Here is a 65,248-nt window from a genome sequence, read left to right as displayed (position 1 = left end):
TCACTATGTTGTCCAGGCTGACCTCAAACCTGGGCTCGAGCAATCCCCTTGCCTTGGCCTCCAGAGTAGCTAGGACTACAAGTGCGCACCACTGCACCTGCCTTCAAAATTACTTTTAAAATTAAAATGTAATTGCATTGTATTTAGGTAGTGTCTCATATTTGGAACTCAAAATCAGTACCAAATAACTAATTATCATGATACATAATCAAATCAATAAGTATTTATTGAGTATACACTATAAACAGATAAATTAAGACACATATAACCTTAAAGGATTTAAGAGCACATTGGGGAGATAAGCCATAAACACAGAGATATTGGAATAAAATGCTTAAGTTACTATTCAAACAACAGCAAAACCTTCACCTAAGACAAAGTTTTGCTGCTAATAAATTGTACAGAAAATAATCACTGATGAAATTCAGAATAAGAATAAATTATTTGGGCTAGACTTTACCTTGAAGTTGAAAACTGATCTGGATTTTGAAAAATGGGACGGCAGAGAGACATAGGGAAGGCATCTTAAAATGTTGATGTATTTGACCAAAGGCTTAAGGGTTGGAAAACACCAGGCATATTTTGGGAACAAACTGTTTTGGGGAGACTCACCTAGAAAGCTAGGTTGCGGCTAAATCTTGGCTGGCCAACAATCCAGAAAGAATACATTATAGGATTGTTGTAGGCATTGAATGAATTAATACTATAAAGTGCTCCAAACAGAATCTAGCTCTAGGGTTGAATAAATATGAGTTGTTTTTATAGAATACAGGTTAATTGGCTTAGACAATCCTGAGGGCAAAGCCAAGCTCTGCCACCAAGTAATCTTGAACACATTACTCAACTTACCTTAATTGCTCTATCTGTAAAATGGGATGAGTCCACTCCCTAGTTCATAGGTGTATTAGTATCTATTACACATAGTTGTAATAGATAGATATCTATTGCTATATATCAAATTATCCAAAATGCCAAAATTTACAATCTATTCTTGAAAGTAGTCATCTCACATATTAGTAATGAGGTTTTTGGAAGCAAGTAATAGAAAATCAATAAAAATTGGTTTAACAGAAAGGAGACTGATTTACTTACACAACTGGAAGACAAATGGTAAAATGCAGTTGAGTATTAATACAGTATTGCCAACTTCACTTTTTTACAAATCTACTTCTGTGAGGTATACTTTTCATTCAATAAATGCACCCACTCTAAAGGTTAAAAAACAGTGTCATCCCAACACTTCTGATGTATTCTATTCATCACATACAAGTCAGTGAGTCAAAACCACACTCAAGGGGATGGAATTATACAAGGGCATAAATACCAGGAAAGTGGGATTACTGGGAGGCATCTCACAGTTGGCCTACTACAACAGGGTTGTTGTATTGGATAAATGAGATTATCCCCATAGATAACTATAGGTGGTTATCCATGCATATAGTAAGTATTCTATAAATTTTAGCCTTTTATTAAATCATTTGTATGTTATTCCATAAACGCTAAAATGCTTGTGAGAATTTTAGAGCTAGAGAGGGTTTTAAATTGTGGCTTCGGGAAGATTAATCTTATATGAAGAACAGAATAGATTATAATGGGAGAACTTGGAGGCAGAGACACCCGGCATAAGGCCATCAGTCTTTGAATAAAAGTCTTAGCAGATATATACAAGGCATAGGAAAGGCAGTATTGCATAGTAGGTAACAGCATGGATTCTAGAGTCAGACCATTTGGCTTCAAACCCTAGTTCTGTCTTTGCTAAATTCCTTCATCTCTAAAACGAGGAGAGTTGTAGCACTTATCTCGAAGTGTTGTCATGGCAATTAAATAATACACTGTTGGAAGGAGTGAACCCTTATACCAGTGCCTGGCACATAGTAACTCTCAATCAAGCTAGGTACTATTCATAGACAGGAAATAATACAGCAATGTTTCCGAGGAAGAATATTTTAGATACAGAATGAAATATTTGTTGACTAAAGTGTCAACAAATTTATCAATTTAAAAATGGTTATGTCTAGTGAGATATTTGGGTGAAAAAGAAGGAGGAATCAAGGACGGCTTTAACATGGTGCCACCGACAAATAAAATTGTTATAACAGAATAGAGCAGAAGGTGCAAATATAGGGAGGAAGATGAAATGTTTAGCTTTAGACATGTTGAGATAAGTTGACTTAGCCTTGTGCTCCCAAAGCATGCTAAGCTCCTTCTTACAAAGTCCTGAATTGACTGCCTCACTTGCTAGGTGCAAAGCTCTGTGAGAGGAGGGACCATGTCTCCTTTGTTTCTAGCTGTAAATATTCCCATAGACACACAAACAGCATAGCTCCTGGCCCATAGTAGATGCTCAATTAATATTTGTTGAAGGAATGAATAAATGAATGAGGGGGAAAAGGGTTTTCTTAAGAGTAGAAAGTCTAAGAGTTCATAAGAAAATATTTGGCTAGCCTTTTATTTTGCATTTTGACAATAGTTTCTCAGTTTCTATATGTCTATTACTTTTCAATTAGTAAATACATAAAGTTGGAGTAGATTTGGGGATTTTTCCCAGTCATCTTAGGACATGAAGAAAAGAACCAAAAATTGACCAAAATTCTAATCCGCTCTTTATTGGCATGGAAGGAGTCTAGATGCTGGGGGTCAGGAATGCACAGTTGCGTTTTACTAGGGAAATACTAGAGTCACAGCACTGAGATATATCTTACTGTTATCTAGCTTCAAGCTAGATGTCATCCTAGCTTCAAGCACAAAAATATCTAAAGCAGTCAATACAAAACCTTGCTTCTGAGGAAGAGAAACTTTATAATACAAAGAAGGTCAGCAAAGATAACCCTCTTGTTACAATTTTGCATCTCACAAAGTTGGGAGAGACCCTCAAAAATCAACAGCTATTCATTTATTCATCAAATAGTTGGAATTCTGGGTACTTTTTTCCCATGGATATGAAAGTTGGGTGCCTTCTTTTAATAGTTGAGAACTTGGGCTGGGTGTGGTGGTTCACGCCTGTAATCCTAGCACTTTGGGAGGCCGAGATGGGCGGATCATGAGGCCAGGAGATCGAGACCATCTTGGCTAACACGGTGAAACCCTGTCTCTACTAAAAATACAAAAAATTAGCTGGGCATGGTGGTGGGCACCTGTAGTCCCAGCTACTCAGGAGGCTGAGGCAAGAGAATGGCGTGAACCCGGGAGGCGGAGGTTGCAGTGAGCCAAGATCGTGCCACTGCACTCCAGCCTGGGCAACAAAGCAAGACTCCCTCTCAAAAAAAAAAAAAAAAAAAAAAGTTGAGAACTTCAGTTGTGAAGCAAGATGTCTGCATTTAAAGAAACCTCTATGTTCTTTCCCTCTTTAAGCATTCATAAGCTATTTTAATAGTATTTTCAGTACAATTCTTGCTAAAGTTAGTCTGAATCAGTGTCTCTTGCCTCTACTTCAGTATCCTTAATGATTCTTCACTGGAGTTCTGCTCAGTGGAAAGCCCTGTGAGCACTCTAGGTCTAACAAATTGAATTTCCCTCAAAATATTTCCTTAAGAAACATTACTCTTCTCTAGCTACCTGGAAGTCACTACTACTTCCACTGAACTCACTCTGAGAATGAGCTACAACTCTTCACTGGAAATGATCAATAAGCAGCTAAAAGTGTGGTGGCCTGGCACTAAAGCTAGTGTTGATTAGGCTGTCTCATTCACCAAATCCAGTTGTTAAGAGATTCCTGTTCAGAAACCTTTTTAATTTTCAGGTCAATGTAAATCAGCTCAACCTACATCCCTTCCTAAGAAGTGGACATCATCTAAAAAATGTTCCTTTCGCAGCAACACATCCATCTTAACTAGTGTTTTACTCTCTAGGCTCTCCTCTGCCAATGCAGGACCTCTGCTTCCTGCAAAGTCTCCCACATTTATTTCTGGGAGACACAACGGAGTCTTCTCAGAAAGCTCATGATTAGGTCCTGTTAGCACCGCATCGATACTGTTTCTGCTTTTATTCACTGCCACAGTGGCCCTCAGGCAGTGCCACATCAATTATGCAAAATCACTGGTGCCTACAAGGCACTTCCAATCACTTCTCACTAGGTACACTGAGGTGCAGAGCCACATGGTGACCTGTGGCCATGTTCTTCTCAGCGTTGACCAACCTCTCTACTCTTACCAAAGAAGCAGATATATGTCCAAATGGCAGGAGAGGAAACAGAGCTGACGGACAGCCTCTAGGCAGTCCTCAAATTCTTCCTTCCCTTAGATGAGTTCTCTCCCAGACATCTCCTCAGCCCTTCATGCAAATGCTCTCCTGGCAGCTGCCTCACCTGGCTTCCAGACAGGCTCAGACCCAAAACACAGCGGGCATTATTTTGTCTAAAGAGAAAGAGAGTATTCCAATTTTTCATCACAATCAACGGGAGGATAAATAGAATTTCAATCCAACCACTTCTCTAGCCACAAAGAAAAATTTGATACCCACACTTTAAAATTTTCAACCCCATATGCCAGTATAAAAATGTCAGCTTTTGTCAATGTACAAAGAAAAAACAAAATGACCGAGTGAAAAGAAAGGCTCATAAGAAAAGAATTAAATCGAGGCAGCCAACTGGGTATGTTTAACAGATGGAAACCAGTTTTAAGAAACTCTCTTGAATATATAATTGAATTTAATGTTGAGTGATAAGAAATATGATAACTACTTGTATCTGAAAAATGTAAGTAAATGTCAAATGATATTAATTAAATGAAAGAAAAAATGGCATTAAAAGAAAGAAAGAATATATTATTTGTTCAATGTGCCATACATAGAGAGCAATGAGTATCTGGGATAAGAAGGTATTTCAGAGCACTTGATAAATTGTAAATGCCATTCAAACAAATGGTATTATTATGCAAATGTAAATTTATGCTACAACGCTTTGAAAATTAATAATTTCTTTCTACAGTCAGATTTAATAAAGTAAAAAGGATGTTCCTAAAAGATAGGGATACTTAAGAATAACATATAAATAATACAGGGCTTGTGTTCTATTATTTATGTCTAATTTCTCCTTCTTTTAGCCCTTACATTACAAAAAGAAGGAAGCTCAGGTTTACTTTTCCATCCTGCTTAACCCTAGCATACCCTCACCCAGTATCACTTCTTTCTTTTGTTTTCTAAGCCCTTTCCCTCCAAACATGATTTAAAGAAAAATAAAAAGGTAAAACAGGCTCTAATCCTATTTTTAAAAAAACCTGCCAAAGTCAGTTATGATATTCATTCTCCCTGCTTTTACAAATTTGTTTCCTTTTCTTTTTGCCATTTTTTAATGTTACTCTAACTTTTAAACTAATACAACAATAGACTTCGAAGCTCCAGTCAGCTGAGGCTCTGAGAACATCCTCAGAGTCCTCTCAAGTTACCCACAATTCTCTCTGAGACACCCTAGATTCTTCTGACAGTCACAAATCCCAATAATCATTATAATCTTCCAAAAATACGACACTCTTGATAGAAATCATGTTAAAGGGCAGGAGCAGAATAGTTTTAAAAGTAATTGGTTTTCCTATTAAAACCATGAGTCTATGCTAAAAAGTCACAATGTTGAAAATGATATTGACAAAACAGAGCTGGGCTCTAGATAAAATTCATATTTTTAGCTCTGACAAATGTTAATTGAAATCAGCATTAGAAACACCTGTGAATCCATGCGCTGGGAGTTTGAAAGCCATCTCCTTACAACAGGAATATAAATGTACAGCCCTCTGAAATGTTGCAACAATTTTGGAAGTCATTTTCTTACTAGATAATATAAACTGTAATAGAATCATACCATTGAAAAAAAGGTTAGTGATTTAAAAATTAATCCCTAATTTTCTCTTATACTTGTATTTATGCAAAATAATATTAACTTTTATTTCATTTAATTTTTAATAGATAATGTATTCACATGATTCAGCAGTATAAAAATTTTCAGTGAAGAAAAATAAAAAGGTAAGACAAACTGTCTTTTCTCCACTCTCCCACCACCATCTGTCCAGTTTCCTTACACAATATACCCACCTCAAACAAGTACCTACTTTAAATTATATCAAAAGCTATTTCCCCAAATATCACCAACAAAATCTGTTGAAAAGATGAAGCTAAGTTAATTGCTTACTGCAGCAGGAGAGAACACATTGCAAAGCTTTGTAGTGTCTCAGAGGGCATAAGGTGAAGTAAAAACTTATTCAGTATTGGAAGTGTGGTTTAAGGTAAGTCTTTCAATGTAGAGACTTGACTAGACCAAGTAAGAATCACAATACAACAGCCCAGGATGGGTGGAATCACCAAAGTGAGGATTTTGAGACCAAGGATTCAATAATCTTAGGGGAAAAACATGAGTAGGTTAGTCTTTTGGAAGTACCTATAATGAATAATTTGGGAAGGAAATTCCCATCAGGGTAACAAAATGGTAATGGAGATAGTGGAAAAGCAAAGTTATTTTAGTTTAAACCGTAATGTGTGGTTTCTGTTCTTAGTGTCTTGGCTGAGAATAGAGGTGGATGGTTTGGGTTCTCAATTAGCTTTTCTCCTTCCAAAGGTTTTCTGTGCATTAATAAGAACAAATACAAATATATAAGTATATAATTGTTCTTCTTTGATTCCTTCGTATCCTTCTTTTAAACAAGACTGCACATTATACAAACTCTTATAAACCTTGCTTTTCTCATTTAACAGTATATCCTGGACATCTTTTCATATCAGTATTGAAGAGCTCCCTCTTCCTTTCATACAGCCATATAATATTCAATAGTATACATATACCAAAATCTATTTAACCAATGTTCTATTGGGCTGCTCCCAATCTTTTAGTAATACAAGGTAATAAGGCATATTCTTTTCTGTGGAGGGATACCTTGTATTATTGTGCGTCACTTTATTGCGCTTTGCAGATATTGATTTTTTGCAAATTGAAGATTGGTGGCAACCCTGAGTCAAGCCAGTCTATTGGCACCAATTTTCCAACAGCATGTGCTCACTTCATGTCTCTGTGTCACATTTTGGTAATTCTCACAATATTTCAAACTTTCTCATTATCAATATATTTGTTATGGTGATCTGTGATAAGTGATCTTTGATGTTACTCTTGTAATAATATTTACCTGAGACTTTCCAAATATGACTTGGATAGTGCTGACCTCCAAGAATCCAGCTGGAAGATCCCTGAAACTTCTTTATAAATAATTAGCTTAGGAAAACCAAGTACATTTCCTAATGTGTGCTTCCTAGCCCAATTACAGTATCTGAGTAGAGCCTACCAGAAGAAAAAAAGATATGAAATGTGTACATGGAAGAAAGTAATAAAAATGAAAAAATAAAGAAGAGAAGGAGCAATAGCAAAGAAGTCACCTTGTGCTATGAAGAATATTGGATGTATTACTGTGTGTCTTTAAAAATAGCAACCTCATTAACAAATACAGTAGTAATTTGCATTTTGAGACATTTCCAAACCTACTTGGTTTAAACAGTCTTCATTTTTTGCCATCCAAGTTGGTTTTGCCATTATCCTTTAGACTATGGCTCACAAAAATGAAAACCGTTAGGTACATTTTGGAAGCTATAAAACTCCATATGTACAGATCATTAACAGGTTTACTTGTTTTCCTTCATCTGCCTTTCAGTCCACCCTCCTAAACCTTGGCTTTAAATCAGCTCATCAGGAATCAGCTCCCTTGATGACAGATAGTTTGGCTAAAGGACAAAAAAAAAAAGCCATAAAACACCCAGTCTCCTGCTATATTCAAACCTCTTTTCTTATCTTGTTCTGCTCAAGTTCAAAACTAAGGGTATAAGGCATACATTTCTCCCCAGTCAAAAATAATTTCAGAAGTAAATGCTGAATTGTTTATATGAAATAGGCATTTAATAAATATCGGTTGATACGGTCTATCTTGAAAGCTATGAAAAATAATCATTCTTCTTATTAGCAACTGACACATTTGTTTAGAAAAAATGGGGCACTGTAAGTTAGCAACCACCTATATTAGAATCATAGGAAGTAGGAAAAAGGAAGCCAAGAGAATTGACATTCATGGACTGTTGACGTTTATACTTTGCCAGATGAAAAAGATTCTTTAACCAAAAATTCAGCTGACATGGTACCCGTAGGAGTCAAGGCCCCAAATCCATTTGAGCCCCCTTTTCATCCCCACTTCAGGCCTTTTGAACTCTGGGAAAGATTGAGATCCAGGGAGGCGTGGAAATTGGAGAGTCTCTATGGCTTGAGGTGGGTGAGCTATCCCACTGCATAGGGTGGCATAGTGGCAGCAGCCTGGATGTCTATAGATCAAAGAGAGAGACTGCCTAGTGCAAACAAAACAGTAAGCCACAACCTGAAGCACCTGATTTTTGCAAGTGAAACACAAATACCTATAAAATTAACAAAATATTTTTTAATCTGTAACAGAGTGATTAGAAAATAATTGAAATGGAAATGCCCCATCTCTTTCTTACTCACTGTACCATGCATAAAGCCAAGCACTAATTTGGGGGCTATGACTTAAATGAGAATGCTCTAGCTAATTTAATTTTTTGCAGTTTTAGATTCCCGAAATACCTGGCTTTAATATTATGCATGTTCTAGTTTGGATAATTAATTCAGCTAGCTGTGATTCCTCACTTCAATAAACAGAGGATGAAGAAAAATGCAAAATTTTACACTTATACAAAAGGTGTTTATTTCTCAAGGTGTCAGCCAGACAAAGAACAACAAGTAAGTTACCTGCGCTTTTTGCATGTAAGCATAAAGACAGGAGTTTGAAGTGGTGAGACTTTTTTATGTGCAGTGTTTAGAATTTTTTCTATTAATTTATGGTCACATAAACTTCCACACCTTTCACAACAAGAATGTGAAAATCACCTTGTACAGTATGGTTTCTTTAAATATCCAAGTAATGCGGGCAACTCCTCATGACACAAACACTGGTTTTTAGGTGTGTAGATTCCTACGGCCACTGTTCTTACTCTTCACTTTCCTTTCAGTCACTTCACTGCTTTGAAAAACTTCAACAAAAAGTGGATTTCAGAAAAAATGGTTTGATTCAATTCATACCAAAAAGTTAATGAAAAATAAAAGCTATTTCTATATTCACACCTATGTATACAAATATAAGAGAATCATCTATGAGAATATACTTCAAACCTTACCAGGAGACCCCTCTATTAAAAGAATAATAGGAAGAGGGGGATGCTTTTCAGCCAATTGTTTGAATTTTTAAGGGTGAGAATGTTTATGTAGCACTTGTAAGAAATTATCTAAAATAAAACTTATTTGATTAAATTCCAATTACAAAATAATGTTTCAATCTACACTACAAAATCCAGATGCCACATTGCACACCCCTAAGGCTGTAATCTCCCAGAAAAAAAAAAAATGTTTTAATTTTCTTTTTGTATGCAGAGATATCATTTGTGTCAAAGGGAAGACTCCAAAAAAAGAGTCTTTTTAAATAAATTTTTGGAAAAGTTCAGCTGCTATAAACACTGGCTGTTTTTGTCACTTGTATATTCCTGCGGCGAAAGTGGAATACTATCCTTCTTAAGTGCTTTCTATTTGTCTCCTCTTTTTACACAATAGAGATTCTCTGTACAATCAATTCCAATCAAGTTTGTTCCCGTGCCCTTTTGGATTCTTTCAAAGAATGTTCTTTTTCAAAGCCAATAGCTTTGTGCTATTAACCTTTGAGCATCCCTTTGCCAGAGCCGCACATCAGATTGAATTCTGATTACTCAGCCCTCAACCTCCAGTTCTCTCTTATTGCTCTGCCTGGCTTTTTCCCAAGCTTTTCAAGGAGCCAGTCTGCAGTCAAACATTGGCAAGCTTACACAAACTGTTCCCCAAAAAACAAGGCTTTAAAAGCACTCCCCTGAATTTGATCAGAAAATCCACTTCTTTCCCTCCTCCGAGAATGAATTAAATTGAAAAATTCTGCAGGTCATCATCTAATTCTATTGAGCTAGGAATCATTGAGTCTAACCATGTTCAAGACACTATTATAGGTAGTGTGACATTCACAATGACAAAGTTCCTGTCCTCAAGCAGTTTACAATCTAGCAAAACCAAATAAGCCTCCTCTAATCTCCTGGTTTAGTCTCTACCGGAGTGTACTTACTCTAGTATCTTCGGAGTTTTTCATCATTTCTTTATTGTGATAAAACATACATAACATAAAATTTAATTCATGACATTTGTGACATTCAGAACATTCATTAAGTACAATCATTACCACTATCCATTTCTAGAACTTTTATGTCATCCCAAACAGAAATTAGGTACCCCTAAATAATAACTTCTCATTCTCCCCTCCCTTCAGTTCTTGTTAAATTCTATTCTACTTTCTGTCTCTATGAATTTGCCTATGTTAGCTGCCTCATCTAAGTGGAATCATATACAATGTTTGTCCTTTTGTGTCTGGCTTTTTTCATTTAGTATGGTGTTTTCAAGCTTTCTCCATGTTGTAGCATTATCAGAATTTCATTCCTTCTTAAGGTCAAATAATATTCCATTGTGTGCTTATAGTACATTTTGTTCATCCATTTATTTGTTCATGGACACCGGTTATTTCCACCTTTTGACAGGAGATTTTTTTTTTTTTTTGAGACAGAGTCTCGCTTTGTCGTCCAGGCTGGAGTGCAGTGGTGCGATCTCGGCTCACTGCAAGCTCCGCCTCCCAGGTTCAAGCCATTCTCCTACCTCAGCCTCGTGAGTAGCTGGGACTACAGGCGCCCGCCACCACGCCCGGCAATTTTTTGTATTTTTAGTAGAGACAGGGTTTCATCGTGTTAGCCAGGATGGTCTTGATCTCCTGACCTCGTGATCCGCCCGCCTCGGCCTCCCAAAGATAGGAGATTTTTTTTTTTTTAGTTAAGTAACTTTGTTTCTTTTTCAGATTTCTACAAATTCTGTATTTGGTTTGGCTTGAAAGACCCAGATCAGTCTTTTTCAATTGTCGTCAGAGATATATCAGTCTCTCCAATGTAATTACAATGCTCTATACCGTGAAAAGCAAGTCATAGAGGAGTAAAGCATGTGCAGGGTAGGCTTCCATTTTAAAAGGCAGGACTTCTACTGGTGCTCACACTTCCACCTTCCAAGCACACACAAGCACAGGCACCCATCTCATGCTGATGTCCAGTGAAAGGCATGTCGGGCGTTGTTTCATAATTGAAGAAGAAAAGCTTTTCCACAGAGATATTACACCAGATGAAGCCGCAGAGGAGGATGAAAAGGCTGGTATGCTGTCTATTTCTCTGAGCATCCTGGGCTGGACCCTCTATTAGTAGGAGACTGAAGATTATAGCATAGAATATTGTTTAGATTATAGCATAGAATATTGTTTAGAGATTTTCAGGACAAGGGAGTTGTTTCAAGGCTCAAATCACGCAGTGTGCTTCTCAGGGCTGGGAAGGCCTCCTTGCCTCTGAAAAATCCACCATTAAGGATTTTGAGACTCTGGAGACAATCACCAAGGAAAGACCAAGCTGTCTTCCAGGTGGGCAATGGCACGGCAGCCTTCTCCTAGCAGCTTTGCAGGCCAGAGGGCTTCAGCAAGAGCAGAAGGGTAGGGCAGATGTGGCATGGTGCCCACCAGTCACATGCCACTGTGGAGACAGAGCAGGAACCCCCACTTAGGGGCTTGCCAGACCCCATTCCACCCACAGGCACAGAAATAAAGGAAAATCTTGAGTTCCTTCAAGAGAAATTCCAGGCACCCAGCTAGTCCTGAGAAGTAAATGAGCAACTTCATAAGGACGAAGGTAACCATAGCTTAATACAATAGACAGGAAAGTTAGAGTCAGGGGATGTTTTGTTTCTTTTTTTTTTTTTTTTTTTTTTTTTTTGAGACAGAGTCTCCTGCTGGAGCTGGAATGCAGTGGCGCAATCTCAGCTCACTGCAACCTCTGCCCCCCAGGTTCAAGCGATTCTTCTGCCTCAGCCTCCTGAGTAGCTAGGACTACAGGCCCGTGCCACCACGCCTGGCTAATTTTTTGTATTTTTAGTAGAGATGGGGTTTCACCATGTTAGCCAGGGTGGTCTCGATCTCCTGACCTCATGATCTGCCTGCCTCAGCCTCCCAAAGTGCTCATAAGCGTGAGCCACCATGCCCGGCCTGATGATAACATCTTAACATATGTCTCTCAGTTTTTCAGAAATGAAATCCCCATCAGTGGATCCACTGTCACGGAGACCTCAAATAAGGAGAAACTGAGGACTGAACTCTGCTGTTCTTTGTTCTAAATTTCTTCCTGAGTGGCTTGGAGAGAAGGTCACGCCCCTGACCCAGACCTAACATTCTTTTCTGCTGATCCCAATTTTTAGACAAAGCTTTGCCTCCTTAACCAATTACAAATCGGAAAATCTTTGAATCCACCTATGAGCTCTGGGCCCCTGCTTGGAGATATGTCACCTTTTTAGGTTAAACCAATGTATAGCCTTCATGTATTGATTTATGACTTGCCTATAATCTCTGCGTCCCCACCTTTAAAACCCTTACCTATAAGCCATTGGGGAGTTCCAGGCTTAAGTGTTACCAGCCCCATTCTCTTTGCTTGGTGCCCTGTAATAAATGCCTCTCTTTCTGTCACTGCAATCCTGATGTCAGTGTCTGGTTTTGCTACACTAGGCACTTAGACTGAAGTTCAGTTTGGTAACAAATAATTGGCACCATAGAAAGGACAAAAGTCCTAAGTGCGCATCTCACCCATGACACATGGGCTCCTGGCTGCAGCCACCCTCTGATCCCATCTAGCAGGTGCCTAAATTATTTCATTAAGGGACAGGTCCGTGAGTCTGGCTGCCAACCAGCCATTGCTGGCCCATAGCACTTTCATTTTTGCAGCATTAGAAACAAGGCACCAGGCTGGAAAAATGTCTTTTGGTAAGTGGAGAGTGCATGGGCAACAGCCTCCACGTACTCTTCCTTCAGACCTGGGGTTCTGCTTTAGTAGGACATCTGGCCTTGCTTCAGCAAAGCAGTAGGAACTGGCCTTGCTTTGGCAAGTCAGAGTGCATTTGGTAGGGGATACCCTGTAAAAAGCTGAAGGGAGCGACCCCTTGAGAAATTGCATTTTGATTTTTATTTGCTTGCTTGAAACTCAGCTTAAAGCCCAGAGGAGGCATTAAGGGTTTGTCACCTAAGGTTTTGTCATCTAAAATGGGAAATATGAGCTCTATTCCTCCTTGTAGCCCATTAAGGGGTATTCTGCAGAATTGAGCCATTTTTATCTTTGAGCCTATGAAAAAGATGATTTTTTATTACTGCACTGCTTGGCTGCAATATTCTTTAGCCTCTGGAAGAAAATGGCCTGAAAAAGGGATCCTTTAAATTGGACTCCTAAATTTAAAAGAAGAATTTTAGAGATCTCTTATTCTAAACAATTCATGGGAATATCAAGTTTTTGAAGATACATAATAGTGTCACGGCTAGCCATAAGAATTCTCTTTACTAAATTAAAGAGCAAAAATCCCACCTAAATAAAGTTAAAATCCTTTGCAAGCTCAAAACTGCCTGCTATAGACCCCCGCACCCCCACCTCTGGGAAGAATAATGGAGACCATCCCATGCTGTAGTTCAGTAGCTAAAGTTCCACCCTTTCACTGAGGCAGCCTGGCCAGGGAACAAGTCCTTTGGGTGTGGTATTTGTGTGATTTTTGCCATTTTTGGTCCTTTTTTCTTGCATGCAGAGCTTTTAATTTTCTGTCCTCGGTCTGTGGGGACATAGGGGACTTTGGTGCCTTTGTGTACAGGCGGTTAGCTAAGAAGCTGAGACCCTAAACAATATGGCTGAATGGAGATGTAAATTGTACTCCACTTGTGGCTAGCAAAACTTTCCTTTCTTTGAGCAGTGTGTGAAGTGATTCTGAATCTTTTGAGAACTGCTTTGCACCTCTTCGGACACCTTGTGCCTCCTTGGTTAAGGCATAACCCTGGTTAAGGCTTACTAGTTTCACTGGAGAAGACAACTTCGGGGGAAAATGTTCAAAAGTCAGGAATATCAGCTGTTTGTCCCAGCTAATATCTGGTAATAAGAGATTTGAAAGGATTTTTTTAAGAGCTCTGTAGTCAAAAATCACTTTAATTAAAACTGACATTTAGGCAATATATGTGTATGGATATTATTTTAAGGCCTCTGTTTTCTCTCTGCAGAAATTTCTCTGTCAACTTGATGTATGTCTTCTTAACGCCCTGCTAGCCATATGCACTCCCTCTGTTTCCCTATTTACTTCTACCCGCCCCTCCTTCCTCTTACCACACTTGATGTCACATCGTGGGAACCAAAAAACATTTTTTTTAACAGCCTGAGATTCCTTAAAGAAAACAGAAAAGGCATCACAGACTCTTCTTTGGGAGAAGAACGTCTGTTTTTCCTCAGAGAATCTCAAGAGTTGTAAATGGACAGCATCCTCTCAGATCTAAATCTCTGTTCTCTTTTGTATTGCATTACCTGATCTCTTTGGCTTTGGGGGGCACTAGAAATTATATTATGAGAAAATTTGTCCTATAAAATCCTGTGGTAATTTCCTGTGATTTTGTGTTGCTTTGGTATCCTTTTATAGATAAAGAGAGACAGGGTCGTGCTCTGTCACCCAGCCTGGAGTGCAGTGGTGCAATCATAGCTCACTGCAGCCCCAAACTCCTGGGCTCAAGTGATCCACCTTCCTCAGCCTCCCAAGTAGCTGAGACTACAGGCGCACACCATTATGCCTGGCTAATGGTTTGATTTGTTTTCAATTTGTTGTAGAGACAGAGTCTTGCTTTGTTGCCCAGACTGGTCTTGAACGCCTGGCCTCAAGCAACCCTCCACTTCCCAAAGTGCTGGGATTACAGGTGTGAGCCACCATGCACCCAGCTTTGGTATCCATTTGCAGTCTTCCTCTAGTGCAGCCCAAACTCCTTCTTAAAGGATAATAGATTCATATTCTCTCTCTCTCTCTCTCTCTCTCCTCTCTCTCTCTCTCTCTCTCTCTCTCTGTCTCTGTCTCTCTCTCTCTCTCTCTTTGCTTTGAGGTATAGATTGTTACCTTGTTTCCACTGGGGCTCAGTGAGGGCTTGAGCCATGTGGGACAAATGGATTTTGACTTGTTCCATTTATTGAGGCATAATTTGAATACAGTCCTATTTGAACGAGTGAGTCTTTCCAGGCTCATGACTAGAGTTTTAGAATCTACACAAAAAAGAATAAAATCATGTCTTTTGCAGCAACATGAACGGAACTGGAGGCCATTTTCCTAAGTGAAATTACTCAGAAAGTAAAAAGCCACATATTCTCATTTATAAGTGGAAGCTAAACAATGAGTACACACAGACATACAGAGTGGTATACAAGATACGGGAGACTCCAAAAGCTGAGAGGGTGGGAGGGCAGTGAGAGAGGAAATACTACATATTGGATACAATGGACACTATTCAGGTGATGGTACACTAAAAGCACAGATTTCACCACTACACAACATATCCACATAACACAGTTCCACTTGTATCCCTAAATCTATAAAAATAAAAATGAAATACATAAACCCTAAAAAATTATTAATAATAAAAATAAAATAAAATCAAGGCTGTAGGTTCTTTGTTTATGTCTGTTTGGATGTTCATGTATGCATGTGTGTATGTCTTTGTATGTTGTCTATGATATCAAATTGGTTTATAAATAAAGGAGTACTCATAAATTAAATAAGTCCAAATATTTTTTTGGTTCATGTGATTTTAATAATCTTTAGTAAATAAAGATATTTTCAAAATTGTTGGTTAAACAAAACCATCTTCAGAATTTAATTTAGACATTTTTGCCTAGATCTATTGGTCAGATACTGCCTTTGCTAGATGTTTTCAGGTCATAAAACTACTGCTTTTGTAGTACTTTGGATACTTGCTTAACTTGTCTACACACTTATGTCTTCAGATTTGAGCCTTAGGTTACAACGCCTAGCTCCAGGCATGGCCCTATGTCCTGGGTTCTATATCTGATACATAATTAAAATTGCTTACCTCCAAGATTTTCCACTAAAAATAAGATTTAGTAAGAGTTAATACTATAATTAGTATATGTAATTAAGACTACTAATATACGAAAAGCAATTCTATATGCAAAGTATATAAAGAAAACAGGATGAGTTTTTAATTTTAAAATGTTATTCAAAAGTTTCAGAATCTTGTTTTGTTAAAGGAAAAGTAAAATGTAAAGAGAGTTCAAGAGAGAGAGTAGGTCGGGCGTGGTGGCTCACGCCTGTAATCCCAGCACTTTGGGAGGCCGAGGCAGGCAGATCATGAGGTCGGGAGATCGACACCATCCGGGCTAACACGGTGAAACCCCGTCTCCACTAAAAAAAATACAAAAAAATTAGCCAGGCGTGGTGGCAGGCGCCTGTAGTCCCAGCTACTCGGGAGGCTGAGGCAGGAGAATGGCGTGAACCCGGGAGACGGAGGTTGCAGTGAGCCGAGATCACGCCACTGCACTCCAGCCTGCGGGACAGAGTGAGACTCTGTCTCAAAAAAAAAAAAAAAAAAAAAGAGAGAGAGAGAGAGAGTAGTTTCTGTGAAAGGAATTCTGTGTATAATCGAGTCAGCTAAAATGAAAAGTTACTTAGTTTTTCTAAAAATTAAACAATATCCAAGACACACTGATGCAGGGCCATAGTCTGGGCCCCGGTGTCAGGATAATAGCGTTTTCTTGAAGCACTGATCTGATTTTTTATTTATTTATTTATTTATTTATTTCAATTTTAGAGACATAGTCTGCTGAAGTGCAGTGGCATGATCACAGCTCACTGCAGCCTCAAACTCCTGCCTCAGCCTCCCAAGTAGCTAGGACTAGCTAGGACTATAGGCCCATGCCACCACACCAGGCTAATTTTCTTATTTCTATTTTTGTAAAGATACAGTCTCACTATGTTGCCCAGGCTGATCTTGAAGTCCTGATCTCAAGTCATGCTCCCACCCTGGCCTCCCAAAATTCTGGGATTACAAGTGTGAGCCATCATGTCCAGCAAAATCTACTCTTTAATAAAAAAATTATGAGAGATTATAAAAGGTTTATGAAAACCTTATCCTGTATAGTCAAAATTGATTGAGATTGAATGAATTTATTGTTTTATTAAAATTAGCTTTAGCATCAATAATACACTAATGCAAAGGTAGAACTTTTTCTTTTTCAAATGAGACTTTCATGTAATATTAATAAGAGATAATAGGCTGGGTATAGAGGCTTATGTCTGTAATCCCAGCACTTTGGGAAGCTGAGGTAGGAGAGCTGCTTGAGCCCAGGAGTTTGAGACCAGCCTGGGCAACATAGTGAGACCCTGTTGATATAAGAAATTTTTTTAAAAAATTAGCCAGGTGTGGTGGCACACACCCATAGTCCCAGCTACTCAAGGGGCTGAGATGGGAAGACCACATAAACCTGGGATATCAAGGCTGCAGTGAGCCATCATTGTGCCACTGCACTCCAGCCTGGGCAACAAAGTGAGACCCTGTCCCAAATAAATACATTTTAAAAAATAAGAGACAATAAAAGATGTCTTAACATTTTGCGTAAACTCCAAAAAATAAAAGACAGGAAAGAAAATGAGATTCAGTTGGCCCCATGCTGTTTTATTAGGTCTTAGTGATTGTTTTGGGAAACTGAGTATCCCCTCTATCAAACAGTAAAGGATTTTGCTTTTCAAAATCTCTGAATAACCACTTTGGCTAAATGAACGACTATTATTTTACAGTGACCTGTGATCTTATTTGGGGTTATCAAGTGATTTAAACCTTTGATATCTGACAAACTTTCCAAAATCAAATTTCAAATTCTAAACTTAGTCTTTCTCACCTCAAAGGAATATTTCGGATATTAGAGCCCCTAGAGGTCCAAGAGAGACATATTAGGCTTATTTGGTATGTTCAAATCACAGAGTAAGCATTGCCAAATATAAAATTGTATTTAACTTTCTTTGAGTTACATTTATATATATGTGTGTTATTAATAGGCATTCCAAAATTGCATGAGATTTCTGTAATTCTCATATCTCAGTATATGTTATCAGTAATACTTATGATTATGTTAAATTATTGTGTGCCACAGAAATAACCACATTTCCTTGTCAATTGGGTTTTTAACATGGCTGTCCTAAGACTTTTGTCATCTATAGACAATTATTGTTTTACTTTGATTCTTCTCGAAAAGCATTTTCTTCTTCAAATAAGTTCATGGAAAGGACTCATGCAAGTGCTCTTGAATACAGATTTCTGATAACTTTGGAGATTGTACCGTTAGACTGGTTAAAAAGCTTCCAGGGCTTTAATTAAAAAGCTGATGCATTCATGAGGCTTGCTAACCCAATATCAAGCAGAACAAGTTAAGTACATGGGACTAAACTAAAAGAGGACTAAAATAATTTTTCGCTTTCTTGTTTGAAATGTTGCTGATTCTTTTGTTTTTCAGAGTCAAGGAAACTTTTTTCTTTTGAGCTATTTATAGCTTTTAACAACTGAGTAAAGTATACTCTTGTGAGCAAAATTTGAAGCATTTTTATTTCTCTAAAATTTGGAAATTGTGTATTTTTTTATTTTATAGCAATATAGTTATTTGCCTAAGTTCAGTAAGAATCTGTTTTATAACAGGACACAATTAGAGACACTGGTTATTTTACCAAGGCTTTGACTGGAATGGCATATTTTCTGATATGACCAGACTGCATTGAGGAATTGAGGTTGAATTTATAGAGTCAATAAATAGCCCCTGGGAAAAACTGGCCTGGTACTTTGTGTACACAGTTTTCTTACAATGTTGCTGAACCTTTGGTAAGTAAGGTCATTTTCTGACAGGCCCAGGAAACTCAAGATATTTTGGAACCTTGAAAAGAGAGGAATCACCCAATTCATACAGGTATCTGCAGACACTGATAAAACTTTGGCTTGGCTCAAGAGGCTTTTAAATGTCTAATCTGAGTTTTTCTATGAAAAACATTCTAGTAAAGCCTATTTTTAAAAGTCTATATGGCCAATAACTGTCTTGCTGCACTTTATGCAAATAATTAGGCCTAATATAATAAAGCTAAAACTTATTTTGCAAATAAATTGGTCCTAGTCTGATTTTTTTAAAGAGAAGGGGGACTGGAAAGAGAAAAATTACATTTCAGAAGAAAATGATAGTATACCTGTTATTAGATTCTAGGATTGTCCATTGTTTGAGTTTTTACTTGAACTGAATCCTGAATTCTTTTCTGAATAAAAGTCTCAAAACTAATGTTTCTTCCCACTTTTCTGACTTGAACTCAATGAAATTGCTACCATCTTTCCTGAAGCCCCTCAAGCTGAAGTTTCTACCTTGGGATACAGGCAAAGAAAACTTGTCGGGTTGCCACTGCCTTCTGCCACTTTAACTAAAGATGCTTTGACTCTAACATCTAGACACCTCAACTTAGTGCTTCCAGATTCTAAAGAGACTGATTTCAGATCAACTTTATTCTTCTTGGATGGGACCATATGAGGTGCTGCTGATGACTCATTCCTCAGTAAAATTAAAGAGTCAAACTGATTCCTGGGTAAAGCTGGTTTCCAAGAGTCATTTGACCCCAACTCTCGAAATGCAACAGAAAATGGGAAGCACATCATAACAACATCACAGTCCTGACCATCCAAGCCTGAGGTGGAGGCCCCCCAAGGCTGACTTCTCTAATTGGACCAGCAAATCCCTGATAGATCCCAAGTTGCCACTCAGAAGACAGACTCCTAAATATAAGTAATAAGAGATACCAAAGTACTTAACAATATTATTTGTCATTGCATTTCTTATTTTTTGCATCTACTACTGTCTAAGCAGATTCTGTGTGCTGCTGTGGGGGTCTTAATTTCTTCAGGTGCTCACATTGAACTATTGACATGATTGCCTTTTTTGTTATGCTTCCTTGTGGACTGTGATCCCCCCAAATCAAAAGGAGAACTCTATGTTTAGGATTTCTCATTCATTGGCAAAGAGAGGTAACCTGTAGATGTCATCTGACTCAGTTAATAGAACAACAGTGCACCAGTTCATTAAACTGTCATATCCTGAATGCCCCCCCAAAAGTAGTATACAAGAGAATTCCATTATTTTAGAAGTCCCCTCTGTTGGATCTCAAGGAAATTTGCTGAAAAATATTGAGGCTCTACCTCATTATAATGCCTTCCTCAATTTTTCCTCTTCAGATAAGCAAGACCCCTACACCCTCAATATGCCTCCTTAGAGGCCTGTTCCCTAAACATGTTAGAAATCACATATCTTAGCTCCCAACAAATTAAGCAATTTATTGAAACTAAACAGTCCACATACTCACTTTGGGGATCCACAAATCTATACTTGCCCAAATACCAAAAAGATGGAGCTGGGTACTTTCTCGGGTGAACTTTGTTACCTTGGTGAGGAATGGCATCCAATGTGTACATGATTAGAAATCTCTCCCCAACTTTATGAATTCTTGTGATGAAGCTGCATTGGCAATAGACACTCAGAAGAGAGGAATTAGTTCATTAGCTCAGATTGTCTTACATAATTGATCTTATATAATAGCCTTAGATTACATTTTAGCTGTTCAGAAAAAAAATGTGTGTGGTTGTAAATATCACATGCTATACTTACATAAATGAATCTGTGGAGGTAAAAAATCATCTAAAAACTCATCTAAAAAGAATTAAAGAACAAGCCATTTGGTTACAGCAGGTCTCCTTGACTGTCCCCAAGAACTGGTTTTCTTCCTCGTTTTCTTAGATTCCTTATGGAATGCAGTCCATGTTTTCTGGATTGCTAATTAGGCATCTTGCTAATTTTACTTATGCTTTATATTATAGCCAAATGTGTATTAAAATGTTATGGTACAGCATTAACTAAAGCAACAATACAATCATAGTTCAGCACCATGGTGCCATGCCTGAGACACATGAATATCTCAAGCTCCATGCTAGAAACTTTCTCTCCTCATATCCTAGTCTCCAATCATTGCCCCAGTTCAGCAGCAAGTAGCCACAGCAGCCTGCATCCCCATACCCATCAGGATTGATGGGTTGACAAGAGACAGGGGGAACTGAGATAGAGTAGAGACCCCTCTTAGAAGCCTACCAGGTACCCCCAGTCTAAGCATGGAAATAAAGGAAAATCTTGAGTTCCTTCAAGAGAAATTCCAGGCACTTAGCTAGCCCTGAAAAGTAAGTAAGCACCCTCATAAGCACGAAGGAAATCGTATCCTAAAACAATAGCCAAAAAGTTAGAGTCAGGGGATGTTTGGTTCCCTAGAGAAACTAAAGATAACATCTCAACATATGTCCCTGAGTTATTTTTCAGAAATCTGGACCCCTATTACATGGTTCTACTTGTGTGTAGTCCTCAGATAAGGAGGAACTGAGCTCTGATTTGCTGTTCTTTGTTCTAAATTTCTTCCTGAGTGACCTGGAGGAGGTCACACCCATGAGCCAGAGCTCACATTCTTTTCTGCTGATCCCAGATGTTTACACAAATTTTTGCCTTCTTAACCAATTGCAAATCAGAAAATCTTTAAATCCACCTATGACCTGTGGGCCCCTGGCTTTTTAGGTCAAACCAATGTATAGCCCCCATGTATTGATTTATGGCTTTGTCTATAACCTCTGCCTCCTCACCTTTAAAACCCTTACCTGTAAGCTGTCAGGGAGTCTGGGTCTTAAGCCTTAGCTGCCCAATTCTTCTTGCTTGGTGCCCTGCAATAAGTGTCTCACTTTCCGTCACTGCGATCCTGATGTCAGTGTCTAGGTTTGCTGCGCTGGGCAGGTAGACTGAAATTCAGTTTGATAACACTGTGGGAACACACCTCAGGCACCCTGTGGGGAGACAAGGCTCTGCTGCTATGTCATGGGGACTATTTTCTGGTACCACAATATCTTTGGTACAAATAGAACTGCCTGTTCGCCTAGTTCAATCATTATTCTGGCATTTAACCATCAAATTCTGGCCTATGTGAATCTGGGAGAATGTTTACAGAGACCTCCTGAGAAAACTGTGGGTCCTAGAGCCAGCAATGTAAAGACCATTATTTTTCAGAGCCTAATACCAATTCTGCTCATAAAAGATATGGAAAAAATCCAAAGGTGTTTTTTCCTACTCTCACTCACACATCACTCAACACTTCTGACACCAAATGTTGGGGGATACTTCCACACATACCAAGTACTTCTCTAGTGGATACCAGCTAGGTGGCCAATAATTCAATTCTGACACTATCTCCCTGGAGATAGTTTCAGATCCCACAGGTTAAAGGCTCAGTCTGATGAGTGCCCCTCACTTCAGATGCCAATCACAAGGCCCAGGTTGTGACCTGTGTTTCTGACTGACCAGCTATAAATTGGGGTTCCCATGAGCCCCTCCTCAAGCTCCATTAATTTGCCAGAGCAGCTCAGAGAACTCAGAAAAACACTTTACTTATGTTTACCCATTCATCATAAAGGATATTACAAAGGATACAGATGAACAGCAACATGGAAAGATACACAGGAAAAGGTATGTGAGCAGGGGCACAGAGCTGCCATTCCCTTTCCAGGCATGCCACCCTCCAGGAACCCTCTGTGTGTTCAGATATCAGTTAGTTGCCTGGACCCTGCCTTTTAGGTTTTCCTGGAGGCTTCCTTATATAAACATGAGTGATTCTATCATTGGCCATTGATGATCAGCTCAACCTTTAACTCTTTGCCCCCTCCACTCCTCAGAGGTTGGCGGTGGGACTGAAAGTCACCAACCCTCTCATCATGCCTTGGTCTTGCAGTGACCAACCTCATCCTGAAGCTATGTAAGAGCTCCCTACCACCAGTTACCTCATTAGCATACAAAAGACACCCTTATCTTTCTGGAGATTCCAAGGGTTTTAGAAGCTATTCATCAAGAAATGGAAGAAGATCAAATATATATTTCACAATATTGCAGCCCCAAATGATGATGCAGTGACCAGCTGTTAATGTTATTTGCCCTCTAAAAATTACTGGACATGCTAGAAATGGTATCAGTATCAATATCATTTTTACAGTGTGACAAATAATAATTTATAAATTTAAAAAATAGTAGTTTGGGGCTCTTTAAAGAAATTTTAGGTGAGGGGGAGAAATGTGTTAACTGGGGGGCTAGATGGTCTAATTTCTAAAGTGGGCAGTGTGTGTGTGTGTGTGTGTGTGTGTGTGTGTGTGTGTGTGTGTGTGAGACTTAAAGTGGCCTTTGGACCGTCTATTAGCTAAAAGAGGAGAAAAGTCATGAGTTTGCCCAAATCTTTATTCAGAGGCCAGAGAAAAAATTTCCCCATTGAATAAATTTTCAAGAAACAGGGAGGGACTAAATAAAATTGTGTGTTGATTACTTCCAAGTGGTGTTTCTTCCAATTACTGGTTATCTCTGGGGAACAGTGATTCTTTCAAGGACAATACTAGAGAGAAGCTCTCCAAAGTCAGAAAAGGAAGCAGGAAAGACATCCATGGCCTTAAAAAGATCAGGGCTTTTGGAGTACTGCTTATGGGGGTTGCGTATTTTCATTATTACCTTCTGCTTCATAACAATGTTTTAAAAGCCAATAAGTGATAAGTGGGCATGATTTCTTTGGTGGCTCACAATGAGTGGCATCATGAGGCTGTCACTTATATATGCCAAGCACTGGCACTGATGGCACACCACAGGACAGCAGAAGGCAGCAGTTCTCAAACTAGTCCCTAAACCAGCAGCCTCAGTAACACCTGGAATGTGTGAAAAATGTGAATTATGGGGCCCTATTCCAGACCAATTGAACCAGAAACTTGTGGGCTGGACCCAGTAATGTGTGTTTTAAGAGACTCTCCTGATGATTCTGAAACATGCTGAAGTTTAAGAACCACTGTCACAGAGTTAAGCTTCCAGGCCTTGGTGTTAAACAGCTCCCTCTTTAATCTTTGCTCTGCCATTATGACTATGTAACTTTGGACAAATTTCTGAATTTTAACCTTTTTTGCTAATCTGGAAAATGAAGATAATAATTTTCCATTCTTCATTGGACTTGTTTCAATAGTAAATGAGATTGAAAATAATTGCAAAGCCTTTTAGTACAGCCTCTAGAAAATTGACTTATCGAGTCCCCACCTAAAGGCTAGAGTGAGGATTATTATTCCTACATAGAGTTGCCAGATACAATGAATAAAAATACAACATGCCCAGTTAAATTTGAATTTCAGAGAAAAAGTTATTATATACTGTTGCATTCTTCCATGGGCTTTTCCAGTAGTGCACGGGACATACTTCATACTGAAAAATTATTCATTGTTTTAGTGAAATTCAAATTTAACTGTATGTCCTATATTTTGTCTGGTGACCCTATTCCTAGGTTTCAGATGAAAAATCCAGCTTAAACAGGTTGAGTAATTGTCCAAAGTCATAGGGTTAGTGACGTAATTGGGATTAGAGCCCTGGTGTGGCCCATTTCAGCAGCAGATTCTTTCTATTTTTGTATGATCCCTCATCCCTGGCACATGGAACCAATGGATTCTCTGGAAGGACTAATTTCCTTTCGTTTTTAAGACTGTTATTGGAGTTGTGAACACGTATGTAGGCAGAAAGGACTGTGTGGTGTTGTATTTCCTATTTCTGAATGCATTTTCTAATATCCAAAATTGTCTCAAAATTATCTTACCTTCATTAAGTAAACATGGGGGAAAATCTATAGATTACTATATAGAGTTTATATCAGCGTTAAGCACCTGTGGTATTTGTTAATTAAACAGTATTCTCTTTTGCTTTTTTTTTTATTTCCTGAGATAGGGTCTCACTCTGTCCCCCAGGCTGGAGTGCAGTGGTGTGATTATACCTCACTATAACCTCGATCTTCCAAGTTCAAGCTATCTTCCCACCACAGGCATGCAGCACCATGTCCAACTAATTTTTTTGATTTTTTAGTAGAGACGAGGTCTCACTATGCTGCCCAGGCCAGTCTCAAACGCCTGCGCTCAAGCAATCCTCCCTCCTTGGCCTCCCAAAGTGCTGGGATTACAGATATGAGCCACTGCACCCAGCCCTCTGTCTCTTTCTTTTGAGGTCATCCTTATGAGGCAGGAGGATAGGATCTAGAGGCAGGGAACCCAAGGCTGTTTCACACTGACTTCCTAGAACTAAATTGAAAGGAAACCCTAACTTTCCACGCCTAAGTAACAAAAGGAACAGAGGTTACTCCCTTTGCAAACTCCTCCCCTTTTCTGCACTGCAGATGGGAAATTGACTGTTGGCAACAAATCAGACTGATTGCAGGTTGAGTATTCGTTTGCAACTTTGTAACTTCACTCCAGCCTCTGAATGGTTGCTGTCCACAACCAATCAGACTGATTGCAGGCTGAGTCTTCATTTGCATAGAAGTATAATGTTGTAACTTCACCCTAGCCTCTGATTGGTTGCTTTTTGCAACCAATCAGATGTTTGCACAAGAGTGTGACATTTGTAACTTCACTTCAGCCTCCAGTTGGCTGCTTTCTGCAAACAATCAGACTGATTGCGGGCTACAACTTCATTTACATGAGGTGAGCATGAAGTGGCCAATGGGAAACTTCTAGGGGGTATTTGGACCCAAGAAGATTCTGTAACTGGACCCTTGAGCCACCTCTCCGGCCAGCTCCCACACTGTGGAGTGTACTTTCGTTTTCAATAAATCCCTGCTTTGGTTCTTTTGTTGCTTCATTCTTTCTTTGCTTTGCTGGGCGTTTTGCCCAGTTCTTTGTTCAAAATGCCAAGAACCTGGACAACTTGCAGTCACAACCCTCTATCAGTGACATACCTTGGCAAGCCAGCCAGGAGGAAAAGTAGGCCCAAAGTTTGGGATTTTTCTCCTTTCCCCTTGTAAATCTTTCTCTCTCTCTCTTCCTTTCCAACTCAGTGCCCTTGGTGGACAGCACCTAAGCATGGAGACTTCATGCAAGTTTCTGCCCAGGGTCACTATCTAGTGAAACTGAAAGGTTTCCACATGGAAGCACCTGACCGCCACCGCCCAGTTCAGGTGAGGGATCTGAGTCCTTTTTCTTATTTTCATTTTTCTGAGTCCTATTTCTTTTTCCCTTTTTCTGAGATTTTTTTTCCTTTTCTCCGTTTTCAGTCTTTCAGCAACAGTTTCCTAGTAGCTCCTGGTAATTGAGGGAAACTGACCAGGACCGCTCTTTGGCATTCTCTGAAGACCAAGAAGCAAACAGGGATAGATGCCCTGCCTGGAAGGGGAAAAGACTCTTTTCTATCCTTTCTGGTTATACTCCCAGAACTCTACGTGTGACACAGTTGGATGTGGCAGCTCATCCAGGGCGAATTCACACACGTTTCAGGTGACTTAAACCCCTTCTTTTCTTATGCTAAATTCTTCCCTTCCCCCACTCTACTAGCTAAGGAAAGAAAACCCACCTCGCTATGCAAAAAGGTTATACAAGTCAGATGGCCTGGGCATGTCGTAGGTGGTCTGTGTGGTGCATGGGGGGTGGGGATTATTATTGCCTAAGTTGAGAGAGTCAAAGAGTTGCTTTAAGTGGGATGGAAAAACCTTAAGAAAAGTTCACAGTAAGTCCTCAGTGGTGGAGAAAACCATTCCAAAGAGGTGCTGGCACCCATCTAAGGTTGGCGACATCCAACAGACTAAGTTGCAGCCCTAAAGGGGGATGCCCCCAGGGACCCTAGTCTGGGCCCAGAATTTTTCCAGGGGAATTCTCTGGGTAAAATTTGGGTCACCTAGTGAGCCCTCCACTGTTCAAAGTCTCTTTACTAGACCACTGTGGGCAATTCTCAATCTATTCCACCTGATTCCACTGTAGACAACCCTTCACCTATTCCACCTGATTCCCTGCTTGGAAATGTCCCAGACCACATTAATAAACAGGTTAACCCGCTGGGCATGGTATACTGGAAAATTGGGGAAGGATAGAACAGCAGTGCCAGTCAAAATACAGCTTAAAAACCCCAGCTATTTTCCCAATAGAAAACAATACCCTATTAGGCAGGAAGCTAGAAAAGGCCTAGCACCCATAGTTGAGGTAATACTTACCCATGGGCTCTTAAAATCCCCTGCAATATCCTCATCTTATCTGTTCTAAATCTGTAATTCTCCCTGCAATATCCCCATCTTATCTGTTCTAAAGCCTTCAGGGGAATACCGGTTAGTTCAGGGCCTCGGAGTAATAAATGAGGCTGTCATCCCTATCCACCTATTAGTGGCAGATCCATATACCCTCCTGGCTCAAGTACCACAGGATGCAAAATGGTTCTCAGTTCAAGGCCTGAAAGATGCTTTTTTCTCCATTTCTCTGGCCCCAGAGTCCCAATACATTTTTGCCTTTGAACAGGAAAATCCTAATACCAGGAAAAAAACAACAATACACTTGGACAGTGCTCCTTCAAGGTTTTCGGGATAGGCCCTATTTCTTTGCCTAGACCTTAGAGAGGGATCTGAGGGACCTGTAAACGGGGAATGGGAGTATACTTCAGTATGTGGATGACCTTCTTGTGTGTAGCCCAACCCAGTATGTTTCTGACCAAAATACTATAAAAACTTTGAATTTTGTGGTAGACAGGGGATACAAAGTGTCCAAAAACAAGGTGCAGATTATCCTCAAATGGGTCCAATATTTAGGGTATGTCTTAACACCCAGAGCCCGGCAAATATCCCCAGAACAAGTACAAGCCATAGTGGTCTGGGGGCACCCCCACACCCAGCAGTAGCTTCCTTCTTTTCTGGGGAATGGCCAGGTTTTCAAGAATATGGGCACCACATTTTGGGATCATAGCAAAGCCCCTGTGTGAAGCAACAAGGGGGCCTGAAAATGACCTAATGGAATGGACCTCAAAAATGAGAGAAGCCTTTGCTAACTTAAAACAGGCTCTTACCCAGCTTCCACTTATGGCATCCCAGACCTAACTAAGCCCTTCTCCTTGTATATAGCAGAGAAAAGGGGCATAGCCGTGGCAGTGTTAGACCAGAAATTAGGTTCAGAACCCAGAACAACTGCCTACTTTTAAATAAGTTGGATAGAGTGGCCTCGGGGTGGCCAAGTTGCCTGTGGGCAATAGCAGCCACTGCTATGTTAATGGAGGAAGCCACTAAAATCACCCTGGGCCAACCACTGGAAGTTCTAATCCCCCATCAGGTAAAGTCAGTCTTAGAGATAAAGGGACCCATCTGGATACTGGGGAAAAGGTTAACCAAATACCAGACCATGCTCCTAGACAATCCAGACGTAACCCTTAAAACCTGTAACACTCTGAATCCAGCTTCATTGCTGCCCACAGCCCCAGTAACTGATCATTCCTGTGAGCAGGTCATTGCACACACATATGTTAGCCAGCCTGATTTAAAAGACCAGCCTCTTCCAGATTCTGAGGATGACTGGTTCACAGATGGAAATAGTTTTGTGTCAAATGGGGAGCATGAAGCTGGACATGCAGTATTAAATCATAACACAATTATCAAAGCCCAGCCACTGCCCCCTGGCACATCAGCACAAAGGCTGAAATTATTGCTCTCGCTTGAGCATTAATGTTGGGACAAAGAAAAAAGCTTAACATCTATACAGATTCTAAATATGCATTCCTTGTGGTTCAGGCTTATGCTACAATCTGGAAATGGAACTACTAACTAGCAAACACTCCCTTATAAAGCATGGGCTTGAAATTCTTCAGCTATTAGAAGCAATACACCTGCCAAAGCCTGTGGCTATAATTCACTGTAGGGGGCATCAAAGCAACTTAACCCCTATAGCACAAGGGAACAGCAAGGCCAACAGAGAAGACAAAGCTGCAGCCTTCAGAGTGCAATCCCAACAGATCCTAGCAGTGCTCCCTTTCTATGGTTCCCCAATAGAACCTGAGTACAGGAAGAACAGCTAATAAAGGAACCAAGGGGATAAAACCAAGGATCCTGGTGGTATATGGAGTCGAAAATACATCTCCCTCAGACAGTCCAGTGGAAAGTTAGAAAAGCCCTGCATGTCTCTTTCCATGTGGGGAGGGATGCAACTCTGGCCATGTAAATAAGCTCCTTACCAGGTCTAACCTAGCTTCAGTGGCTAAGCAGGTCTGCCAAGCCTGCTCACTATGTGCACTTAACCCAGGAAACAAAATACCTCCTCTAATACAACCAGTGCAGAGGAGAGGAACTTATCTAGGGGAAGACTGGCAATTAGACTTTACACATATGCCAGCTTACAGAGGACATAAGTTTTTGTTAGTGCTAATAGATACCTTTACTGGTTGGGTCAAAGCTTATCCTCCCAGAATGGAGAAGTCTAATGAGGTTATAAAGTTTCTCTTAAAATAAATAATCCCTTGTTCTCACTCATAGGTGGGAATTGAACAATGATAACACATGGACACAGGAAGGGGAACATCACACACCAGGGACTGTGGTGGGGTGGGGGGAGGGGGGTGGGATAGCTTTAGGAGATATACCTAATGCTAAATGACAAGTTAATGGGTGCAGCACACCAACATGGCACATGTATACATATGTAACAAACCTGCACGTAGTGCACATGCATCCTAAAACTTAAAGTATAATAATAATTAAAAAAAAAAAAAAGAAACAATCCCCCGGTTTGGGTTACCTCAGAGTCTCCAAAGTGATAATGGCCCATCCTTTATCTCCCAGATAACTCAACAGGTTGCTAAGGCTCTTGGAATAAAATACTATTTGAATTCAGCATGGAGGCCTCAATCCTCCGAGATAGTAGAAACGGCTAACAAGCTCTAAAATTAGCATTAGCTAAACTATGTCAGGAAACATCAGAAACTTGGGTCAGCTTACTGCCCATAGCCCTCTTAAGGATCCGTAATACCCCTAGAGCAAAAATTAATATAAGCACTTTCAAAATGTTATATGGAAGGCCATTCTTAACTACTGATTTAATTACTGACCCAGGAACAGCAGGTTTAGTAAAATACCTAGTCAACCTAGGACAATTTCAACAGGCTTTACAAAAGTTTGGAATTCAAAGGATCCCCACACTGGGAACTAACCAGCAACCCAAAATCAGGCCAGGAGATAAGTTACTTGTTAAAAGGTGGAAGGAGGGATCACCTGCTCAACAATTACAACCCAAATGGAAGGGACCATTTTCAGTAACACTGGCCATATCTTCCATGGTCAAAGTAGTAGGATTAGATAGTTGGATACATCTGTCAAGGATCAAGCCAGGGATACCAGAAGCCCCAGATCAGGAACCTGAAGTTCCCATCAGCCACTACACCTGTGAACCTGTGGAAGACCTGAAGTACCTGTTTAGAAGACAGCCAAAAGATAAGTAAATGCCTACCAACTTTCTTTGGTGTCTTTGTTGCATAGTTACTGTAGGCTGGATAATAGTAGCCATTTTTTATTTTTGCAGTTTAATTGCCTTCTTCCAAATGGATGGAATCATTTCCTTTATAGTAATTAAGCAGAATTTTTTATTTCTATAACAAACATTCCTGACAGCATAGGCATCCACTCCCAAAATTCCCATTAAATCTTTTAACCGAATTCATTTCCTTTTGCCTAGAGACCATCAAGCTTCAGATAATCAAGCAACAAGGTTTCCAGCCAGCTCCAGGTGAAGGCACCACCCCACCGCCATCAAGAAGCACCCTGTCTCCACTAGACAGAGTGGGCTGAGAGTTCCGGGATCTCCAACAGGTAGGGACTATGCCCCAAGTCAGCATGAAGCAGTTAAAGAAGAAAGACCTTCAGTCCCTCTGTATCCCATAAAGATTTATGGGGATCATGTCTCTCAAGGGAATGATGAGGCAGGATAATATGGTCTGGAGGCAGGGAACCTAAGGTATTTCACGCTGACTTCCTAGAACTGAACTGAAAGGAAAATACTAACTTTCCAGGCTTAAGTAACAAAAGGACCAGAGGCTACTCCCTTTGACCTTTTCTGCACTGCAGATGGGAAACTGGCTGTCTGCAACCAATCAGACTGATTGTGGGCCGAGTCTTCATTTGCATAGAAGTATAACCCTGTAACTTCACCCTAGCCTCTGCTTGGTTGGTTTTTGCAACCAATCAGATGTTTGCACAAGAGTGTGACCTTTGTAACTTCACTTCAGCCTCTGGTTGTCTGCTTTCTGCAACCAATCAGACTGATTGCAGGCTACCACTTCATTTACATGAGGTGAGCATGAAGTGGTCAATGGGAAACTTTTGGGGGTTTCCAAAAGGCCCTTGAGCCACTGCTTGGGCCTGCTCCCACACTGTGGAGTGTACTTTTGTTTTCAATAAATCCCTGCTTTAGTTCTTTCGTTGCTTCATTCTTTCTTTGCTTTGCTGAGCGTTTTGTCCAATTCTTTGTTCAAAATGCCAAGAACCTGGACAACTTGCAGTCCTGACCCTCTACCAGTGACACTTACATGCTTCTAAATAAGCTTTTTACAAATTATTCAAATGAAACAAGCATAGATTTGTTGGTAAATTTTAAAAATTGATAAATAAAAAGGGGCTTTTTGTTCACATGAACAGGATGATTTGCATGAAATGTGATTTATCTTGCTTAGTCAGAGAAATCACATAGTTTTATTTTTATTTTAAAACATACTTGGATCTTTTTCTGTACCTCACAATTTAAAAACAAAACTTGCTAAGTCATCATTGAAAATATTCCCTTCTTTCTGACTTTTAAGAAAAGTTACTCAGGAGGACAAATATTTAAAAATATTTAAAATGCATGATATATGTGAAGATAAATGTGAGAGGAGACGGGAGAAGAGAAGGATAATAAAAATATGTGCCACTTTGGCATTTTTAAATTAATGGGCAATCAATTTGACTACCTATTTAGGAATTTATTCATTATCCAAAATGGCTGAGGCTGCCCAGGCTTTTGTCAAATTGTCAGTAGCAACCACTGCAAATACCTCAGAATTGTTAATAGAATAGGGCTTGCTCGACACTCAGGACAGTGCTAGGGCTAGGGCTCCTGGGGGTTAAAAGACAATTGAACTAGATGAAGCCTGACTCCTGCCTATGTGTTTATGATCATTTTATGGGGGCAGGACTTGGCAATCTAAAGAGCAGCAGGAGCAAAAACTCAAGACAGTGTACAGCCAATACGGGATTGTGTGGTTCAGAATATAAGCTCATCTCATAACCTTACTTTTTTCAGGTGAACTTAAGCAGATTCTAGAATGCTTAAATACGTTTTGCTGTTACCTGAAATCAATTTGTTCCAAGTCTCTTTTATAGTCTCTTTCATTCATTTTATAAACCATGCAAGCACAAATTCAAGACAATATTTACCTTTTATCTTATGAGAAGAGTTTAACAAGTTTCTTAAGGATAACTTCCATTTATGAACTTTAGAATTATTGGTAAAGTAGTCAACTATGTACTTATAATTACAACTATGTACTTATAATTAGTTTGCTTTATAAACTTAAAAATATATAGAATGAAGTTAATTTAGAAGTGCTGCTTTTTTTCTAGGCTCATATTTTCTAGAGTACAACACTTTCACTTCTGCATTAGTTGTTGGAAGAGAGATATCTTTCTGAATCTATCTATGTATGATGCTGACAATGGATACTTTATCTCAGGTCTTATGTACCTGTATAATATTAAGAAAGTGATTTTAAAATTTATCCTCAGTGTATGGTTGAAAATAAATGTAACCACTCATTATATCGCTTTTTAAGTGATCTTTAAAACTTTTGTTTACAAAAATCTCTCACTAAATTGTGTAAAATATATTATTTCCCCTTTTTAAAAACAATTCTGCCCACTGATCAGTATTACATGTTACAAATTAACATTAACTAAGGTGATATTGGGATAATGTGTTGTGGCAGAGAGTATAATGCTCAACAAATACATTTCTTTTCCTACACTTCCCAGCCCCCTTGCATTTTTTTTTACTTCGAGACAAGGTCTCACTCTGTTGCCCAGGCTGGAGTGCAGTGGCATGATCACAGCTCACTGTGACCTCGACCTCCCTGGGCTCAGGTGATCCTCCTGCCTCAACCTCCCAAGTAGTTGGGACTATAGGCACGCACCACCATGCCTGGCTAATTTGTGTCTTTTTGTAGAGACAGGGTTTCACCATGTTGCCAAGGCTGGTCTCAAACTCCTGGGCTCAAGCCATCTGCTCATCTTGGCCTCCCAAACTGTAGGGATTACAGGTGTGAGCCACCATGCCCAGTCCCCTTGCAATTAGATGAGGTTCAGTGAGGAGTTCAAATCAATAAAACTTGGGAGTCAATGATTGTGTCTCTTCCTAGCTAAGGTAGGGAAAAGTCCACATGCAAGTTTCTAGTATCATTGGCACATATTCCACTTGCTGCAACTACAAGATGGTGGAGCCTCTATTGTCTTGAATTCCTGTATGGAACTGCAGTCTGCCAACCCATGAGGGACACGTAATATGAGTAAGAAAAAGTTATATTAAGGCACAGCAACTTTGAGATTAATTTGTTATCACAGCATAAACTTACCTACCCTCACAAATTGTCTTTTCTAAACCAATAAAACAATAAAGAGAATGCCCTATAATAAAAACTGTTGTCTAGGCTTGACTATAAAGTCATTTTCCTTTTAGTAAGAAGTAGTTTGAGAATATACCTCACCTTATATTTGATGAACATACCCTGCCTTATTTCTTGATGAAGCAGATTGACTGTTTCTTTAAGGTCATGATGGGTTTCAGGACACACAAGCACAAAATATGGCACTTTGGCATTTGAAAAAATAGCAAAACCCAGGAAAGTCACTCTATGACCTTTCCCTTCCCTCTTCCCCTAAAGCAGGTCATAAAACAGTTTTCTGACCTTCCTCTCAAGTAGGCCATAAAAACCTCATGTGAGATGTGCCTACCTATATTAGTTCATTTTCACACTGCTAATAAAGGCATACCCAAGACTGGCCAATTTATGAAAGAAAGAGATTTAATTGGACTTAAAGTTCCATGTGGCTGAGGAAGCCTCACAATCATGGCAGAAGGCAGAGGAGCAAGTCACGTCTTACATGGATGGCAGCAGGCAAAGAGAGAATGAGGAAGACACAAAAGTGGAAACCCCTGATAAAATCATCAGATCTCGAGACTTATTCACTACCAGGAAAACAGTACAGAAGAAACTGCCCCCATGATTCAATTATCTCCCACTGGGTCCTTCTCACAACACGTGGAAATTATGGGAGTACAATTCAAGATGAGATTTTGGTGAGGACACAGGGCCAAACCATATCATTCCACCCCTAGCCCCTGCCAAATCTTATGTCCTCATAGTTCAAAACCAATCGTGCCTTCCCAACAGTCCCCCAAAGTCTTAACTCATTTTAGCATTAACTCAAATGTCCACAGTCCAAAGTCTCATCTGAGACAAGTCAAGTCCCTTCTGCCTATGACCCTGTAAAATCAAAAGCAAGATAGTTTATTCCTAGATACAATGGGGGTACAGGCATTAGCTAAATACCATTCCACGTGGGAGAAATTGACCAAAACAAAGGGGCTACAGGGCCCAGGCAAGTCCAAAATCCAGCATGGCAGTCAAATCTTAAAGCTCCAAAATGATCTCCTTTGACTCCATGTCTCACATCCAGGTCACGCTGATTGAAGAGGTGGGTTCCCATGGCCTTAGGCAGCTCCGCCCCTGTGGCTTTACAGGGTACAGCCTCCTTCCCAGCTGCTTTAATGGGCTGGTGTTTAGTGTCTGTGGCTTTTCCAGGTGCACAGTGCAAGCTGTTGGTGGATCTACCATTACCATTCTGGGGTCTGGAGGATGGTGTCCCTCTTCTCACAGCTCCACTAGGCGGTGCCCCAGCAGGGACTCCATTTGGGGGCTCTGGCCCCACATTTCCCTTCTGCACTGCCCTAGCTGAGGTTCTCCATGAGAGCCCCACCCCTGGAGCAAACTTACGCCTGGGCATCCAGGCATTTCCATACATCTGAAATCTAGGCAGAGGTTCCCAAACCTCAATTCTTGACTTCTGTTCACTGGCAGGCTGAACACCACCTGGAAGCTGCCAAGGTTTGGGGCTTGCACCATCTGAAGCCACAGCCTGAGCTCTACATTGGCCCCTTTCAGCCACAGCTGGAGTGGCTCAGATGCAGGGCACCAAGCCCCTAGGCTGCACACATCTCAGGGATCCTGGGCCTGGCCCACAAAACCACGGTCAGGCCTGTGATGAGAGGGGCTGCCATGAAGACCTCTGACATGCCCTAGAGACATTTTCCCCATTTCCTTGGTGATTAACATTTGGTTCCTCATTACCTATGCAAATTTCTGCAGCTGGCTTAAATTTCTCCTCAGAAAATGGGATTTTCTTTTCCATCATGTTATCAGGCTTCAACTTTTTTAAACCTTTATGCTCTGTTTCCCTTTTAAAACCGAATGCTGTTAACAGCACCCAAGTCACCTCTTGAATGTTTTGCTCCTTAGAAATTTCTTTTGCCAGATACCCTAAATCATCTCTCTCAAGTACAAAGTTCCACAAATCTCTATGGCAGGGGCAAAAATGCTGCCAGTCTCTTTGCTAAAACATAACAAGAGTCTCCTTTGCTCCCAATAAGGTCCTCATTTCCATTTGAGACCACCTCATCCTGGACCTTATTGTTCATATTACTATGAGCATTTCTGTCAAAGGCATTCAACAAGCCTCTAGGAAGTTCAAAACTTTCCCACATTTTCCTATCTTTTTCTGAGCCCTCCAAACTGTTCCAATCTCTGCCTGTTACCCAGTTCTAAAGTCACTTCCACCTTTTCGGGTATCTTTTCAGCAACAGCACCCCACTTCTGGTACTAATTTACTGTATTAGTCCATTTTCACGCTGCTGATAAAAACATACCCAAAACTGGGCAATTTATGAAAGAAAGAGATTTAATTGGACTTACAGTTCCATGTGGCTGGGGAAGCCTCACAATCATGGCAGAAGGCAAGCAGGAGCAAGTCCTGTCTTACATGGATGGCAGCAGGCAAAGAGAATGAGGAAGATGCAAAAGCGGAAACCCCTGGTAAAACCATCAGATCTCATGAGACTTATTATCTACCATGAGAACAGTATGGGGGAACCACCCCCATGATTCAATTATCTCCTACTGGGTCCCTCTCACAATACATGGGAATTATGGGAGTACAATTCAAGATAAGACTTGGGTGGGGACACAGAGCTGAATCATATCACTACCCTATACCTGAAGGAAACTAACATGCTTACCCTCAAAGACACAGAGATGCCAAGAGGAATCTGGGCAGACAGGATTTGCTAAGATCCCCCAAGTTGTCACCATTAGGTCTTATCCTCTTTGTCCAATCATACTTCCCCACAACCTTTTTATCAAACCTAGCATAAAAATATACAAGTTTACCTGTTTTTTTTCAATTTTCATTGCTAAAGGCTCCGATGTCACGTTAAACCTGTACTAAATTTGTATGCTTTTCTCTTGTTAATCTGTCTTTTGTTATGGGGCCTCAGCCATGAATCTAGTGAAGGGTGGAGAAAACACATCTCCCTCACCATGAGGAAGCTATGGAAGACAGAGCAGTGAAACAGGACAGCCCTCTGGGGTTCCCAACAACCCTGGCAGAAGGTTGTGGGGAAGGTCTCACTTGAACTGGTTCTGACTAAGTGAGCCTTGTGCTCTCTGGACTTGGTGAATATTTAAACCACATCTTTCTCACATTCATGGAATATGTTTCAGGGGAGAAAACATAATTTCCTTTTTGGGTTCTTAGTTGAGACACTTTCCTGAAAACAAGTCATATTAACAAAAGAAAAACAGAAGTTTATTAACATGTGCTGTACCCATGATGTGGGACCGGTGTCAGTCCAAAAGTATTTCTCTCTCAAGGCAGCAGCTTAGGGGCCTTGTTTAAATAATATTTTAACAAAGATCCATAAATCCTATAGAGACAAGGACAAAGAAGGAGGTATCTTTAGGCTTCTAAAAAGCAGGAAAATGTAGGAGGATAAATTTATGGAAAGAGTAAAGTCTGCTTCTAGATGCTATGGTGCCACTGTCTCTGAGCTCTGTGCCTGAGCTGATAAAGGCAGACAGGAGGGGCAGAGTGTGCCATTCTACTTTATCCTTTTAGCTTTAACTAAAATCCCCAGGATTTTAGAGAATGCTTTTTTCCTTCACTCAACTTCAATAGACTATGAAAATTCCATCTTGAGAACTCACATCACAAGCACCTCACTCCTTCTGGTCACACCATTCTAACCTTTCCATGCCCTGTGACTTCTTTGTTAGCCTCCAATAATCAGATGTCTCCTCCCTGGGTTTGCTGCTTTGGTCCCTCTGCCCTTCTGGGCAGGCCTATAGAACATGCCAAGCCAGTTCCCTCTCCTACATGGCTCACATCTCATCCACAGTACACACTCAGACATCATTTGCCCTGACAACTCTTGAGAGCAGACTGATCCCCAGGCTGCACTGATCTGGCCCTTATTTCCACATCAGAATTTCTCAGACTGGCATCCTACTGTTGCCAAACTGAACTTGGGTCAGCCTGCTTGGCAAGGCAAAGCCAAACACTGACATTGGGACTGCAGTGAAAGAAGTGAGGCATTTATTGCAGTGTGCCAAGCAAGGAGAATCAGGCACCTAATGCCTAAGACCTGAACTTCCTGATGCCTTACAGGTCAGAGTTGTTTTTTATTTTTAAGACAGAGTCTTGCTCTGTCACCCAGGCTGGAGTGCAGTGGTGCGATCACTGCCGCAACCTCCAGGGCTCAGGTGATCCTCCAATTTCAACCTCACAAGTAGCTGGGACCACATGTGTGTGCCACCACACCTGGCTAATTTTTTTATTATTTGTATAGACAGGGACTCCCTATGTTGCCTAGGCTGATCTCTAACTCCTGGGCTCAAGTGATCCTCCCACCTTAGCCTCCCAAAGTGCTAGGATTACAGGCGTGAGCCACCCTACCTCACCAGGTAAGAGTTTTTAAAGGCAGGGAGGCAGAGGTTATAGGCAAAGTCATTAATCAATACATGGAAGTTATACATTGGATTGACCTAAATAGGCAAGAAATCTCTAAGCAGGGGCCCACAGGTCATAGGTGGATTCAAAGATTTTCTGATTTGCTATTGGTTAAGGAGGCAAAGCTTTGTCTAAAAATTTAGGATCACCAGAAGACTGTGAGCTCTGGCTCATGGGTGGAAACTTCAGGCACCTCAGGAAGAAATTTAGAACAAAGAACAGTGGCCAGAGCCCAGTTCTCAGTTCCTCATCTGAGGTCTATGCACTGGCAGATCCATATGGTGGGGGTCTGGATTTCTGAAAAGTAACTCAGAGACTTATGTTAAGCCATTATTTTTAGTTTCTATAGGGAGCCAAATATATGCTAACTCTAACTTATTTGGCTATTGTTTTAAGGTACTATTACCTTCTTGCTTATGAAGTTGGTCATTTACTTCTCAGAACTAGGTAGGTGCCCAGAATTCCCTGGAAGAAATTCAAGATTTTTATTCATTTTCATGCTTGGAGTTCCCACAAGCCCCTAAGAAGGGCCCCTGCTCCATCTCTACCCCAGTGTACAGTGGTTCTTAAATACAGTGGCCTGCACGTTACCTTTCTCTGAGTGCACCTGTGGGTACCACTCTCACAGGGCTTAATGTGAAAAAAAAAAAAAAGGCATTCACAGCAACAGGTCTCTCCAAAGAAACCTCCATGCAAACCCTCCCTCTTCTATTATCTCAACTTTGAAGTGGGTAAGGAAGTCAAGGGTCATGGAGCCATTTCTTTACATTTCCCTTGAAGAATCACTCTAAGGTAATTGGGCACCACACTAAAATTTCATGTTTATCCTACCTTGGCGTTTAGTGGGATCTTCAGTTTTCACATTGTTACATAAAAGACAGGGCAAGGCCAGCTGGGTCAGCCAGGGCTTGGTGCCTGAGGGTGAGCGATCCTACACAAATAATGCTGAAGCAGAATAAGACAAAGATGCACAACCTTTGAAAGCATCCAAGCCAAAAAGTCAGAAAACACACACACTACAGCAGGCCCTAGGGCAGGAAAGGCATCATAACCGTGGGACAGAATAAAACATCAGAATCTGAGCCAAAATTAAATTGGAATAAGAAAAAGTCAGCAATGAATGAGATTTGGGACAATTTCAGCCCACATTATTGGGGATTCCAGTGCTTAATAAGATGAAAAACAGATACAAGAATATTTTTATTTAATTAATTTCCTACAGCAAGTTGGTTCTCTGGTTAAGGAAGATACAACCAAATTCCCTGGAAATTGCAAAGAGTCCCTAGAGATTTCTGTAAGACAGACAAGATATAGATTCCCAACACTGCCCATTCCCCCAAAACAGGAAAGCAGCATTCCCAAACCCAGAAGCTGTTGGCCTTATAAGCTCAAGTTTCATGATAGTCGACCTACTTGGAAACAGTAAGTTTTCATCCTCATAACCACTCCTCTCCCATTGCCATGGCAATATTGGCTGTCTCTGCTCATCAGCCATACCAAAGTACAGCACTTGAATGCTCATTCTCAGCAATAACTGCACTAATGAGAGCTTAGTCCACGGTGTTTTATTAACAATTTTCTAACAGTGTTTGGGAAATAGAAATTGTCTGCTGCTCCCACACCCAGCCTGCAACTGCATGTCCAGTGGGCCTGACTGAACTCTGTACCACTAGACAGATGTTAGCAAGGAAAATAAGGTTGTATAAAATATCTTTTGGTACCAATGGCCACTATGGTTTTACTGTATTTAATGCAAGTCAAAGCTGGTGACTTCTACCTACCTATCCACCTATCTTCCTATCTACCTTTCTTCCTATTTACCTACCTACCTATATTAGTTTGCTAAGCTGCCATTACAAATCACAAACTGGGTGGCTTAGAACAACAGAAATTTGTTTTCTCACAATTCTGGAGACTAGAAGCCTGAAACCCAGTGTTAGCAGCGTTGGTTCCCTCTAAGGGGCATGTTATAATTTGAATATGTCAGGTGTTGAAACTTAATGGCCAATATAATAGCAGTAAGAAGTGCAGCCTTTAAGAGGTGATTAGGTTATGAGGGCTCCTCCCTCATGAATGGGATTAAGACACTTAGAAAAGAGGTGTCAAGTGGTGTTCTGCCCTTTGGACCTACCTTCCTCTATTTGAGGACACAGTGTTCCTCCTCTCAGGAGGATACAGCAAGATGGCACCACCTTGCAAACAGAGACCATGCACCTCACCAGACAGTTTGCTGGCACCTGGATCTTGGGCTTCCCAGCCTCCAGAACTATGAGAAATAAATTTCTGTTCATTATAAATTACCCAGTCTACAGCATTTTGTTATAGCTGTACAGATGAGCTAAGATAGGCTATGAAAGAGAATTTGTTCCTTACCTCTCTCCAGGCTTCTGGTGCTTTGCTGGCAATATTTGTTGTTCTTTGGTTTGTGGATGCATCAGCTCAATCACTGACTTCACCTTCATATAGCATTCTTGCTGTGAGTGAAATGGTAAATGGCAGCTGAAACTTCAGTGAGACGAGGAAATGGAGGATGAGAGGGCAATGACAGAGACTTTCATTCTAACAGCTATGAAGAGATCAGAGATGAGCCTGGGTCCTGAGCCAGGCAAGGGAGGGGAACAGACTCTACACATAGTTGGGATTCCCCAAAGGAACCCACTCTTGGGAAAAGAGTGGATTAGGAAAAACACTCTCCCACCATCTAAACAACAGGACAAACATATTTGTTGAAGTAACAGATAGAACTTTGGGAACTGAATACCACAATGCGTGGGTAAAGCAGCAGATTAGAAATCTGAAGAGAAAATGAGACAAGCAGAAGATAGATTTGAGAAAAATGATCAAGGATGAAGCGGGAACAGACAGAGAGATGCAAGCCATGAAAGTGACATTAAGCAGAATAGAGGACAAAATGAGGTGCTCCAATGCATGCCTGATAAGAGAAGGGGAAGGAGAGAATGGAGGAAATGAAAGAGGCAATACTGAAAGAGATCATAGCTGTGACATTTTCACAATTGGTGAAAGACAAAACCTTGGTTTTAGAAATTGCAATGGGTTTCAAGCAGAATTGACACAGCCAAAACTGAACCCTCAGGGTGAAACTGCAAAGAAACCAAAGACAAAAAGTGAAAAGGCTAGAATAAAGCTATCAATTAGTTATGAAGTGACACTAATCAGACTGATAGCAGACAATACTAACAGCAGAAGAAAATAACTCAATAACATCTTTGAAGTGCTAAGGGAAAAGAACTGCCATTAGAAAATTTTAAATGTGGCCAAACTATCATTAAAGAATAGGGTAATATAAAGACATTTTCAGACAAAACTGAAGGAGAAAATTTCTCAATGTTCTTTCTTACTGACAATATATAGAACTATATTGCAGCTTAGTGAAATCAATACAATTTTATGCTCTAAACCTGTAGCTTAAAAAAAAAAACAAAAAAAGTTTCTATAATTCTCTCCATTTATGCACAGCATCACTATTTATTAGAAGCCAATAAGGTACCACCGAATACTTTTTGACGATAGAGATGATGATTCCTACACGGAACAGCGTCTCTGGTGGAAATCATCTCTGTGCTACATTGTGTGGAACAGACAGGACCCTAAGTGCAGAATCAGGAAACCTGAATTCAAGCTCTAACTCTACCACTAATTACCTCTGCAACTTTGAATGATTTATTCTGGTTCCTTGTATATTAAAATAGGTGGGTGATTGGTTGATTTTTACAACTCCAATCTCCATCACTCTTCAACTCACCCTGTACCCTCCTGACAATGGTGAATTGGGATCCACCCAGGGTCCACACACAAAATTATTTCACAGAATTCAGTCCAGAGAGCTTGAATAGTCTCACCTTTCAAGGCGAAAATCTCAAACCTAAAATCTATGCTCAAGAAATGTAGATTGGTAGGCCAAAAACGGTTTAGATCAACTTTTCATTAAAAAAAAAAATCTTAAAAGTTCAATACTCCAATTCAATTCTCTCCCACCCTCTATTCCACACGCACCAAAGAGTCACAGTTTTTTGGGTTTTGCCATGTATTTCAGCCTATGGGACTAACCAAGACTCTTATCAGTCTGGAATTTCTATCATTCTAACACCACCCCCACAGCTTTAGCTCCTCCTCCTAAATACCTTAGCACTTTCTTTGTGGTTTAAGTTACTGCTCTCCTACTTCCAACAGAGGGTGAAAAAATGATTGCTCATCTTGCTTTCAATGACCACAAGAAATATTAAATTCTTCTGGCCCAAAAGAACATTTCCCACAAGCATCATTTTAAATCTTAATTACAGGTTTATGTATTATTCAGGCAATGTTAGAAACTCAGCTTTGGAATAGCATTATACCATTAGTCTTCATTTGCTCTCTTTGGTCTTTCCCCCAACTTCCAAATAATGGCCATTCTAATTCTCTTGCTTCTTTAATTATATTTTAGTTAGAATCATCTTTTTCTTAGAGCACGAGACTTTCTCTTGCAAAATGCCTATGACTTCAAAAAAGGATTTGATTCTCCTCTGGTCCCCTTGCTGACAAGGTTTAGGGATGCAAGCAGGCTATTATCTATCACCAAAAAATCCAGCAGAAGGGATAGAAAAGGATCACTAGGTTAATATAAAGATAATTCTCTTCTTCTTGTAATGTATACACACACAGGTGCACACACACAGGAATGCACTTGTCCAAAGATTAAAATAAAGCCAGATAATTCTTCACCAGTTGTTCAGTGATGCTATTGGCATTATCAAAAACCTAAGATCTGAATTAGAGTAGCTAATACTTTTCAAGTGCTCTCTGTGTACAGGTTACCTGACTGCATACCCATATCCTCTAGTTCTTCTCTATGTACTGCTTCACTGATTCCCTGCTATGTTTCTAAAGTGCTCTGGGACCTCCATCCTCCACGTGCTATCAGATCTTTGTAGATAAGGTCCTTTTCATCTTTCTATATATGGAAAAGTGTAATGAATAAATTTCCCATCCCCTGCCCCCTCTTAGAAAGAGCCATAAAATTAAAAGAAATCAATTTGAAATTGATACTACTCCTCACAGGACACAAAAAGGTCAACCTAATACCATGATTTCTGTTTTGTTTTGCTTTCTTTAGTTTAGTTTTGTTTTCAGTGATGCTCAGTCTTCAGCAAAACAGAAAAGAGTCAGATACTCCTTCACACAATTATGATTATCTATTGTTCCTAAGGGCTAGGCCAGGAACATGATAACAAAAGAAATACTTTTTTCTTTTGTAGGTTTTGTTTGTTTGTTTTTGTTTTTTTGAGATGGAGTCTCACCCTGTCGCCCAGGCTGGAGTGCAGTGGCGAGATCTTGGCTCACTGCAACCTCTGCCTCCCGGATTCAAGCGATTCCCCTGCCTCAGCCTCCTGAGTAGCTGGGACTACAGGCATGTACCACCACGCGCAGCTAATTTTTGTATTTTTAGCAGAGATGGGGTTTCACCATGTTGGCCAGGATGATCTCGATCTCTTGACGTCCTGAACCGCCCGCCTTGGCCTCCCAAAGTGCTGGGATTACAAGCGTGAGCCACCATGCCTGGCCTGTAGTTTGTTTTTAAAGATAAAACTTGTTTGCTATAAACTATATATTCTTAACTGCACAGCTAAATTTTTACTTCTGTATGTAACCTATGTAACTACCACACAGACCAAGATACAGAACATTTTCATCACTCCAGAAAGTTCCCTCATGCCTCCTCACTCACTCACCTCAATGATAATCACTACTCTGACTTTTATCATCTTTGACGATATTTGCCTGTCTTTCACTTTATGTATGTGGAATCACATAGTATATACACTTTTGTGTCTGGTTTCTCTTTTCCAACAGAATGCTTTTGAGATTTATCCATACTATTGTAAATATCAGTTCTTTCTTTTTTTATTGCTGAGTAGTGTTCCATTTTATGAATACACTACAATTTGCTTTTGTAGTCCTCTGTTGTTGGATATTTGTAGCATTTCTAGTTTTTGGCTATTATGACTAAAGCTGCAAAGAACGGTCTTTCATGTGCCTTTTGGTTGATATATGAACTCATTTCTCTTGGATATACACCTAAAAGTAGAACTGAGAACTGCTGGGTCATAAGATAGAAGAAGACAGAAGTTCATTTAGATTTAATAAATACCAGTAAACAGTTTTTCTAAGTGGCTGAACCACTTTGTCTGGAAAGTGTTTATACTTCTATCTGCAATGTATGTGAGCTCCAGCTGCTCTACAATCTCACCTACACTTCATGTTGAATCTTTTCATTTTAGCCAATCTACTCTGTTTATACTTTTCCCTCATTGTGGGTTTAATTTGGGTTATATGATTTATAGGTGTTTAATTTTTACGTAACTATATATACTGGATATGACTCCTTTGTCAAGTATATGTATTACAAATATGTTCCCCCAATCTGTGGCTTGCTCACTGAACTCGCTTCCTTAACTATGTCTTTTGATGAACAGAAGTTCTTAATTTTAAGAAAGCCCAATTTATCTTTTTCCTTTTTCTTTTATGGCTTAATGTTTTTTGTGTCTTGTTTAAGAAATCTTGCCTACTCCATGATCATTTTCCTTTGTTACATTCTAGAAGCTTTATTGTTCTGCCTTTCACATTCAGGTCTATGATCCACTTTGAATTAATTTTTATGTGTGGTATAAGGTCAAGTTCAAGATTCATTTCTTTTTTCCCTGAATAGATACCAATTTCTCCAGCACCATTTATTTAATAATGATCTTTTTCCACTGAATGACAATGGCACCTTTATTGCAAATCAAGAAACCATATATGTGCACATCTATTTGTGGACTTTATCTGCTCCATTGGTTTATTTGTCCATCCTTACACCAAAATAGTATTTCCATGAGGTGGGATTAGCTTGTGTGTCTCTGATGAGTACAAATATTCATCTTTGCACAAATGCCCACTTCCCTTCTGAACCTCACTGACTTTCACTGTGCAGAATATTCACTGTTATCTCTTACCTCCAAACGCTCTCTTCCTTACTCAGCTTGGTGATACAGAGGTTTAGACTCTGCAAACATTTCTCCTTTGCCAGTGGTTCCCTGTTAGGTTCTGCCAATAGGGTTCACTAGAGGGAGACTGTGACGCTGGAGCAGGGACAAAGGACTTTCTTCTTCCTGTGTGTTCATTGCTCCTATCAGCATGGCCCCAGCAATGGTTTTGTGAAACAACAGTGGCAGCTGGGTTTAGCTGTAGCACCACTATAGCTTCAGCTTTGTTTCCACACTCCCAGAGATGCACTTCCTCAGAGACATGACCACCAACCAGGCAGCAGTTCTGCAGGGCCCCAAACACCAACCTTAAGGGTTCTATTAACCCCACCCTCTCTTCCTTTTCATCCCTGGCCCTGGCGTGGCAGCTGTTCATAGCACTTCCTATCACTGTGCTAGCTCAGTTATCCCTGGTTGCTTTTCAATCCTCCAATACCAATTCCCCATATTTCTTTTTTTCTGTTAGGCTATTTGGTGTCATGCTGTTTTTCTAAGTGGACTCTGACTCATTCACTCACTAACAGAAGAGATGACATAGAATTGTGTACAATTGGAGAGCATGATCACTCTCCCTCCTGGAACAAGAGCCTATAACCCTCTGGATTCTGCACAACTCTTCAGAGATGAACAATCATGCTCATCCTATGTTCCTTCTTTTAAACACAATGCCAGAAAACATCAAGGCATTGTCAACAAAGAGTCAAACTCTGTAAAATATTTGAAGAGATTTATTCTAAGCCAAATATGAGTGACCGTGACCTGAGGCACAGTCTCAAGAGGTCCAAAGAATATGTGCCCAAAGTGGTCAGCCTGGTTTTATATGTTTTAGGAAGACATAAGACATCAATCAATAGATGTAAGGCATACATTGGTTTGGTCTGGAAAGGCAGGACAACTTGAGAAGCAGGAGCTTCCTGGTCATAGGTGAATTCAAAGATTTTCTGATTAGCAATTGGCTGAAGAGTTAAGCTAATATCTAAAGACCTAGAATCAAGAGAAGGCAGTGTGGGTTAAGATAAGAGGTTCTAGAGACCAAGGTTCTTATCATGCAGATGAAGCCTCCAGGTAGCAGGCTTCAGAGAGAATAGATTGTAAATGTTCCTTATCAGACTTAAAAAGGTGCCAAGCTCTTAGTCAGTTCTCTCCTGGATCAGGGAAAAGACCTAGAAAGGGAAAGGGATTCTCTACACAATGTAGATTTTTCCCCACAAGAGACAGCTTTGCAGGACCATTTCAAAATATGTCAAAGAAATGTATTTTGGGGTAAAATACTTTTATTTCTTTCAGGGCCTGCTATATGTCATGCTGGTATCTTATTGCTACAAATAGTCTGTTTTGTCAGTCTTAAGGTCTCTGTTTTAATGCTAATGCTGGTCAGCGGTGCCTGAATTCCAAAGTGAGGAAGGTATAATAAGACATATCCAACCATGCATTCCCATAATGGCCTGACCTAGTTTTTTTCAGGTTAACTTTGGAATGCCCTTGGCTGAGAGAAGGGGTCCATTCAGTTTATCAGGGGGCTTAGAATGTGATTTTTGTTTTACAACATAAAAGCTTCTTTGGAAAAGGATAGAGTTTCCTGAGGGATAGAGAAGTTGCTAAGCTGAGAAATAAGTGTGTTTCAGGGAGGTGGGGACACTTGCAAGAGAAGCTAGTCATCATGAAGGAAACATGCAAGGGAACACGAAGCATATGAAAGCCCAATGCCTGAAAACATTCTCCCTTGTGCAATAAAAGGAACATCTAAACTCATTAACTTTCAACCATTGTCCCTCCTACCATGCAATACCCTTTTGGGAATCTCTAACCTTTCAGAAAAGTACTTCATAAATATAGACTTTGCTCTGTGTATAATGGTAGAACTGGGGGAGAGATGGGTCTACTCTGCCCCATTTTCCTTCCTTTGAAAAACCTTATGAGCAACCACTTAATAGTAAATATTCTCTTGTCATGGTAGTACATCCTTTGCCAGAAAAGTTGGCTACAGCACTTGCCCTCAGCCTGAACTCTGAAAACTCTATCCTCAATCTAAACAAAGGGAAAGATATGCCTGATTGGGTGTTTTTTATAAGCATGACAGCCTGACCCCACTCTTCCCAGGAGTGAAACACACTCAAGTACACATCTGTCCGACGCCCTGCCTGTAAAGTCATCCTCACTTAGCAATCATAGGGAACTTTCCACACACACCAAAGGGAGGTCTACCTATGAAACGGGACCTACCCACTACCCTAAATCCACTACCACAGAGTCCATACAAAGGATAGGTATTTGGGGTGAACATACCCGCATTGGTTCCCTATTGTAATCAGCAAATCTTTCCTTCACAAAAATAAATGTAAAACTAAGAATAAACAGTCATTTGAAGAATTTTAACCTGGGAAAGATACAACCAACTGAACAAAACTACTGAAGAGGCCAGACACAGTGTGGCTCATGCCTGTAATCCCAACACTTTGGGAGGCTGAGGCGGGAGGATCACTTGATGTCAGGAGTTCAAGACCAGCCTGGCCAACATGGTGAAACTTCACCTCTACTGAAAATACAAAAATTAGCCAGGCATGGTGGCACATGCTTGTAATCCCGTCTACTCAGGAGGCTGAGGCAGAAGAATTGCTAGAACTCAGGAGGCAGAGGCTGCAGTGAGCCGAGATCATGCCACTGCCCTCCAGCCTGGGGACAGAGACTCCATCTCAAAAAAAAAAAAAAAAAACCACAAACAAACAAAAAAAACTACCAAAGAAGAATTTTACAAGAGGGCTTAAAAGAGGAACTAAATAAACAGAGATAAATTATGTTAACAAAAGGAAGATTTAATATTGCAACCTTTTAATTTTCTCTTCAGTAATATAATAAGACCAGTAAAATCAGAAAAAAACCCAAAATTTTTCATGGAACACAAAAAATGGATACTAAAATTCTTAGAAGAGTAATGTGCAAGCATACCCTTATCAATTTTGGAAAAGACCAAACGATAACTTTCCTGCCAAATATAAAAATGTAACATAAAGATTTTATAATTAAAACAGTATGGTATTTGTCAGAAATGGGTGAATAAACAAATGGAAAAGAGAGCGTATGTGGGAATTTAGTACACGATAAGGTAACATTTTGAATGGAAAGGACAAACTTACATAAAACTATGGGACCATGGGATAACCACTTGAGAAAAAGCTAAGCTGATTTTACATAGCCATTTGTAGCATAAATTCCGTAGGGATTAGAGATTTAAATGTAAAGAATAAAAACATAAAAGTCTAGGATAAAATGACCAAATATTTTAATCCTCTCAGGTTATGAGTGTGGCAGAGAAATAATTAAGCAATGACGTGAATTTGACCACATAAAAATTAAAATTATGTAAAAACAAATTCTATAAATAAAAATAATAGACAAAAAACCTGAAGATTCATCAGTAGGTGATTCATTCATTCAATAACTATAGTATATTTATAAAGTTCTGTGCAGCTGTTTTTAAAAGAATGATGTAGTTCTACATCAGTGGTTTTCAACTGGGGGCAATTTTGCCCCTCCTTCCTGGAGCCATAGAGCAATAACTGGAGATGCTTTGGGGTGTCACAACTGAGGAGAGAATGTGCTACTGGCATCTAGTGAGTAGAGGCAAGGAATGCTGATAAACACCCTACAATACAGGACAGCCCCCACAACAAAGATTGTTGGGTCCAATGTCAATAGCTCCAAGTTTAAAAAAACTTGCTCTCCATAAGCTAACAAAGAAAGATGTCCCTGACATACAAAGTAGTGGGAAAAACACAAATTGCAGGTCGGGCACAGTGGCTCATGCCTGTAATCCCAGCACTTTGGGAGGCCGAGGTGGGCGGATCACGAGGTCAGGAGATCGAGACCATCCTGGCTAACATGGTGAAACCCCATCTCTAATAAAAATACAAAAAATTAGCCGGGTGTGGTGGCAGGCGCCTGTAGTCCCAGCTACTCGGGAGGCTGAGGCAGGAGAATGGCGTGAACCTGGGAGGCGGAGCTTGCAGTGAGCCGAGATCACGCCACTGCACTCCAGCCTGGGCAACAAAGTGAGGAAAAAAAAAAAAAAAAAAAAAAAAAGGACCAAATTGCAGAACAATATGTATATTATTGAGAGGTGACAGCATGCTGGCAGCCCTCAGAGCCCTCGCTTGCTCTCGGCACCTCCCCTGCCTGGGCTCCCACTTTGGTGGTATTTGAAGAGCCCTTCAGCCCCCCACTGCACTGTGGGAGCCCCTTTCTGGGCTGGCCAAGGCTGGAGCCCACTCCCTCAGCTTGCAGGGAGGTGTAGAGGGAGAGGCACCAGCGGGAACGGGGGCCGCGCACGGCACTTGCGGGCCAGCTGGAGTTCCGGGTGGGCGTGGGCTTGGTGGGCCCGCACTTGGAGCAGCCAGCCAGCGCTGCTGGCCCCGGGCAATGAGGGACTTAGCACCCTGGCCAGTGGCTGCGGAGGGTGTACTGAGTCCCCCAGCAGTGCTGGCACAGCGGTGCTGTGCTCGATTTCTCGCTGGGCCTTAGCTGCCTTCCTGCGGGGCAGGGCGGGGGACCTGCAGCCCGCCATGCCTGAGCCTCCCACCCACTCCATGGGCTCCTGTGCGGCCCGAGCCTCCCCGACGAGCACCACCCCCTGCTCCAAGGCGCCCAGTCCTATCGACCACCCAAGGGCTGAGGAATGTGAGCGCACGGCACAGGACTGGCAGGCAGCTCCACCTGCAGCCCCGGTGCAGGATCCACTAGGTGAAGGCAGCTGGGCTCCTGAGTCTGGTGGGGACGTGGAGAGTCTTTATATCTAGCTCAGAGATTGTAAATACACCAATCAGCACCCTGTGTTTAGCTCAAGGTTTGTGAGTGCACCAATCGACACTCTGTATCTAGCTGCTCTGGTGGGGCCTTGGAGAACCTGTGTGTGGAAACGCTGTATCTAACTAATCTGATGGGAAGGTGGAGAACCTTTGTATCTAGCTCAGGGATTGTAAACACACCAATCAGCGCCCTGACAAAACAGGCCACTGGGCTCTACCAATCAGCAGGATGCGGGTGGGGCCAGATAAGAGAATAAAAGCAGGCTGCCCCAGCCAGCATTGGCAACCCGCTCAGGTCCCCTTCCACACTGTGGAAGGTTTGTTCTTTCACTCTTTGCAATAAATCTTGCTACTGCTCACTCTTTGGGTCCACGCTGCTTTTATGAGCTGTAACACTCACAGCGAAGATCTGCAGCTTCACTCCTGAGCCCAGCGAGACCACGAGCCCACCAGGAGGAAAGAACAACTCCAGACGCGCTGCCTTAAGAGCTGTAACACTCACCGCGAAGGTCTGCAGCTTCACTCCTGAGCCAGCGAGACCACGAACCCACCAGAAGGAAGAAACTCCGAACACATCCGAACATCAGAAGGGACAGACTCCAGACGCACCAACTTAAGAGCTGTAACACTCACCGCGAGGGTCCACGGCTTCATTCTTGAAGTCAGTGAGACCAAGAACCCACCAATTCCGGACACATTATGATCTTAATATAAGTAAATATTCCATAATATCAGCAGTAACGATGATTGATGCATTGAGTATTAAACTCAAAAGAAAATCTAATAGAATATTTAAAACAACTGGTAAAAGAAATACACTCCATGTCTAGGCCTGACCTACTCTATGACTCTAACGTTGTTCTCTCTTGCCTGTCTCTCAGTCAGATGCGGAGGGTAAATTTGAAAATTTTCCCTGAATTGAAGAATTTTCTAGGAAAACAGAAGTTATCAAAATTGCCTCAAGAAGATATATCAATAACAATACAGAAAAGTTAAAAAGATGTCCTAAAATTATCTCCACAAATAACATCAATTGAGTCCATTTTATAGAATAAGCTCTCTACTCTTTCAGAGTAGTTAATGCTCTTGCCATCTAAGTTATTCCAGATCATGCAAAAAGTGAAAAACTCCTCAATGAATCACACAAAAGTAGTGAATTCCTGATACAAAATCTGACAAAATAGTATGAAAAAAGTATGCTTATGTCAGTCTCTCCTATAAATATGTATTCAATAATTTTAAAAAAAGTTAGCATAATTATGAGTTAATAATTCAAAATATTTATGAAGTCCAAATAAAAATATACCAAGTCAAATCCAGGACAATGCTTTTTAAAAATGGCCAAATCAGTTTTATTTCAAGAATGTAAGAGTGATTTAATATGAGAAGATATATTAACATAATTCAGTACATACTGGAACTTTAAAAAGAAAATCTTTAAGTGCTTCTAAATAGGTACACAAAAAGCACTTGATAAATCTTAGCATTCAGTCTTCATTTTTTTAAATTTAAAACCTCTTAGTAAACTAGACCAGGAAGGATATTTCAAGCACCTAGAAGAATGCTATAAGGTTGGAAAGATTCAAGAAATAGTTATCAAATGACTGCATAAACAGTAATTCTTTCATTTGATAAGGAGTATTTACCTTAAACCAAAAGCAGTATTTTTTCACTTAATAGTTTAACTTCAAAAGCATTTTCTTATCAGAGATTAGAAAAAATTGCTCACTCTACAGTTACTTACCTCTGAAATAAGATAACAACAAAAAACGGAAGGCACAAATACCTATTTAAAAAGAGAGGACAAATGATTATTATTGAGTGGTCTGGTGGTCTCCCTGGAGATTCCTTATCCTTTGATCATCTCCTCTATCTTCCTTGTCTCAGTGCCTGTTCCCCCACCCCACCACAACCACCAAATACCCACACAAAGATAAGCCATCACAGGACAGAAAGAAAATCATTCAAGCCCATCAATATGTAAAAGCCAAATCTTTAACATCATTTCCATGTGTTGTCTCTTATCCTTGGCTTTCTATCAGTGTCCCCAAAGTGGCCGCGGTTCCTCTGGGATGGCAGACTGTCTTCCTATCTCACTTCAGTCACTTCTCTTTGGTATTAAACAATCTGACACTCGGATTATTTCTGCTGTTTTAAATTAAAGATTCAAAAAGCGTGGTATTCAGTCAGCCCATAGTAGGTGAGGGTCTTCCTTACAGACTGCAAACTGATTGAAAAATGCAAGTTCTTTATCTTTAAAGAAGATTCATCTACAATTCCAGATACTTTCAGTTTTATACCACAAACTCTAACAAAGAACAAACACTTTTAAAAATCCATGGTCCATGACTTTTTATGCCACTTTCATTATTTTGTTCTTTGCCAGTTTTCTATTATTGATGCGTCCATTTTCCACTGGAAGGTTGTAACAGTGGTGTACAGTTTTAAAAAAGTTTGAAAACTGATACTTTAAGCAATGTATGTCTTTCATATCCCATAATAACCAAGGATATAACCTGAAGCACTAGGCAATTGAGGTGAACATTTTAAAAAACAGGATAGTATTGAATATATTAAAAAGGTTTAAGGGTTGATAATAGAGCAAGTGAATTCAGACTATACTAATCTATTCTTTTCAAGATTTTAATGTATTTTGTTATTAGTCTCTTTAATAATATTTTATTAGCTTTCTAAACATTTCAAATACACTGTACAAAAAAGCAAAAATATTTGGAAGCCTAATAACCGTTTTGAAGCACGAATCTATCTTAAATGTGGCTTTCTTTTGAAAAACAATAAAGCTGACCAATGCCATCAGGAATTCAATTAGATTATTTCACAGGTAATGGTTTCTTATTTTAGTGGTGCAATCATCCTTAAAATGGAGTCCTCTCGGAGTTTACTGAGCCATTTTTAATTGTTTTCTCTTAAAGTCAAACTGAAGGCTGTTACAAGAAGGACTGATATATCTCTCTAGACATGTTTAAGTGGTTTAGACCAATACGTCACACCTGCAGCTAAAAGACTTTTTTCAGTCTGAAATCACCTTTGCAAAAATTGTGGCAGGGAGAGAAATACAACATAAAAAATTATGATGGTGAAAGAAATCTGCCCTAACTGAATCCATCTTACTTCTAACCTCCAAGCTATCCCTGTTCATTTCTGTGCATAGGCCAAGTTAACTATGAAAGGAGTTTAGTTTAACTTTAAAACAAAGATGATAACAGCCACTTCCTGAAACTATCTCCTTGCTTAGGGACAAAAACTGCCTTTGGAAAACTAACAGATGAGCCACAGTGTAGAATTATGGCTCAGGAGTCATGCAGCCAAAGGCTACAAGATTCCTAACCTCCCCAGTAGGTCCTATAGATAACATCCCTATGGTAAAACCTAAGGTTGGTGATTGAGGTATTTTTCAGCCCCTGAATTCTGATAGACCAGCTAAACTCACCTAACTGGTTTTGTGATCCTACTCAGGAAATGAAGACAACAAAAAGACAGTTACAACCCCCTATGATTTCATCCCTGACCCAACCAATCAGTATTCCCCATTCCCTAGCCACACCCGTCCACCAAATTATCCTTAAAAAGCTCTAGTCTCTGAATATTCAGGAAGCTGATTTGAGTAATAATAAACTCCTGTCTTCACACTTGGCCAGTCCTGTGATTATTAAACTCTTTCTCTATTGCAAAAACCTGCTGTTCCCAGTGCCTTGGTTTTTCTGGGCAGTAGGCAAGATGAACCCATTGAGTGATGACAAGTCTTACTCATTTAAAATCAGGACTTGACAGCTCTGAAGGTTCTGCAATTAAATATATCAATACATACCTACAAATACATAGGTACACACATTATACAAATATGAATATTCTAGAATATACTCTGGCATATAATGATAATAACATTTCATATTATTATGCGCAATTTCTTTGGCAAAGCTAAAAATGTATCTTTCTTGTAATGGCAGTATACATTATAATACCTTAATGTGATTAATTGAATTTAGTCATTGGGAAGCTCAACTCAGATTATTTCTGTTGTTTTAAACTAGACTCCTTCAATGCTTGGAAATATATACATATGCAATACATACATACATAACAGTACTGTCAAAAAAAAGCAAAATTACAACAATACATAACAGTACTGTCAAAAAAAAACAAAATGACAACAAATTTAGTTAAAGATCTAATTGGTGCTTTTTTACAACTCATGAACCAGAGCAGCCTCCATTCTACACAACAGAATGAGAGCTATCTGTGAGCAAAAGCAGAGCGTAGGTTTTATAAAGTAGGAACAAGGAAACAGAACAATAGTCTGACTGGTTAACATCAGGTTAAAACAGGTTACTTTTTTGTGAGAGTTAAAGCAGAAAAGACTTCCTTATTGTGTTGACTCAGGTAGAATGGAATCTCCTGTTATGAAGGAAAAAAAATGAGTCTGTTTGGGGATCTATTTCCTTCCTTAAAGTTTCAGTTTGACTATGTGGCATTTAGCATGAATGACTCCACTTTGATTTGTCCGGTCTGTTGGGGCCTTAGTGCAGGAGCTCATTCCAAAACAATGGCCTCCCATAATTATATTTAACAGTACAAACATACTTAACAAAACTCAACTATGCAAAGTTGAAATGGGAGGATTCAGCTGGGATGCAGTGGTGGGATGGACACTAGCCTGGAAGCCTAGAAACCAAGGTCTGAATTCCAACCTGTCAAGCTATGGGTAAGATGCTTAATCCCTGTAAGCCTTTTTGGCAGAGTTGGTTTCCCCAGCCACATTGTCCTCCAGGTCCCAGCTTCTCCAGGTCCCAGGTAGCTGAACCACAGGGTGACAGGTCTGCCATAGACCCACTCACCAAAGCACTGCACAAGGGCCTCACTCTTGGTCTGCTTCAACACCAAAGAACTATGAACTGTTGCCACTGTCTTCCTGTCTCTTCTGGTACCCACATACAGGCTGCATCCTTATCCCTGAAGGCCTTCAAAGTACACAAAAATATAACATTTTGCCACTCAAATCCCCTGTCAAACATCCCACATTCTGCCTTCTTCAGGATAAATACTCTGAATTCCTTCAAACATTTCTCATATTTAGGGTGACTATACAGCCTTGTTGTCCTGGAATAGTCCTGGTTATCCTTGTTTTCCCAGTATAATAATTAGTAGCACCTTGTCACAGTGAAAAGTTCAAAAAGTTAAAATATGACATTCGTACACATGTAGACTGAATGCATGCCAAATATTTTATTCAACTTAATCTAATGGAGGAACAAATAAGAAAATAGAACTGGATTTTTATAGGTATTTTGAGAGAAAAGAATGCTAGACTAAGTTTGCTAGTTTAGATATAAACTGATTAATCCTCTAAGGGGAATGAACAATAATCTTTGGTGTTATCTTTTCTGCTAGATGGAAATCTATAAAATAGATTTCACAGTGTCTGAGTTCTAAACAAATAGTGAAGAGCAAAGTCAAACAAAGGCACATCCTTCTAGGAAATCAAATAATCTTTAGGCAGTCCTGATAAATAATGCCGCAATAGGATGAAAGACATATGACCATTCTCTTATTTTCAAGTTTTAGATAATTTTTCTAACAGTCCCCTTTTACTCTCAAATGTATCCTAGTTTGGACCACAAATTATATGGCCAGCAACCTTGTAGCATATAATTTACACATTCTTCACCTCTCTGGCCATAATGCTCTTCACATAATATGTTTATCCATGTTTATCTCTTAGGATGTGGCATCCAGAATTTTTAAAAGAATTCTCCATATGTGCCTGGAGCAGTGCAGGCTACAGGAGAGTTATGACCTCCTATAATTTTGACAATATGCTTGGGGTAGACAGAGGTCATATGACCCATAAAACCTACAATATCTCCTATCTAATGCTTTATAGAAACAGTTTGCTGACCCATGATTTAGGCCCCGGTTTCCATTCCTTCAAAGCCCGTATTGAAAGTCATCTCCTGGTACAATCTTCAAAATACCATTCCCTTGCTAAGCAGAGTTAATGGCTTTGTCCCCAGTACATCCACAGCTCTGTGAAATACATACAGACCCTCTACGAAAACACTTTGTATCATAGTTATTGATAGGAATCTCTCTCTCTTCCTAATGGAGACTACTTATCTCCAGGTGTAGGGCCATGTCACCTCTTAAATGCCCAAGACCTAGGTTACCTAGTACAGTGTCTGGATCTAGAACCAGTTAATATCATTTGGAACTTTGTTCCCTTCAAATCTCCTGTTGAAATATGATTCCCAAAGTTGTAGGTAGGGCGTGGTAGGAGGTAACCGGGTCATGGGGGTGGGTCCCTCATGAACAGTTTAGCACCATCCCCTTGGTGATAAGTGAGTTCTCGGTTAGTGAGTTCACGTGAGATCTTGTTGCTTAAAAAAGTTTAGGACCTCCCCTTCTCCCTCTCTTGCTCCTTATCTCACCATGTGACATGCCTGCTCCCCCTTCACCTTCCACCACAGTAAAAACTCCCTGAGGCCTCCCCAGAAGCCACTGTGCTTCCTGTACAGCCTGCAGGACCATAAGCCAATTAAACTTCTTTTCTTTATAAACAGCCTTACGTATTTGTTATAAAGATGCAAGAATATTCTAATACATCAATAGTCACAATTTCTTATTTATTTTTTATTACTGAACAACTGTTGTCCAGTGAGCATAGTTATAGTGAGCACTTATATTTGTTCTTTGATATAACTTTCACAGTAGCCCACATTAAAAGACTGAAGCCCAGCCAGGCGTGGTGGCTCACGTCTGTAATCCCAACACTTTGGGAGGCCAAGGCAGGCGGATCACCTGAGGTCAGGAGTTTGAGACCAGCCTGGTCAACATGGCGAAATCCCGTCTCTACTAAAAATAAAATATTAGCAGGGCGTGGTGGTGTGCACCAGTAATCCCAGCTACTTGGGAGGCTGAGGCAGGATAATCATTTGAACCTGGGAAGTGGAGGTTGCAGTGAGCCAAGATGGCACCACTGCACTCCAGCCTGGGCGACAAGAGTGAAACTCAATCTCAAAAAAAAAAAAAAAAAAAAGACTGAAGCCCTCAGAGGCTAAGAAGCTGGCCAGAATGACACAGTGAATAAGTGGTATACCAATGGTGGAACTCTGATTTCTTTGAATCCAGCTCCTGGGCTCCTGACTCCTAAGCTATAAAACAGTTCATTTAATAACCCTTCTGGTGAAGAACTCATTGGCACCTCTAAAATTTTGGAAGCTCACTCGAAAAGAAGATGTAGACTCTATGCCTATGTCATTCATCTGTTATTAAAATGAGAACCTAAAATTCCTTAGGACACTGCAATGTTTTGAAGGTGTTTTGCCAATGTAGGTGTTCACCATCAACTTTGCCCTGTTCAATAGCCAAGGAAGCATCCTTGCCCCCCACATATATGTAGCCACTAACCCCCACTGGGAGGGCAGGAACATGTAAGGAAAGCATGCCTAAGTGGGTCATTTCCACCAGTCTCAGAAAGGATCTGGAGTCACAGAAATAAGCTGAGTCAATACTCCTTTGGAAACAATATGTCAGACAATTTATCTGAAAGTTGGAAATAAGGCCAAAAAAAAAATGGTGCATGGCACATACTTTCAGAATCTTATGGAGCCAATCAGCACCCAAGAATTGTCTAGGGGAATGCACTGTTTACTGCTGATTAAAGGTCCTAGACTAGTCTAGGACCCTTTCCCTACCTTGTAGATTTCTGTTCAATGGAACAGATAACCCCAAAGATTTACAGCCTGCTGTACGTTAAACAGTTTTACAGCTAACTCAGCAATCTTATCATAATATGTTTTTATTAAATTGTTCATAAATGCCCGAGCTCCTTAAATGTTCTTTGAACCAATATTAACATCTAACTGGCTCCTTCATTAATTAATGAGTTAAATCAGTGATACATGTTCATTATATTTTTGCTTGGGAATCATGATTTTACCTCTTTGAAAATTATACTTCAAAAATATGTTAAAGACTTTACACTCACATTAAGAGATTCACGTGATATAACACAAGGCCTCAGGCCATCTTTTAAAAATCCATCTGTTATTGAAATTTCCCTTGTGAAAAAAAAAACTGTCTTTTTTTTAATGTGCTAAACTAAAGGATGCTTGACTGGCCTTAGACATGTTCTAAAAGGTACAGTTATGATTGATCTAAGATAATTCAACACTAGGAAATTACATTGGGAACATTTCTCAGGCTGATGGAAACTACATGTGGGCTGGATACAGCTAAATAAAAATAAGACTTCACAGTTGTTTATATCACACTCTGTTGTATTAAAGGTAAACTCACAGGCTGTATTTTCTCACTTTATTCCTTACTGACATGAAATATTTTGAACTAAATTTAGCAACAACGGCCTTTGAAAAAATAGTGTTACCTTCAGTAGTAACTGGAGAGTCTAGACATATAACTGCTACCAAAATTCTTATCCTCTAAAGAATGTTTTCCCAGGATGATTTCACAAGGTCTCCTCTGATTATATAAGATTATTCAGTAATTGACAGCTAGCCATCTTTTCCATCAAACCTGAGACTCATCTGGGCTAACCTGAAAGATGAGGAAAAGCCAAGGTCTACTGAAACAAGGGTATTTGGATTCAGGGCACTCAAGATGCAAATAATGTCACATTTCTCCATAGTAAATGTGCACATACAACTAAATAATTGAGTGTGTGTGTGTGTGTGTGTGTGTGTGTATCAGCTTTCAGTTTAACACATTAAAAAATAATTTTTTTCACAAGGGAAATTTAAATAACAGATGGATTTTTTAAAAGATTACCTGAGGTATTGTGTTTTATCCGTTGAATCTCTTAATGTGAATATAAAGTGTTTAACATATTTTTACAGTATAATTTTCAAAGTGGTAAAATCATGATTTCCAGGCAAATATAACAGCCAATTTTCAGCTCTTCCTCCATACACCTTATACCATGCAAAAACCCAGAGTTTTTATGGGCCCTGGGTCACAAGGAAGGGCCTGTTCCTCAGCTGTGTGCTCAGCATTGACCTGCTTCTGGCCCAAACCAAGTCCATTTAGGTAAAGGTAGTTCTTCCGACAATTCTGCTGCCCCCAGGCCAAGTTTGACCTTGGGGACCTTTGCCTCCACTCTAAAGGCCACAGCTCTCCGTGGGCTCGCCATGCAAGCACCATTTCCCCCCACCTCAGAGGCACTAAGCGCTCAAAGACTCCCAACCTCTCCCCATTCCAGCCGGGGAAGTACTCAAAATGCTCCTGGACGGATGCGTCTTCCTTCAATCCTGGAAGTACTAAGCCTCCAATCCCCTCCCGCTCCACCAAATCCATCTTTGTCTTCAAAGCAGACTAAAGCCTTCAAAAACAGATTCATGCTTAGACTGCCTTGCCTACTTTAGGGCCAGAGCTTTCTACTTTCACCCTAAAATGCACAGATTGTAAACTGCAATATGTGGGTGATTGAGAGGAAGGGTAGGACAGAAATGAGGAACTCAGAGCACAAGGAGAGACTAGCCTAGCCGGGGATGGGGAGGTGGGCCAAGGGTGACATATAAGAAACAGACTGGTAGATCTTTCATTGTTCTATAGTGCAAGCCAACTCTCAAGAAAATAAGTTGTTTCCCAACAGATTTTTTTAAAATCCAGGCTCCTCCAAATAATAGCCATATGACCCCAGGCAAGCTATTTAACCTCAGTTTCCTTATCTAAAAATGGGGTTAATTATGGTACCTATGTTATATGGCTGGTTAAGAATTAAATGAGTTAATAAGTGAAACGTGATTAGAACACTTCCTGGAACATAATTATGCCATAAATCCTAGGTATTAGTCTTATTATTATTATTATTATTGTGCCACAATATATTCTCAATAAATTGCATCATTATACTCAATGTATCCCATTAGAATGGAATCACAAGGGTTACTGAAGCTGAGACACATTGAGACAAAGTCTCTAATCCCTGGGAAGAACTGCAAATATCCTGCCAGGGAAAGTGTATCATGGTATTGTGTCTAAAAATGAATGTTGTCTCAGAGCCTCATTCAGAAGGGTAGCTATAGCTAGGGACTCATTCACTCAATAATGTGAGGAGCACACAGGTCTAGAAATTCTCTTATCCTGCTGTTCTTCTCTCTGAGCCCAGAACATGTCACATGCCTAAGCAGGAAGCTTGTCTCCTTCTAGGAAATTCACAACACAAACTTGATTTATACGTGCATACATGGGAAGAATTTAAGCCCTGCTGGGGACCATAGGAATGTGAGTGATTCAAATGGATTATGTACAGGGTAATGAAGGTAGAAATTTTCTATGAATCCAAAACATTCATATTTATGTATCCAAATCAAACTGGTTATCTGTATTTATTTATTCATTCACAGATATTTATTGATGGCAGGCACCCTGCTAGTGCTTATGATATAGTGCTGAAAAAGACACAGCCCCTTTCCTCACAGAGCTTCAGTCTAACGGGGCACACTGAACAAATGCTGGATGCTGTGGGGGCACATATGTGACTTCATCTGGTGGCTTAAAAAGGATTCCCCAGAGAAAGTGAATTCTAAGACTAGAAAGGAAAGGCATTTTATGATGGGTAGATGGAACTATTCAAAAGCACTTGGCTGAAAAACAACATGAGAACTCAGCGACCTGAAAACTCTAATACAGCTGGAACACAGAAAGCAACGGAGTAAGTAACAAGAAAGGCCAGAGACATGGGCAGGGAACCAGGTTTGTAGGACCTACAGACTATGATAAGGAGTTTGGATCTTACCCTGACGAAATGAGATATGATTGTGTTTTCATTTTAAACTGATTATTCTGGCCACAGTGAGGACAACTGATTTTAGAGTGGCAAAATTGGATACAGGGAATTCAACAGAAAGCTATTGCAGAAGCAGATGACCAATAATGTTGACTGAAATTAGAATGGTGACAGTGAGAAAGGAAAGTAGATGTGGATTCCAGGGCTATTTAAGAGGTGGTGATAATGATCGGTCACGGAGATTAAGGAAGAGGTATAAGCAAAGACCACTCCTAGGTCTCTGGCATGAATTGCTGAGTGGGTGGTGCAAATCATTTACTGCTAGAAAGAACACTGGAGGAGAAGCAATCTTGAGCTGATGATCATGAGCTCATTTGGGGAATAGGAACTTTGAATTGAGCATAATATATCAAAGTGGAAATCTCAATTAGGCAAATTGATGGTCAGAAGAAAAAAAAAAGCCCTGGACAATAAATATTTTGAAAGTTGTCTATATACAAATAGCCATTGGGCCCAGCGCGGTGGCTCACGCTTGTAACCCTAGCACTTTGGGAGGCCAAGGCGGGTGGATTGCCTGAGCTCAGGAGTTGGTAACCAGCCTGGGCAACATGGTGAAACCCTGTCTCTACTAAAATACAAAAGAAATTAGTGGGGCGTGGCAGCAGGTGCCTGTAGTCCCAGCTACTTGGGAGGCTGAGGCAGAAGAATTGCTTGAACCCGGGAGGTGGAGCTTGCAGTGAGCCGAGATCGCGCCACTGGACTCCAGCCTGGGCGACAGAGCGAGACTCATCCCTACGAAAAAAAAAATCCATTGAAAACAGAAACCGGTGATATCCACTGGGAAGAAAATACAGAGTAAGAGAAGCGGGGCAAGACACAACGTTGAATGAATAGACAGAAAGGATCAAGAAAAGAAAACTGAGGAGCTGGCTACTTAATAAAATCAGAGAAGCCAGGGAGTCAGGAGCAGAGCCTGCAGTTCTCACCAGGCCTGTCTGTGTTACTGAATCAGAAACCAAAAAGAATCTTCCTCTAGGAAGATCCTAGAATTTGTAGGTAGGAGTAATAGATGACTCAATAAAACCTAGGGAGTAAAAGAAACATATAATTTAAAAAATGAGGTCCTATGTGAAGACTGTGTTTATTCTGTATCTAAACAAAGCCTGAAAATTCAACATTAAACAGCCAATCATCACCCAGATTGAATTCTATGCAGATGTAATTTGGCCTTACAGATAAAAACTGAAAAGCTAGAGCTTTTGAGTGGGTTTTAAATCAAACCTCCTAGGTGATGGATGAGTGTATGGCATTGGTTTGGTGGGGGTTTCATGGATGTATACTTTTACCCAAACACAGAAAGTTTAAAGAGCATGCTTCCCAGTAGACGTTGTGTCTCATCTTTGTATTCACTGCGTCTTACACTGAGCCTGCCCGTCACATAGCGGGTGTTGAATAATTACTCTTGTGTTTCAGTATCAAACTGTGTATGTGTAAGGCTCTGCATTCCTCTCTGCAACAGTATTACTATGGCTGTGAAGTGAGTTTATGTGTGAGGTTGTGTGGGTAAGACTCATAAAGAAATACAGAACAAATAAATAAACAAAAAAATAAATAAAACCTCTGATTTGCAAAGACAGTTACCTCTCTGTGTTTTGGTATCTTGGACCTCCACAAATTGTTACGGGCATTTAAACCAATTATTTTCTTCCTAAGATTCATTTTCGTGAGTTTTTTATTGGCTTGTTGGTATAATACTACATCTCTAAACATTTAATGCTTTAGAAATTGGTCAGAAGTTCATGCGAACTATTTGCTTTATCTGTTAAGCAGGACTTTACTCCCAGATGAAATACAAATTCTAAAGCTAACTCATTAGTCATTAAGAGAAAAAAACCATCAAAATTTTTCTTCTATCAAAATGAATAAGCTACTTTTCTTAATATTTGAATTATAAAACAGCCTCCTATTTTTTCCATTATTAAGTCATTAGTTTTGTTGGCATTTCACATTACATCATCCCACTCAATGCACTCTTCTTGGATTTCTTTCCATTGTATCATGCCAAAAGAACTAAAAATTAGAAAACGGGAAGCTTCTTATTTCATTTTTAACGTCATTTGTTATTAAGATCAAATAAAATTTCATGTAGTGGCTAAAGCCAGACTCTTCCAAATGCTCTTTCAACTACTCTCCTCCAAATGCTTATAGTGAATACATCTAAGTCATACAAAAAGTTGTAACATTTTAAAAAACATATTCTATACAATATGAGGTGTCTAATTAAACAACTATAAGGAATCTAAAATTACTAAAAGCAGATGCCAGTCAAAATCTACAACCATGTTCCCCATTTTCTCATGATCCTCTTTTTAAAAGCAATTATTTAACAATGCAGTATTGAAATACTAAAATTTTAAACTGAGAATATGACTTTTAGAAGATTTATTTACTCAACTCTTAAGAAGGAAAGCTAAGGTTTCTTAATGGCTTGTTTCTTTTCAGTTGTATAAAGACCAAATGATATCTTCTTCCAAAAAGAATGAGAAGCTGATAGCTACTAATGGAACAGAAGACTCAAGAAGAAAGTTGGAAGTGGAAGACACTAATTAAAGGAGGATCCAGTTTCACTTGCACTTAGATGTAGAAAGCCACAAAATAATGTGGCTTTCACATAAACAGGAACAAAGCTGGACAATCAATAAAATCATGATTTGCCTTGAGCTCAGCAGCGAGCTAAGGTAGCAAGGCAAACAAGTGCACTAAATTTCAGATGACAGGCCACTCTGAGAAGAGATCAGGTGCATGAATGGCTTTACCTTTGGCAAGGCACAGCATGAAAACGCAACCACCTTATGGGAGGGTAAAAAGAAAACATCAAATTTTAACAAATCCTTAAAGGCCACGGGTGGGTGAAAGCAATGGTTTAGACTCCTGGTTCATCCCAACACTAGAAAGTCAGCACTGCCTCACACGCTCTTTGTACCCCACTCTCAGTAGTCCACAGACACACAAAGCCCCATCTGCTCACATTTCTTGAAGAGAGACCATTCTTGAAATGGGAACCAAGGGCTTTGGGTCCCTGGGTGAGGGACCAAAATAAGTCCTCTTGCCTCCAGAGCTCAGGCAAGAATTCCTTGCCTCTGGTCATAGATAGAATCCAGTATCACTGGGAGGGTGTGGAGAACCCTTCCTTCCTCCCTCATTCCCAGGCAAAGATAAACTCTGAAGAGATTTCTCAAAAACCTCCGTATTTCCACGATAAACCTTGCACAGAGTAACAAGTGTTAGCAACCTACCACTGGGGTTGGGGTGGGGATAAACAGGGCAATTCACATGTCCGTGATCTCCAGTAAAAGCACAATGCTACTGAGGGAAGAGTAGAGCAATAGCTAGCTGACACTAGGGAAGGGACAGGAAACCCCCTGGGGTCCAGCCTTCTGTACTGACAGAAAACAGAGGTTAGCTACCACTGGAGGAGGAGGATGAAACTCTCTCCTGCCCCAAGTGCTTCATAGATAGTAGGGTTTGGCTACCACATGGGCACAGGAATGTTGAAAAAAAAAAAAAACACTTCTGAGACCCAGGTACCCAGGATCTAGCCAAGTGAGGCTGGACCAAGACAACTAAGAGTCCCCATCCACTCCCATCTTTAGCCTTCCACCAAATAACCAACAATAGCAGTATACAGTATAAGAAAGATAAGAGCATAGCGAGACCCTTTAGTGGTTCAAGCAGTCAGGGCTTCTTAAATCTGAGAAAACATGGAGAAAAATACTCTAGCACCTTAGGATTTACAATCAGTACATTGTAGCAGTAGTCTACCATTAGAGGGGTTTTGATATGGTTTGGCCGTGTCTCCACCGAAATCTCATCTTGAATTGTAGCTCCCATAATTCCCACGTGTTATGGGAGTGACCCAGTGAGAGATAATTGAGTCATGGGGGCAGTTTCTGCCACACTGTTCTCATGATAGTGAATAAGTCTCACAAGATCTGATGGTTTTATAAGGGGAAACCTCTTTCACTTGGTTCTCATTCTGTCTTGTCTGCTGCTGTGTAAGAGGTACCTTTCACCTTCTGCCATGATTGTGAGACCTCCTCAGCCACGTGGAACTGTGAGTCCATTAAACCTCTTTTTCTTTATAAATTACCCAGTTTCCGGTATGTCTTCATCACCAGCATGAAAACAGACTAATACAGATTTAAAGACTGTTATACATTAATGGTAGTTATAGCAACAAGACCAAAAATCATCTTAAATAAAAACCAGATTGGCTCAATGCCCCCACACTAAAAAAACAAAGAAGAAGAGACATTATAGTTGGGGATTTCAGTAGTCCTCTAAAAGTGGGTATAAATCTTACTGACCTCAGGCTTTACTGTTTTATACAAAATGTGCAGCAATCAATCAAAAATTATTAGACATACAACAACAAGAATGTATATTCTAATCTTGTTGGGTAGAGTATTCTATATGTGTCAACACGTCAAGTTGTTTGACAGTGGTTTTCTTATCTTCCAAATTCTTACTGATTTTCTGTCTAGTAGTTCTATTAATTACGTTTAGAGGACTACTGAAATCTCCAACTATAATTGCTAAATCATCTATTCTTTCAATTCTCTCATTGCTTCATGTATTTTGATACTATGTTGTTAGACGTATAATCACTTATAAATTTATATCTTCCTGATGTTTTGACCCTTTACTATTAGAAAATATTTCTCATTGTCTCTAGTAATATTGTTTGTCATAA

At 40.1% G+C, this 65,248-nt stretch overlaps 1 long non-coding RNA gene across 1 annotated transcript, besides 1 other annotated feature; it reads left to right on the top strand.

The window, feature by feature from the left end:
- Window positions 1–25,412: 25,412 nt before the first annotated feature.
- LOC105379127 (uncharacterized) lies at window positions 25,413–63,249 on the top strand. The gene is made up of 5 exons (XR_948680.3): window positions 25,413–25,505; window positions 25,859–25,978; window positions 26,075–26,294; window positions 30,492–30,625; window positions 62,998–63,249. It is a non-coding gene; the product is annotated as an uncharacterized LOC105379127 (long non-coding RNA).
- Window positions 26,019–26,612: an enhancer, noted in NCBI's record as "OCT4-NANOG hESC enhancer chr5:113111806-113112399 (GRCh37/hg19 assembly coordinates)". NCBI's record gives its function as "activates a minimal SCP1, AML or CMV promoter by ChIP-STARR-seq in naive H9 embryonic stem cells {active_cell/tissue: H9 hESC(naive)}" and the evidence as "EXISTENCE:reporter gene assay evidence [ECO:0000049][PMID:30033119]".
- Window positions 63,250–65,248: the final 1,999 nt, after the last annotated feature.

Source organism: Homo sapiens, chromosome 5 (genome assembly GCF_000001405.40).
Source record: "Homo sapiens chromosome 5, GRCh38.p14 Primary Assembly".
Classification (NCBI taxonomy): domain Eukaryota; kingdom Metazoa; phylum Chordata; class Mammalia; order Primates; family Hominidae; genus Homo; species Homo sapiens.
The sequence above is the reverse complement of the archived record's forward strand: the minus strand, read 5'-3'. Positions and strand labels throughout refer to the sequence as shown.